The sequence below is a fragment of the Camellia sinensis genome, chromosome 8, assembly GCF_055761805.1.
Source record: "Camellia sinensis isolate YWXY chromosome 8, ASM5576180v1, whole genome shotgun sequence".
NCBI lineage: Eukaryota > Viridiplantae > Streptophyta > Magnoliopsida > Ericales > Theaceae > Camellia > Camellia sinensis.
The window spans coordinates 84587844-84659932 of NC_138968.1; positions in this window are offsets into that span (position 1 = coordinate 84587844).

Here is a 72089-nt window from a genome sequence, read left to right on the forward strand (position 1 = left end):
TTAACTTACGCATGCGCCACCTTCCTCAGACCCTTCCTATATCATTTCTATTTCAGCCACCACAGAGATGTCTCTCAACCTTTCATCCCTGTCTAGTTCATCTGCGATTGCAGGTGATACATTGGTACCCACTCCAGCCACACCACACCTTAGGTCTGATTTCTCGCCCATCTGGATCTCCATGTCATCATCTTTTTCCTCATGCCTTCTATTTTTGTTTGTAATCTGATCATCTGCAATCGTCTCTAAGGATGTCTTCCTTCCATTCTTCCATTCGGTGGGGTGGGATGCACACTAATCATGCAGTATGTTAGAAACTACAATTTATTCTTCACAAACCCTCACTGGGTATAGTATACCTTTGCACTCCAGATTTATGGTATGATTGATAGAATCCATACATTTCGTAGCATTCTTCACCTTACTATAGTGAAGCAAATTTAGCCGAAGAGTATCATCATCTATAGCAATCACTACTCCCCAATTCTTGCCAATGCTGCTAAATGTATTAAAACTCCATACGTTCAAGGGAACATCATAGCAACTAAGCCAGACATATCTTTCTTTTTCAATAGCCAACCCTTGTCTCCATTCAAGGACTGATTCACACCATTCATTGAGCCAATCTTGCATTTTCAAAAAATTTTCCTTCATGGCTTTTACTGATTTGAAGGAAAGAACCATATCTCTTCTACCACCCATTCTCACCTTTACATCCTCAAAGCCTCTTCTTACTATTTCCTCCCTAAAGTTGTCCACTAAGAAGGATTATTTTAACCTTGCTACTACACTTTCATTTAACCAACCATTACCTTCCTCATATACCTTAATGGTTTTGGTTGTAGTTGTTGGGACACCTCTGCCTCTCACAACCTCAGCAAAGGACCTGTTCCTTTGATAGCCAACATTATGCGTGTGGTTGTCGTCCATGGCCTTTCTTATCTGTGGTACTTGTACTGACCTAGGCTTGAGATCATACTTCTTTCCAAACTTTGCCATTTTGAATTTCAATGCTTTGTCATCACACCAAAGCCCATTTGTTTTTTGTACTATCATTATAATCGATGTTTTTATAAATGTTGTTAAATTGTACAGCTAACTTCGATCCATTATCATTACTGGCATAAAAAAATGTAAAAGTAAATAATGTAAACTTAATTTTTTAAAAAATTATTGTTTACCCAATGACCAAATCTTGTCATCATCACAAACTTGATACATGCTAAGCATGTGGATTACGTCCGCATTTTGACCTGATTTAAAACATACTATCTCCATCCCAATTAGACAATAAGAACTAATTTCGTAAATAACTTAACAAAAAAGAAAAATCCATGAGGCATTTTTCAAAATATTTTTTCAAGGAATTTTACTAAATTTAAAATCACTTCATTTAAATATATATATTTTTATTATGATAATCTCACAATATTAATGAGTCTTTACTGACATTTATGAGTATTTACCAAATCTTAAATGGGATACCTTTTTTGTGGAAAAAGCGAGGTAGAGAAACACCAACGAATGTGTATATATACAATGCAAGAATAGTCAACCCAACCGAACCCAACTGAGGTTGCTAAGATGATGAGTAGCAGCATCAACAGAGGAGAAGATGAAGATGAAGATGGAGATGGAGACGGAGACGGAGATGGAGATGGAGATGGAGATGAATATAGAGTCTCGAAAATTCCATCGATGAAATCAGCGAATAAGCAATTTTACCAGAATATTGGTATGGATCTCTACATATATGTACTTGATTTCTTTGATTGTGATTAATTTTTGATACTTTTTTTTGTTACTGAAATTGAACTAGATCATTCCAAGGGTCGATCACTTAAAGATGATCGAGATCAATGATCTTGCTTGTGATTTGTTTCATAAGCCCATCGATGGAGTTGCACGTCCAATTGTTCTACTAGGCTAGTAATTCCATCTGCCTCTCCATTTCGATTTAATTATCTTTTTTTCTCAAATATTTTCTTTTTCATTTTTATGTATCATAACAATTCCGGGTTGACTAGCAAGACTCCAATCTGAAAAGAGGCAAATGGATGAAGAATTTGGATGGCTATGAATTCAAGCTAAGCATACAAGTAAAAGCAACAAAGCAAACCACACTCCAAACCTCAATCTTCTGGATTCTTGAAGCATTCACATTGGATGTGTTAAAAATATTTGTTAAAGTGTGTTATATGACAAAAGGTCATAAAATTCAAAATTGTCTCTTAGACCATTCACATTGTATGTGTTAAAAAATTACTTGTTAAAGTGTATTGTAACGCCCTCAAAATAAACTCATAAATCATCCAACAATAGCATGCTTAAACATAAGTGAATAAAGCATAAATATATTCCATCAGAGTAGTCTTTACAAAATGTATTACATGTTGACATCAAAAGTAAATGCCCTATGGGCTTACAACTTTCCAAGTCAACACTTGGTTACAAAAAGGAAGTACTAACTCTATACACAGAAAGCCCTTGGCTTGATATACATGTAATACAATCAAAAATAAAAAACAGCCCAACAGTCTCAAGCCTTCCAAGCTATGTCCTTGGAGGCGGCATGCTACCTGTACCTGAAAATGATGTCCCATAAAGGGTGAGCCACAGCTCAGTAGAAATATACTAAACCAACTATAAACAATGACTAAAATAACAGCATTCAATAGATGGTCCACACTTATATTTCCACTTATAACACGTTACCATTTCATGACATTTAAGTTTATGTTACATTTCATTTTCCATTTCTTTCTCAACTTTGAGTTTGAAAACAAGGCTTAGAACCTAGCCAAATAACTTAATAAGATTAAGACTCATCTTTAAAACACTTTTGAAATTCATGATGGATACACATTTTGGTGTTGTATCAATAACACATAGAAACACTTCTATACTTCACAATTGATAACGAGATACATTTTAGTGCTACATCAAATCAATTCAAACACTTCCATAATCTACACTTGATACACATTGTAGTGCTGTATCAATGTGTAGACGTCCCCGAACGCCCCGGGAGGACGAGTCCCCCCCCCCCCGTTCTGTTCGTTTTGGGTTCGCTACAGTTCAGGACTCTCAAATTGTCACGGTTCTTAATCTGAACCAAAGAGTCCAAATCCGGCAAATCGTTTTGAGAAAAACAGATTTTTAGAAAAGAAGTGCCAAACATGGACTGCTTTGCCAGATACAGAGTCGCCACCTAAATATTTTTTATGGGGGAATTTAGGAAACCCTGACTCGGTGCCAAAGGCCACGTGTCCGTCATCACCAAAGTTGCCTCGGCTCGGGAGCTTGGGTACGATTGAGGAAGGTCAGCTATGAGCACCCCCTCTCGCCCGATCCGTAGATCGGCCTCTACTAACCATGATATCTAGTTTTGAAAACGTTGTGTTCTTATTCCATTTATTAGCCTAGAATTACTATGTTATGCACGCAGTAAACAAGTATAGACCAAATCGCCTAAATTGGAACAAAACATTGCATGTTCGTTTTGAAGATGGTTTGCTACTCGCAAGTAGGCTAAAATGCAGGTTTTGCCACCCTCGAGTGGGCTTTTAGAAAAGATGGTTTTGCCATTATCTAGTGGACTTAAAACTCACAGTTTTAATGCATTATTCTAATTTAGGTAATTCAACCTCCATCCACAGGCATTCAAGCAGTTATATCACATAAGCAGCTAGCCTCATGGTAATCATGTTGTTATGGCAACACTCACACGCATGCAGTATGCTAAAGCATAAATGCTTACCGAGTACTCCAAGCCAAAACAGAAACTAGTTAGTAATCATATGCATGATCCTAGTTTAAGATGGCTAATGCAACACATGCGAAATGCAACTAGAAATGGGCTCGGCTATTCTAAACATGGCATGTGGAATGCTACAACTAACACGTATTCAATTTGGAATTGAAACACAATGCAGTTAGCATGATGTGCCGAGCCTGGTGTATGCAAGACAAATGTATGAATGCACGCATGCATAGCATAAGGTATACTAATTTAAATATGCCCTAGTCTACCATCATAAGCGGGTAAATAAAAGGGAAGAAAGACGTGGGGTTGGAAGACATACACACACTCACGCACACTTATTACACAATTGCCCTCACTTGGAGGGTCCAAATAAATATTACAGTCCAAATAAATAACACTAAATTAATTATTACAGAATTTCTAATTAATTAACAAATTAAACGCAGAATTAAAGTGGCCACAGCCCCCGCCTCGAAATGCGTAGATGATGCATGCTTGACTCGTCTTGCCCGAAAATCCGTACCATGCCACTGTTGCCTCTATTTACACTGTCTTGCCCCTCTGAGGACTGCCAAAGTCCAAGGGCATGCTCTCTGGATGTTGGGGAATACCATCGACCAAGTAGAAACACCACCGGCCTAATAGGATGATCACCGGCCACTGAATAAGCTATCGGCCAAACATGTTTTGCCGGTCGGCACCCAACACTGCCGGCCGACCAATTCTTCCTGCTGAAACCTGCAGCTGGCAGCAGCAGAGGGCAAGCAGTGTATGGCATGGAATTTTCAAACAAATGTGAGCATGGACACACTCCATATCATGCAATGGACTCAAGGGAGCATAGCCCTCGACCCTCGGGCCACCAATTGCGCATTTCGATGCATGATGGCCGAAGAGTCAAGTATGCATTTCAATGTCAAATGCAATACACACAAAACATACAAGGGACCCAACCTCAATCATGGTTGATCAAGAGGCGAGGCAATGCACAACGATGCACATGCGACCTAAGCATGCAAACAAACATACAAACATGCAATGCAACTACATGGCACACACAATGCTAACAACATAACATGCACAACGTATTGAAACATGGCATACACAATGCAGGATAGACTTATACCAATGTGAGTGGACCTCATCCACACTCACATCAGTGGCTAATAAGATGGAAATGAGGCGACCGAAATGCACACAAATATGTCCAATGCATGGACCGATCCTAAGATACAACATGCAACTCTAACTAAGCATGGAAAATGATGCAAGATGGCATGCAAACTCACAAATTCCAGCACTGAAATATGATGCTAAACAGCCCCGAAACATGGAAAAATGGCACCCGATGCATGAGATGAAACCCGAAACTCGAAACTAGGCACATGGAATGACTTATAGCTATACAAAGCATGCATTATTTGATCATGAAGCATGAAGACAGAGTCAAGGCAGTCCCAAAACATGAACTTTCTTAGTTCGAAGCATGGCCAAAAGGTTCTAGCAAGATGGACTAAAATAGCATGCAATTTTGACTAGCAAACATGGTTTACATGGCAAGTATAGGATGCACATGGAATCTCACCAACCAGAAAAAATAAGTGAATAAGACATGTGAAAATAGGCCCAAATAACCACTGATATGCAACCATGGCATGCAAAAATGATGAGTTACTTTAGAGGGCCATGCAAGGAGTCATTAAGCACATGCAAGATAGACATTTGGCATGGCATAAACAACTATGAAAATCAAATATGGTAGTCCCAAAACTCACCAAATTGACCCTAGAAAGTGACTCCAAAGCATGCAAGATAGGGTCTCTTTGGAAGGCCAAAATGGCCACCAAACAAGTCAAGGTGAGAGGGGGTCACCCCCCTCCAATCTTGGCTCTCAAAATAGTGTTCCAGCCACTGAAAATCCATTGGATTTCAGTGGCTAGAAGGCCAAACAAAGCATGCAATTGGGGCTTAGGTGTAAGGCTCAAAATAGGAGACAATCAAGAATACAAGGAAGCATATGACCTCAAAAAAAAAATGGAACCTTAAACAAACTTGAATATGAGATTAAAACAAGATATTTTTCAGTTTATGACAACTCTCAAAAACAAACGCAAGTAGGGGTAATCTATCATGCAAAAATGGCCCTAAAAGAGAGAATAGAGACAAGGGACAGCAGCTGGTCTCAAAAAGTGAAGAGCCCTTCAACAAAGTTGAAGAGGGGCTCAAAACAAGGCACTTTACATTTTATGTCAAGCTTCGAAAATAATCACAAGTGGGCCTAAAATATCATGCAATAAAAAGGCCTAAAAGAGGGATAAAGAGACAAGTGATAGCTTCTGGCCTCAAACAGAGGAGATCCCTTCAACAAAGTTGAAGAGATGATCAAAACAAGACATTTCACAGTTTATGACCAAGTCCGAAACAGCTCACAAATAAGCCTAAAATATCATGCAAAAATAGGCCTAAAAGAGAGTTTAAGCACAAAGGGTGAGGAGGAGACCTCAAACAGAGAAAGACCCTTAATCAAACATGGAGATAAGAACAAAATATGACTATTTACAGTTTGGGTCGGAGCCCAAAAATGCTTGCAAGAAAGGCTTGTAAATGAAGCAAGAAAAGACTAGTTTAGGGGAAAAGTGTGCTTACCCTTGAAGAGCAATGAACCAGCAGCCTTTGGACCAAGAAGAGGAGCTCCTAGCCTCTGGAAATCAGCTTCAAAAGGCTGGAATGGAGTGTGGATGTGTGGAGCTATGGGTTGGTGTGTAAATGGTGCAAGGCTTTTAGGGTTTTGAGGCTTGGAAGAGAGGGAGAGGGAAGGGTGTATATATGAATCCCAGCTGGTTTTTCAAACCCTTAGAAATGGAGGAGGGGTGCTGGTTATATAGAGGGAGAGGTATGAAGAAAAGGGGGGACAAATGAATTCAAATTTCCCCCCCAAAAGGGCAGACCCTCGGGCAGGGGTCTGGTGCAAAACAGCTGGCACAGTTGGCATCCACTCAATCTGTAGAATACTCCGGAAGGTCGTCGGCTAGCAAAATTGGTCGGCCGGCTACTTTAACTGGTCGGTCGGCCATCTATTTGGTCGTTCGGCCATCTATTCTGATCGGTCGGCCATCTATTTGGTCGGGCGGCCATCTATTTGGTCGGGCGGCCATCTGTTCTGGTCGGTCGGCAGGAAAAATCTGTTTTGCAGGTCCAACTTCAAACGGGTATAACTCCTTCATGTGAACTCCTTTTCAGGTCATTCTTGTGTCCAAATTGAAGCCCCGGAAGTAAGATTTCCAATGGCACCAGCCTTACATCAAAATTCCAACTGTACAAAAAGTTATGCTTGTTTTGGTGAAAGCTTCTCAGTTTCGGTCCAACCGGGATGAATCCCCGAAAGTCTTCTTTCCAACGGTGGTGGCCTCATAGCTTAAATTCATTTGTATAGAGAGATAAGCTTGATTTAGCGAGAACTGCTCGTCCCTCTCTTAGCGATTCTTGCCTATCTTCTTCTCCAACTTGGTTTCTTCTCTCCTCCTCTTCTTTCTTCAACTTCAAACCCCTAAGCAAGGTGTTTTGAAAGATTTTTCAAAGATTTCATCTCTCTTTCATTCATTTCCACTTTGTCCTTGCTCGGTTTATCGAAAAGCGCATCATTTGACAAAATGTGAGCCTCGGAACATTGTAGAAACTTTATTTCAAAAATGTTTTGAAAGAGAGGGTTATAAGGTCTAAAAACCCTCCAAAATAACTTTGGACCAAAATGGGGTGTGAAGTTGAGATTTGTCTCTCTCCTTGCCGAAGAAACTAAACCTTTGCCCTGCACACCTTTCTCCACCAAGTAAACCATCAGTAACGCCCAAGTCTTGAGGGCGGTCAAAAATGGGGTGTCTACACAATGTCACACAAAATCCGGTTTAGAGGTCCATCCCCTATCTTCTCCAAAATCGTGGAGTACATCCTCTATCTCCTCCCACACACAATGTATATAAACATAGATCATATACATAATCAATCAATACATAAAGTTAATGTATTATTCCAACCGCTATACTCGATAGCATACTCAATCGATTAGTTTTAGTTTGCCTAATCATCATGCATTGTCTACAAGAATCAAGACTATCCTCTACCGATAGCCCAAAGCAGTTATTTCTAAACAGAAAAATAAATGCACCAAATGGATAAAATATCAACATTTCAACTAGGTGAGTGATAAATGATCCAACTACACCCTTTAATCCCGTACGTTCCCAATTTCAACATTCTCAATTCAATTTCTCATTTCTCAAAATTAATTTCGCAAATTAATTCATCAATGTAATTAGGGCATTTCCCATAATTAACAAAACAACCCTAACGTTCCATTTCTATCAATAACCCAACATTTATCTCATTTCTCCATGCTAAACATGCATATAGGTTTATATAAGTAAAACCCCTTCTTTTTTAAAATTACATAAAGGCCCAAACTTTCTCAAAATTACCCAACAACCCCCAACATATCAAAATGCTAAAATTTAAAGACAAAGCTCATAAAGAGGAGTATGATATCCCTACCTCGAAGTTAGAGCTCAAACAGGAAAGTTAAAGAAAACCAAAATGCTCCAAACTCCAAGATCTACGGATCAAAACGAAGCCCTCGACGATCCACACACTTTTTACAAAGGCCGAAGGGAAGGGGGACACTCTAACTAGATCAAACTCTAGAGAGAAGGGAGATCCTAGAGAGAAAGGCTCTCAAAAATGATTTTGGGAAAGTAAGAGAGAGAAAGGAAATGTAAAAAGTGATTTAAAATTACCCAGCGGATGACTCATATACGTATGACCCGCTCGAGCGGAGAATAGAACGCTCGAGTGTCAAGCACAAAAATCTAGACCCGCTCGAGCGCAAGAAGGCCCGCTCGAGCTCCAAGAAACAAAAACAAAAGACATCCGCTCGAGCGCGAAGAATAAGCCTGCTTGAGCGTAGATTTTCATCTCCCAGAACTTTTCAGGAAAAGAACCACCCGCTCGAGCGCCAACAAGCCCGCTCGAGCGCGACCCGCTCGAGCGCAAGAAACCCGCTCGAGCGTAGAAAACACACCTGCATAAGTTTTGCAGGGGCACGAAATACTGTAAGGGTGTAAACCGCGCTTGAGCGCAAGAAGGCCCGCTCGAGCAGACAACCCAAAACCCAACTCCGCTCGAGCGCAGAATTATCTGCTCGAGCGTAACACCAAAAACCTGGGCAACTATACTTGAGACCAAAACTCAACCTACCTGTTCAGAACACGCCCAACACATCCTATAACTCAAATACATAGTACGAAAGGATGTAAACAAGATATAAACAACTGCTAACATCCACGGGACCAAGTCCAGATCACTGTACAACAAGGGATAAAACCCGGAATTGCTATAACCTCCCCCCCTTAAAGAATTTCGTCCCCAAAATTAAATGCAAGTTTTCAAAAGGACAAGTTTTTCTCCATTTTAAACAATGTTACATTCAATATTCAATAACTCGACCCTTCCTGGTCATTCCATCTCTTGTCAGGAGGCATTTCACAACATATACATTTCAACATGCATTTCCTTGCCATTTCAACAATTTAAAATGTACATGATTCCCATTTCCATATCATATTCAATATTCATGATATGCAATGTTATAATTTCCATTTCTAGAACACGTTCAACATATGCAATGTTATATCAAACTTCCATTTCAGGGTAAGTTCCAAAATACTTCCATTAAGCCAAAACATACACAATGTTTTACAACCTAAGATATTTTCAATACTCTTAAGGTTCAACAGTACAACAAAATATACAACATATACTCAAACATCCACAAGTAGATCCGGATATTTCTCTCGGACCTCCAACTCACGTTCCCAAGTGGCTTCCTCCACTTCGTGATGTTTCCACAAAACCTTCACCAAGGGAATGGTTTTGCCTCGCAAGACTTGATCCCGCCTATCCAAGACCCGAACCGGTCTCTCCTCATACGAAGCATCCTCATCTACTTCTAAGTCGGTCCAATCCAATACATGCGATGGATCCGGCTTATACTTACGAAGCATACTCACATGAAACACGTCATGCACTCCGGACAACTGCGGCGGCAAAGCCAAACAATAAGCAACCTCCCCAATCCTCTCGAGGATCTCAAAGGGACCGATAAACCAAGGGGATAACTTCCCACTCTTCCCAAACCTCATCAAACCTCGCCTAGGTGATATTTTCAGAAAAACATGATCACCCGTCTCAAAAGCTAAAGGCCTCCTCTTATGGTCGACATAACTCTTTTGACGACTCTGGGCTGTAACAAGCCTCCTACGGATAAGCTCGACTTTCTCCATCGTTTCTCTCACCAACTCCGGGCCTAACAAAGGTGCATCACCCACCTCGGCCCTACAAACTGGAGACCTACAAGGTCAGCCATACAAGGCCTCAAACGGTGTACTCGACTGAAAGCTGTTGTTGTAGGCAAACTCCACTAAGGGTAAGTGCCTCTCCCACGTCCCACTAAAGTCCAGGACACAACCTCACTATGTCCCGAATATACAAGTCGGCAAGATGATCTACCGAATCTTTCACGCGCATAGGGATAAAGTGCGCCGACTTAGTCAAGTGGTCTACAACCACCCAAATAGCATCACTACCCCGCTGAGTCCTCGGAAGACCTACAACGAAGTCCATAGTGACATGCTCCCACTTCCACTCGGCAATAGGCAAGGGTTGCAACAAACCCACTGGCCTCTGATGCTCGGCCTTAACTTGCTGACAAGTAAGGCACTTAGACATGAAAACCGCCACATCCTTCTTCATACCCCGCCACAAAAACTGGCGACCCAAATCTCGATATATCTTAGTGCCTCCTGGATGTACCGCAAGGCGTGAATGATGAAACTCTTAGAGTACCTCCTCTCGGCAAGACTCCGGCACAAACAAACGGTCTTGGTATCTCACACTCTGGTCGGGATACACCATCAAACCCTTCTCAACTTTCCCATTGGAGATCTTCTCTCGGAAGGACTCTACCTCAAGGTCACCTCTCTGTGCCTCTAACACCCGAGTCACGAGTGTAGGCTGTGCAACAACAGAAAATAAGGCTGCAGCCTCAACGGATTCGCCCAAAAGAAAATCAAACTCGCCAAGTGCACCCAACATCTCCCGCTCCCGGATGGCTATACAAGCTACATCACTAATGGATTTCCTGCTAAGGGCATCGGCCACTACATTGGCCTTTCCCGGGTGATAGTGCAACTCAAAGTTGTAGTCCTCAATGAACTCTATCCACCTTCTCTGTCTCAAATTCAAGTCCCTCTGTGTAAACAGGTACTTCAAACTCTTATGATCCGAGAACACCTCGAACCTCTCACCATAAAGGTAGTGCCTCCAAATCTTCAAGGCAAATATCACTGCTGCTAACTCTAGGTCATGTGTAAGGTAATTCTTCTCGTGTATTTTTAACTGACGTGAGCCATAGGCCACCACTTTCTCCTCCTGCATTAACACACAACCCAAACCCTCTCGTGAGGCATCACAATAAACCGCATAACCCAACCCTCTCTCCAGAATAATCAAGACCGGAGCGGTGGTCAATCTAACTTTCAGCTCTTGGAACGACTTTTCGCAAGTCTCACTCCACACAAATTTGACTTCCTTCCGAGTCAATCTAGTCAATGGCGAAGCTAGCCTGGAGAAATCCTTCACAAACCGGCGGTAATACCCAGCTAACCCCAGAAAACTGCGGATCTCAAACACACTCTTAGGCTGTACCCAATCTTGCACTGCCTCAATCTTGGATGTATTAACAGACACCCCTTTCCCGGAAACCACATGGCCTAAGAACTTGACTTCCCCCAGCCAGAACTCACACTTCCCAAACTTGGCATATAGCCTATGGGCTCTAAGTAACTCAAGCACCACTCTCAAGTGTTCCTCGTGCTCCTCCTCTGAAGGTGAATAGATAAGAATGTCGTCCATGAAAACGACCACAAAACGATCTAAGAATTCCCGGAAGATCCGGTTTATCAAGTCCATAAAGACTGCCGGTGCATTAGTGAGCCCAAACGACATCACCAGAAACTCATAGTGGCCATACCGCGTACGGAATGCCGTCTTCGGAATATCCTCCTCCCTGACCCTCAACTAGTGGTAACCCGATCTCAAGTCTATCTTAGAGAAACAACGGGACCCCTTCAACTGGTCAAACAGATCATCTATATGGGGCATAGGGTACTTATTCTTAACCGTAGCCCGATTCAACTTACGGTAATCTATACAAAGTCTCAAGGCACCATCTTTCTTTTTAGCAAAGAGGGCCGATGCTCCCCATGGCGAAACACTTGAGCGGATAAAGCCCTTATCCAGCAACTCTTGGAGCTGAATCTTCAACTCAACTAACTCGGCTGGGGCAAAACGATAAGGTACCATAGAAATCGGCGCCGTGCCGGGCACTAGATCAATAGAGAACACAATCTCTCAATGAGGTGGAAAACTAACGAGATCCTCGGGAAAGACGTCTGAGTACTTACAAACCACTCTCGGCAACACAGCCTGGGTCTCACCACACTTATTACTTAAGAAGCTAGCAAGTAGACCACTAAGCTCACTCCGCCCTCACGGATCATACACCGGTGGCAACACACTCCTAACCCGATCCCCCAGGAAATGGAAACACTCCCCGCTCAAGGTACAAACTGTGACCCTCTGGAAGTAGCAATCAATAATAGCCCGGTATGACGATAGCCAGTCAATATCCAAAATAACATCAAATCCCGACATGGGCATCACTACAAAAGGAAACGGAAGCCGGCGATTGGTGACCTCTATATCACAACCCCTACATCCTTGTTTCAAAACCAACTCACCCCCAATAGGTGACACTACACAAATAGGAGGTGCTAACTGTGCCAACTCCAATCCCAAAACGGATGCAAATGTAGCAGATACAAAAGAATGAGATGCACCCGTATCAATCAAAACACTAGCAACCAAGTTGCAAAACAAGAAGGTACCTCTCACAACTGATGGAGCAGGTACAAGATCTTGCGCGGTAACAGCATACACACGCCCAGTAGGCCCCTGATCCACCTGCTCACCCCTCGGAGCATACAACTACTGCACAGACTGGGACGACGAAGCTCCCAGATTGGCCCTTGAGGCCTGCACAGACTGAGCTGGCTGAAAACCCTGCGTCTGCCTAGAACCAGACGTGCCCGAAGTGGCACTCAACTGTGGGCAAAACCTCTTCAGGTGCCCAGGCTGACCACACTGATAACAAGACAAGGGCTGGCCCCTGCCCTGACTCTGGCTCTGCGGTCTAGCTGAAGCCTTGTGGCCCAGCTGACCACACTTGTAACAGGTGAAATCTCCTTGATTGCCTTTCCCCGAGCCTGCACTCGGCACTGGAAAGGTCGATCTAGCAACAACCCCCTGAGACTACTGAGGGTTAGCACCCCTCTGTCTCCTGCCATCACCCTGACCATCCTGGCTCCTCTTGGAGCCTCTCTGCCCCTCCTCCTCCTGCATCATGATCTCCATATGGGCTGCAGCATCAACCAAGCGCCCATAGTCTCGGATCATAGAACCTCCAACTCTCATCTTGAGGCCGCGCTCAACCTCTTCTCAAACTCAACACAGTGGCGTTCCTCGGACGCCACAAGTTCAGGTGCGAACCTGGACAAGCTAGTAAAAGCAGCCTCATACTCGGCCACTGAAGAACTCGACTGCAAAAGCTGGCAAAACTGGCCTCTCAACTTATCCCTGACTGCTAGAGATAAGTACTTCTCCTAAAAAGCCTCCACAAAAGCCTCCCACGTGCCAACAATACGGCCCCTCATGTATTTTCACCACTGACCCGCACCCCCTTTAAGCTGGAAGGATGCCAAGGTCACTTTCAACACCCCGTCCTCGATGCCAAGCAGCTCGAACGTCTTACTCATCTGCTCCAACCACTCGTCAGCCTTACGTGGCTCATTTGGATCCCCAATAAACTCGTCCGGGTTAGACCGGAAGAACTCCCTTTTCAAAAAGGAAGGCCCTGCCTCAACAACCTGGGCCTGAACTGGAGCCTGAACTGGATTCTCAGCTCTGAGAATTCCCATAGACTCCCTCAAAGCATCGGCTATTCCTCGGGCTAAAGCGCCCATAGCCTCCTGACCTACTGGCTCGGCCAAATTGGCTCGGCCAACTCCCTCCTGCTATGCCGGAATATCATCCGGTAAAGGCATCTTCTGCTTACCGCGTCTGCCACATCTACCACCTCTTCCTTCTCCTGACATCCTAATAAAGGTAACGAAGAACATTAGCACATTCATAAATGTGCCAAAACTAAACACTTGCGTCCTAATACATGGACAATTGTAATTCACTCCACGTAAGCACATAAACATATAAGCACTTACGAATTTCATTTCCGGATAATGATAGTCCCGAGGCGTTACTAGAGTTCCGGTTAGAAACAGCATTGATCAAGTGCTTTTCCAACAAGACTCACAGAAACCCAAGGATTCAATCAACATCCTAGAAACTAAATCCCATACCCAAGTAGTCACATAAACATGTTATCACAGAAGCATATAACATTACACATAAGTCTCTAACAAGCGAGACAAACCCATTGTGATACTAATCACTTCCCATGTACCCAAAGTATTCAAACCCGATACGCTCTGATACCATGTTGTAACGCCCTCAAAATAAACTCATAAATCATCCAACAATAGCATACTTAAACATAAGTGAATAAAGCATAAATATATTCCATCAGAGTAGTCTTTACAAAATGTATTACATGTTGACATCAAAAGTAAATGCCTTATGGGCTTACAACTTTCCAAGGCAACACTTGGTTACAAAAAGGGAGTACTAACACTATACACAGAAAGCCCTTGGCTTGATATACATGTAATACAATCAAAAATACAAACAGCCCAACAGTCTCAAGCCTCCCAAACTATGTCCTTGGAGGCGGCATGCTACCTGTACCTTAAAATGATGTCCTATAAAGGGTGAGCCACAGCCCAGTAGAAATATACTAAACCAACTATAAACAATGACTAAAATAACAGCATTCAATAGATGGTCCACACTTCTATTTCCACTTATAACATGTTACCGTTTCATGACATTAAGTCTATGTTACATTTCATTTCCCATTTCTTTCTCAACTTTGAGTTTGAAAACAAGGCTTAGAACCTAGCCAAATAACTTAATGAGATTAAGACTCATCTTTAAAACACTTTCGAAATTCATGACGGATACACATTTTGGTGCTGTATCAATAACACATAGAAACACTTCTATACTTCACAATTGATAACGAGATACATTTTAGTGCTATATCAAATCAATTCAAACGCTTCCATAATCCACACTTGATACACATTGTAGTGCTGTATCAATGTCACACAAAATCCGGTTTAGAGGTCCATCCCCTATCTTCCCCTAAACAGTGGAGTACATCCCCTATCTCCTCCCACACACAATGTATATAAACATAGATCATATACATAATCAATCAATACATAAAGTTAATGTATTATTTCAACCGTTATACTCGATAGCATACTCAATCGATTAGTTTTAGTTTGCCTAATCATCATGCATTGTCTACAACAATCAAGACTATCCTCCATCGATAGCCCAAAGCAGTTATTTCAAAACAGAAAATAAATGCACCAAATGGATAAAATATCAACATTTCAACTAGGTGAGTGATAAATGATCCAACTACACCTTTTAATCCCGTACGTTCCCAATTTCAACATTCTCAATTCAATTTCTCATTTCTCAAAATTAATTTCGCAAATTAATTCATCAATGTAATTAGGGCATTTCCCATAATTAACAAAACAACCCTAACGTTCCATTTCTATCAATAATCCAACATTTATCTCATTTCTCCATGCTAAACATGCATATAGGTTTATATAAGTAAAACCCCTTCTTTTCTAAAATTACATAAAGGCCCAAACTTTCTCAAAATTACTCAACAACCCCCAACATATCAAAATGCTAAAATTTAAAGACAAAGCTCATAAAGAGTAGTAGGATATCCCTACCTCAAAGTTAGAGCTCAAACGGGGAAGTTGAAGAAAACCAAAATGCTCCAAACTCCAAGATCCACGGATCAAAACGAAGCCCTCGACGATCCACACACTTTTTACAAAGGCCGAAAGGAAGGGGGACACTCTAACTAGATCAAACCCTAGAGAGAAGGGAGATCCTAGAGAGAGTGGCTCTCAAAAACGATTTTGGGAAAGTAAGAGAGAGAAAGGAAATGTAAAAAGTGATTTAAAATTACCCAGCGGATGACTCATATACGTATGACCCGCTCGAGCGGAGAATAGAACGCTCGAGCGTCAAGCACAAAAATCTGGACACGCTCGAGCTCCAAGAAACAAAAGTAAAACACATCCGCTCGAGTACGAAGAACAAGTCCGCTTGAGCGTAGATTTTCATCTCCCAGAACTTTTCAGGAAAAGAACCACCCGCTCGAGCGCGACCCGCTCGAGCACAAGAAACCTGCTCGAGCGTAGAAAACACACCTGCAGAAGTTTTGCAGGGGCACGAAATACTGGATGGGTGTAAACTGCACTCAAGCGCAAGAAGGCCCGCTCGAGCGGACAACCCAAAAACCAAACTCCGCTCGAGCGCAGAATTATCCACTCGAGCGTAACACCAAAAACCTGGGCAACTACACTTGAGACCAAAACTCAACCTACCTACTCAGAACACGCCCAACACATCCTCTAACTCAAATACAAAGTACGAAATGATGTAAACAAGATATAAACAACTGCTAACATCCACGGGACCAAGTCTGGATCACTGTACAACAAGGGATAAAACCCGGAATCGCTATATGTATCATATGACAAAAAGCTATAAAAGTGAGATATGTATTAAAATTTTCAGTCTATGGGTGCTCCAATAGAGTCGTATTCTCTGATTTATATATTCAAAATTTGTGTTCTCTTGTATCTAATTCACTATCTTGAGCATCACAGTACTGGATGTGTAAAAAATGTTTGTTAAAAAAAAAAGTGATAAAAGTTAGATTCAATTTTGCGTTAAGTTTTTGTAAAATTATTGGTTGTATGGGTGTTCCAGTGTTGATGTTAAACTGTGATTAATTAGTGGGTGTACGTAATTGTGTTGATGCTTGGCAATCATAATTTGGTTGTTATGGTCGGTTTATTTATTTATTTATTGCTTTTGGTTATTTTATCGTCAACGGTTGGGTGTTTTCCTAGGTGTTTTCATGTGATTTTGCTTTGACGTAGTGTAACGATCTAGTTAAGATATGTTCCTTAAGTTGTTTTTTTTAAAGCAACAAAAAAATTTAATGATGAAAATTTTTTTTGCTAATGAAAATTTAATGTACATAGAAAAACTCTAAAAACCAACATCAATAAAAAGAGAGGTAAGTGCGTCGAGCATCAAAGCCAAATTTTACAAGACAAACAAAACCAAAGAGAAATTTACAGATCAACACAAAAAGAGGCCACAACCATTGTAGAAAACTCCAACAGCATCCACATCTTGAAACAAACATTGGTGGATGCAAAGCCATCCTAGCAGCAGCCGGGACACAAACTCACCTAAACCATTTGAACACACCAATGAAGTTGTAGAAATCCATAAGCCCCTATTAAGCATAAGCTGCAAGCAAAAAAGAAAAGGAAAAAAAGTCACTGATGCTGAATTCTAAGAAATTATTCTTGAACTTGACCCACAAAGCAACTTGAATCTTGATTAAATCCATTGTAGCTTCCCAATCAGGTTGTGCACCATTGAACATGCATTCATTTCTCAAATTCCATACAGTCCACATTATCGTAAAATGAATAACCTCCCAAATCACCATTTCTTTCTTGAGCAACCTTGACCCTTGCCACCAACCTAAAAGCACTCGTATCGACCCTTACTTACGCTATGATGCAGCTTTAATGCCTTGGCTTTGTCTATCGATGTAATTCTCTTTGTACCTTTTCAATTTCATTAATATACTTTTTTTTTGGTGATAAAAAAAAAAATACTACGACATTTATGTTGGTATCCACCAATCATAACAAAATAATCTACCTTTTGGAACAATTCGCCTTGAATTCTTCAGTTGGTGGTCATCGAGTCTTCAAAACTTGGCGATAATCTTGTCTATGTAGAACAAAAATTTGGTGCTTCAAGTCGCGATACTTAGTCACTTTCCTAAAAATAATATTTGCCACTAAAAGGTGTGCAGGGGGTTACAGCAAATTCGCCTCTAGGATACAATGAAGCCTGATCCAAAGATCAAATCTATCGGCATCTACACTGACGATAGTAAATCAGAATACTCTTGATATAATCAAGAAAACCAAGACACTAATAATCAAGTCTGCAGAATTTGATTACCAGTAAGAAAAGCAGAAACTTGATTAAGAAACTCTTAATCGAAAACTCTAAATCAAGAGGGTGAGAGAGAGAGTATTGCAGGAATGCTTTCTGGATTTTTGGTTGCATTAAAATGGCTGATTTCATAGCCTATTTATAGGCCTTGATGCATCAGATCGAATGGGCATGTCTCTTGATCGCATCCGATCAGATCTGACTGTTGGATCGATGATCTATGTACGATCAAAGGACATAACCGTTTGATCGATGATCTATGGTGCAGATCATTCTCACATTGAATAGATGCCTTGACAGCTCATACCTTATCACGATCGGGTGCTATCTCATCTGTACGATTGAGCGCATCTCCAATCAATGGCTATGATCAAACCGCTCCAAATCGGACACGCAACTGTTCGATCGGTTGGTTGACTCATCACCAACAGATGCCACATCACTGCCACGCGGAGCTAACTGTATTCCATATCACCCATGCCACGTTGAATCCATGTCATCGCTTCAACCTATCCGATGCAAATAGGAAAGTGCCCTCACGGGGCCTTGAAGTGCAAAGTGCGCCATCAAACGTCACACTGCCCACGCCACGCACCTATGCATGGCATGTGCGGACATCCTTGCGGTGTGAGTGCATGCACACTAGCAACCATTCCACAATTCAATATTCAAAGGAATATTCTATGTAGCATTTTATTAAGTGCTCTATGTTTTCCTCTCTTTGCAATGTGGGAAAAAGTCTCCAAGCTTATTTTCAACTTTCCAAAGAAAAACAAGGTTTTGAAAACATCAAAAACTAAACTATAAATTTTGAAAATCATTTTGAAAATTCCCCAACACCTTTAACATTAAGATAGACTTCAAACTGGACCGTTGTAATTTAATGTCTTCGGCAATAAAGTTATTGTAAATCTTAGTTTGTTCAATATTTCTTGGGATCATATGAAATTTTATTTTTCTCATTTAGAAAAAAGTAATGCTAGAGATCCCAAAAATTCTATAAATATTTTTACCAATTATCTCACATAGGTGTAGGATCCACTAAATGTGGGTCTTATACCCATATGAGATATTTGATAGAATTTTTGAGATTTCTAGCATTTTTGTTTAGAAAATGATGCTATAAGCTTCAGAAACGCCACAATTAGATTAGACAACACTTATTGTTAAAATGTCCACCGTCTTGTCTTTCCAGCCATTTATAATTGGCATTTCATAAATGTTGTCGAATATTTGTCAACAAGAGGATTTAGTAAACTTCAATTTGTTAGTGTAAGGCGACATGTTGTCACGTGCCATTTATTTGTACACTATCATAGTTTAATTGTAGTTTCTAGAAACACCATCTTTTCTTTTCTTCCCTTTTCTTTTTTATTTTTAATTGAATGGCATTATAAAAAATAAATCAATATATATCTATCATGTTGGCATTTCTGTATTTGAGTTATTTAATTTGAAACTGAAATAGAATTTCTACGTTTAACATTTTTAGAAGTTTGCAGCAAGCCAAACTATAAACTAAAATGCTATCAATCAAAATTGGACACATTATTTTGTATTATTATTATTGTTTTACTTTTTATGTGTCTATGTTACTACTCTTTATATAATATAAATATTGTTCCTCTATTTTAAAATAACTGTTCATTTCTCCTTTCTTTTGATTTAATTATTGAGACAATAAACCAATATAATGAGTTAGTAGGCCCCTCCAAAATCATGTTTAGTTGGGGAAAAAAAAAAGAAAAAGATGAGACTAGCATTTTTTATGACGGTTTATATCACTAATCCTATCTCATAAGAGTTCACTTTCTACTAGACAAAAATAACAAAGTTATCTTGTGTCTTATATCTTGAGTCTACTACCTCCACACTAGCAATTTCATCACTCACAATATTACTATAATCTTAATCCTAATGTGCATAATCCAGCAATAAGCATGGCTTCAGGTCCTTTTGTTGGATCTGTACAATACCAAAAAAGATTTGGAATAAATATTTACGAAAAAAGTGGGAATGACTTACATTAAGCGTGAGAATTGGATAAACAAAATTACAAAATAATAAAAATTTTACATTTCTTTTGTTTTTCTCTTCTCTTTTTCCTCCTTTCTTCTATATCCTCTCCCTTTCCTCCCTCTGCAACTTGTTAACCATCATCACCACCACTCCTCCACAGTCACACCATACGCTTCTCACTACCCCCATCTACAACCACCAAATTATGATTCTCAACTATTAACACAATTACGTACACTCTATAGCGATCTCGGTTTTAACCCGACACTTATGGTAGTCCGGACTTGGGTTTATAGTTTCTGAATGCTATCCATTGTCTGCTGCTCTTTATTCCTCCTTAAATTTGGTTATTTGAACGTGTTGAGTGTATTTGGAATAGGTTGGTTGCTTGGTTTTCAAAGCTTGTGTTGCCCAGAATTTTGGTCCTCCGCTCGAGCAGCCTTTCTTGCGCTTCGAGCGAGATTTGCAAACTCTTAGTACTTTGCACATCTGCAAAAGTACTGGAAGGGTGTTTTCCACACTCGAGCGGCATTTCTTACGCTCGAGCGGGTGGGCGCTCGAGCGACCTTTCATCCACTCTAGCGATTTGTCTGTTGTTTACAAAAGTACTGGAGGTGTGTAATCTGCGCTCGAGCAGAATAAATTTTTGTGACTGACACTCGAGCATCAACTCTTGCGCTCGAGCAGACTGTGCGTATATCAAATTGTGAAAATGACTTTTTACATCACTTTTTCAGATCATTTCTTCCAAAAACACTAAAGTGAGACTCTCTCTCTCTCTCTACATTTTCTCTAGATCCATTCATCTCTCCACCCTAGTGTCTTTGGAAAAAGGGCAGAGTATATTGGGAGCTTCACTTTGATCCGATTGAAATTTGGTTTCCGCGTCGTTGGAGTTTTGTGCTTGCTCCATTGGTCTTCTAAACTTGAGGTAGGGACTCTCTACACCTTCATATGAGTTTTAACTTGATTATAGGTTACTGTGTGAAAATGGTGGGATTTGGGCATGTTTTGAGCAAACCTAAGGTTTGGGTTCAAGTTTGAAAAGAGGGGTTTTTATGTGGGTGTTATATAAATGATTATAGGGTTTGGATGTAAGGTTATTTTGTGTCAAAATAGTTGATTTTGGCTCTTGGGTTTATATTTGGAAAATGAGGAGTTTTGCATTAAAATGTCTTGAATAATTATTTTGTACAAATAATAAAATTGGTATGAAGATGTGAAATTGGGAGGTTGTGTACATGAATGGTGTTGTTGGATTTGCTCAATCACTCACCTATGGAAATTTGATGATTTATCTATTATAGAGATTGTACATCTGTTTAGAGATAACTGCTTTGGGTTATCGGTGGAGGATAACTATGATTGTTGTAGACATTGCATGTGGATTAAGCGAATTGAAACTAATCATTTAACCGTTATCATTGAATATCATTATGAATGATATACATTATATATGTATGATATTTGCGAGGGAGAAAGGGGAGCTACTCCATGTTTTGAGGAGAAGAAAAGGGATGGACTCCATTGAACTAAGTTGGCCTATGTGTCTAGGGTGAAAGTCCCAAAAACCATTTGTATACATGTGTGCCAATTCCCGCAGAAGAAATTTTCGTAAAATGACAAATAGAAGTGAATGTATTTGTATGATGATTTCATCTGTTGGAAACTTGAGAGGTGTAACATTTGTTGATGGGTTGAATGAAACGAATGTATCTAATAAACCAAACTGAATGAATTGAGAAGCAAGTTTGGTATAACATGGCTTTGGAGAAGAGTTATAAAGATTTTGTCATTGGATAATGAACATGTGTATCATACTTATAACTTGTTGATTCTCATATACTGTGTTAGATTGTTTCTACTGGGCTTTGGCTCACCCTACTTTGGAAAACCTTTTTCAGGTACCGGTGACATGCCTCCTCTAAGAACGTAGCTTGGATGGACCTTGGAGCCGAAGGCTCTTTTTATGTTATTTTGTATTTAATGTTTGTTCAAGCCTAGGGCTTTATATATATAAAGCTTATGACTCTCTTTTGTTGTAACCAAGCAGTGACTTGGAAAGATGTAAGCTCGTAGGACATTTATTTTGTTGATCTTTAACTGGCATCACATGCTATAGATTCAGGATGTACATTTATGAATGTATATTGCATGTATTACCTTTTGTAAATGAACTCTGATGAATGAAAATATTTTATTTTTGTTATTCTTCCGCCTATAAGTTGGATTTATTATATTGTTTTGGAGGCGTTACACACTCATTAATTAATCATAGTTTAACATCTAATACATCCACTAATGTAACAAACACTTGAAACCATTTTTTATTAAACATACTTCAACAAACATTTTTAAAGCATTCACAGTGATGCTACAAAGCGTGAATTAGATACAAGAAAAGACCACAAATTAAAAATCCCAGGCTTCACTTAGTTTTCATCATATTTATAACACAACCACTATAATTCTCTAAGAGTGAATTGAATGGAAGAGAACACTAACTTTGAATATAGAAACCGGAGAATACAACTCTATTGGAGCACCCATAGACCAATTTTGACACAGATCTCACTTTTATAACTTTTTGTCATATAACACACTTTCACAAATATTTTTTAACATATACAATGTGAATGGTCTAAGAATGAATTAGATACAAAATACAACACAAATTTTGAATGTTATGACTTTTTGTCCTATAATGCACTTTAACAAATATTTTTAATACACATCCAATGAGAATGCTTCAAAAGTGACAAAATTGAGAGAACAAGACCAACGACGCACATATTTTGCATGATCAATTGGTTTTCTTTATACCAATTTCATTTTTGCAGTTTGGCCTAGAAACTTTGAATGTAGCCCTCCATTCTTCATCTAGGAATGCATCATGCTGAAGCTGGCAGGTAGTAAGGATGCCATAATGCCCGCAGCGGCCCGCCGCTTTTCAAATTTGAGTCCTGCTAGTCAAATCCAATGTCACATATTCACTTCATATACAAACACACTAACACGTGCAGAAAATCGTGAATGATAGTGAAGGTAGAGAGTCGTGTAGTAATTACTAAGCAAGATCAATATTCGAAAAAAAAATTATAATATTGTGCATTATTTTTGGGAACAAAAATTGTATGATAAAGGGTTCTCAAAACAATCACAATTACTATATTATGTCAAAATTTTGAGAGATAAAAATCTTTAGATATTATCTTAACTGATTTGGAAAAATGGTCGGTCTTGCTTAAAAAAAAAAAAAAAAATCATAAATGAAATTAGGTGAATAAATTGTTGTTGATTCTATAGCAATCAACATTGTGAAAAAATCAAACTGATTAAAAAAATTTAAAACTCCACAATCATGGTTATGTTCATCTTTATTCATAAAGACATATCTTAGATAGATATGCTATTTTTTGGATAATCTTCACTGTATTTAATTAAGTTAAATTCTGTTGTGTACAAAAAAACAACAAGAATATAAAGAAATAAAGAAAATTAGAGAATTTGTTTGATTATAAAAATCAAACTCGAAATAATAAATAAATAAAACCACAGATTTTATTTTGTTACAAAAACAAAAATAAAATCTGATTAAATAAACAAATAAAAACAGAATAAAATTAAACAACTTACTTGGTTAATTTATTTGAATAACTTTTCTGATCAAGTCCGATGTTGAACACTGTGTCCTTAAGACAGATTCGTCCTCTCCACGGTGCTATCAGAATTTGGACGTCTATCTCCCAAGATAAAATGATCTTATCAACGAACAAAAGCAGCACTACAATTTAATCGTTCGTCGAACACACAAAGTGTTTACACTCTTTCTTTCAGAAATAAAATGAAGCAAAATGCAGAGATTTAAATCAGAGAATGGAGTACGAAAAATTGGAGTTGAATCCAAATGGGAGGCTAGTCTATTTATAGATGTAAAGGTGGCTCTTGGTTTTGAATTGAACATGTATGAAACCTGTTAGTTTCAAATTTAAACAGATTTGAATCTGTTGATAATTCAAACAGATGGCAAATAACGGAAAGGGCCCTGTTTGGGTGTGCACTAATTTCAAACTAGTTTATTTCTGTTTGAAAACGGAAAGGGCTCTGTTTGGATGTACAGAAAATCCAAATCAGTTTAATTTGAATTCTGGATTTTATTTTACCAAAAATAAAATTAAATTCAAATGTTTTTTGCCCAAAAAGATTAGTATTAAGCCAAACAAGCCCAACCCAACCCAACACCACGCACACGCGCCCAGGCCCAACCCGCCCGCCTGGACGGCGGCAGTGCGCATGTGTGGTGATTTTTGGGTCCAATGGGTCTAGCCCATAACCTCTCCCTCTAAAACACTTGGGTACCCCTTGGGGCACACCCCAAGTATCTAACCCAAGCCTTATAAACCCTTTCAAAACTTCCCACCAAATCAATGTGGGACAAGCCAATTTACAACCTTAAGGAATTTCCACCAAAACTCCATTTCCATGGAGCACACTTTGGCTTCAATTTCCCATTCACTCGGTAATGGTTTTGAGCAACCAAATACACCACGTGAATCACAACGCGGCATAGAATGCGTTACCACTTTGACCCGAGTAAATCGACACTCGGGGCCCACCTAAAAAATAGACCAAACTTGAGAAAAAATTCTGGTTTTACCCCGAATTTTTCTACCATTTCCAACACTATTAAACCCATAAGAGATTACAAATTTTGATCTGAATCAAAATTTGATTATTTGGACAGTTAATTATATAAAAGTATTCTGGAAAAATTTTAAAAATGTGAAATCTACCAAAAATATATTAAAATTTTTTTTTTTTTAAAAAAAGGATGTATAGTTAAATTGAAATTGAAAGGCAGATAGAATTACCAGCTTAGCTAGAGCATTTGGATGTGGAGCTTCATAGACGGGCATAAATGGCAAAGCACAAGAAATCATCTAATTCAATTTCAGAAACAAAAACTCATCAAAAATCAATCACAATCAAAGAAATCAAGTAAAAATTACATATATGTGGAGATCATCACCAATACTCTTCTTCATCTTGTTTGATGACACAGCTTCTCAAAGAAAAAAAAGGGAATCTCATTAAGTTTGATGAAATAACATTTAGACTCTCAAATTTCATTTTATTCTTTTGGAAATAAATAAAATTTTAAATGCAGTATGATTGTCACATTAGCAACTTCTATTTCATTATAAGCATTGATATTCGAGATCAAAAATAAAACCAAATTTTTAAGCCCAATGTGGCAATCAATTATGATATAAATCATAAAGCATTATAAATTAACGCAGCGGATAAAAATAATTCGGATCATACCTTAATGACACAACCTCGTGGGTAAATCACGTACTTCCAAAATCTGATCAGTCAACGAACCCAGCAGTGGAGTGATACTACAAAATGAGTATCACCCACACAAGTCACAGTGTAAAATGGCTTGATCGTTGTTTTCTGGGAGAGAGTCAGAGAGAGAGTCTGGGAATATCTGATATACGTATATCTTTAGATTAACCATATAATCTGATATATAACCAATATCTATCTATTCATCTATTCATATCTATTGATATGATAGATATAGATGTCCTGAATGGTTATCCAAATAAGTTTTGAATTTAAATTCAAACTTACATGGATAAGGTTCAAAAGGTTCTAAGGGTCATGCCACATGGGCGCCCAATTTCTAACATATATAATAGGTAACATACTCTCTCATATATTCTCTAATTATTAACCAATTATATTACTTACAAATCATTTGGTCTAGAAAATAAGTTTAGAAAGTGAGTTTGTATATCATTTTCCTTTTATTATAGATCATAATTGACGGTAGGGTAAAATTCAAACAAAATCAGATAATTTAGATATATAATTGATATTATTAAAAAAATAGAGGTTATTAAAAAAATAGAGGTTAACTTGAATTTTATTGATAATTTAGAGCAAAATAATATTTTATGTTTAAGTTTTTGGTAAGTATTCATAATTGCTAAGAAAATACTCATTAGTATATTAAGATTGTGATAATAAAAAATATATATTTTAAAAAATGTTTTGATTTTCGTAAAATCTTTCGAAAAATGTTTTGAAATAAATGAAAAGTGTTTCAGGAATTTTCTTTTTTCCTAAGTTATTTATAAAATCAGTTTCTATTGTCTAATTGGGATGGAAATGATACGTTTCAAATCATGTCAAAGCAAGGACATAATCTATATGCTTAACATGCACCAAGTTTGGGATGATGATAAGATTTGGTCACTCGACAAAAAATAATGATTTAAAAAAAATTAGATTAGATTTTTTATTTTTACATTTTTTATACCGATAAGTATGATGAGGGATTGAAGTTAATTGTATAGCTCTACAGCTCGACGACATTATGAGAACATCAATTATGAGTGGCTGCAAACGTTTGTTAAAGTCACTGTTTATTGACACAGATTAATATAAGTGTCTAATATAACAATTTAAAAAAAAAGACATGTCTACTCTCCTCTCTAGGATTTTTTATGCATTGCTCTTTCTAAAAAAAAAAAATGTCCAATTTAATTTTTTTGGCAAGTACTCGTAAATGCTAGGAAAGAGTCATTAATATAAGGATTGTGATAATAAAAAAGTATTTTAAAAATAAATAGTTATATTTTTCTCAAGTTCAAATCTAAATTTCACGGTTATGCTCGGACTTATGAGACCATTTCAAGTTCCGTTTTGATTATCTAAATCATTCATTTTATAGGGCCCTTTATGTGTATTATCTATATATATAATAAAAAAATTAGATAGATTCGATAATCATAACATTTTCATTTATCGTATTTGTTTAAAAATAAATAAATAAATGATATACATAGAGAACCTTACAAAATGAATTGTTCATATCATCAAAAAAACACATGTGGTGGGCCTTATGAGCCCAAACATGATGGTCAAGTTCAGATTTAAACTTTAGAGAAGTTTAATCCAATTTAAAAATATGGTAAATTATGCAAATGGTTCTTGTAATTTACATGATGTATCAATTTAGTCGCTATTGTTTCAATTGCTCAATTTTGACAGGGACCAAATTGATACATCGTGTAAACTTTTTCTCTACTAAACCTAACAGTTGTTATTTATTCCAATGTTTTAAAAACCGGGCCGGTGAACGAACCGGAAAAAGGATCGGGTGGACAGGTCACCGGTTCAACCGTCGGGTTGAACCGGAATTGAACCGTGACGTAATAAATATATTAAAATTATATTTAAATAAAAATATAAGTAATAAAATTATAAATTAAAAATATTAAATTATCTTAAATATTTGTCTTAATATTTTTTTTACTAAAAAATATAATAATATATTTTGAAATATTATTAATTTCAATTTTGGAAGATGAAATCAAATATTTAATATTCCTCCATATGATTTTAATTCAAATAATTTGATTGAAAGGAGAGCAAAAATTTTGGAGGGATATCAAAATTTCAATATTCCCTCCAATACATTTGATTGAATCCCACATGGATTTCTTGAGTCTTTTTGAAAGAATTTTTTTCTTATAAATAGGTGAAGACTTTCACAATAATTTCATCAAAACTCTTAATGGGATTTCTCACAAGAGGAGACCCTTAAAAAAGAGTTTCAAATTAAAATTTTCTTATAGCCCGGTTTTCAATAAAATTATTTGAATTAATAGTCCGGTTTTCAATAAATAGTCTGGTTTTTGCAATTGGCTGGTTTAAGAGGGCTAACCGGACCGGAACCCCATCTGGTCACCGGTTGAACCGGCCGGTCTGGTCCGGGTTTCAAAACCTTGATTTATTCGATTAATATGACACAATCCATTAAATTAAGGGGCAAAATCGAGCAAATTAAAACAACATGGACCAAATTGACACATTGTGTAAACTACATTGACTATTTGCATAATTTATCTTAAAAAATGTTGTCTAATTAGGATGGAGCTAGTATGTCTCAATCCAAGTTAGGGTGACGACTGCATACGCAAGCTTATCATGCAAAACATTTTGGACGATGATGAGTTTTGGTCACTTAGCAAAAAATGTGATTTATTTAAAAATTCAACTTAGATTATTTATTTATTTATTTATGGGTGAAGTTCCAATAAATTTCAAATAGAGATTTTATAAACTATTTAATCCTTCATTTTTTCTTATGGACCCAAATGTCTTATTCTAATGTGATTTACATAAAGGGCCAAACATAAATGTGCGTGTGTTTTTTGTTAATGGACAATTGTAGATTTGCTCATAATGTTGAAATTACTAAAAATAACACTTCAAAAAAAAAAACTTCTTAGCTTACTTTTCCTAAATGTAACATTTCTGTATAACACTCAAAAAATGTAACACTCAAAAAACGTAACACTCAAATGTAACATACTAAAAAATTCTTTAATATATTTTTCTCAAACGTAACATTCTAAAAAAACTATTTTTTTCAAAACGTAGCACTCCAATCAATATAACACAAAAACTCCTTAATATACTTATCTCAAACGTAGCATTCTAATGTAACACTCTAATGTAACACCAAAAAAATCAAATTAACAAAAATATAGATTTTCACATTCGACAACCAACACTTCAACTATCAATCCCTTCAAAAAGAATCTTCTAGAGACCTCATCCTTCCATTATCATTCCAAAAATAAATCCGAAAATTAAAAAAATAAATCAAAAAAAGGAATTCACTTAAATTCAAATAGCACCAAATCAAATAAATATAACTTTCTAAAATAAAAGGACTAATTGGTTCATAAGAAAACTCTTAGGACTAAATGGATCAATATTCCCGTATATAAGATTTATGGGTAAATTTTCCTTTATTTATTTGTTTTGCATATTTTATGCTGGTAATGATAACAAAGTTAATGGTTTGAATTCGACAACATTTATGAAAACGCCATTTATAAGTGATTGTTGACATTAGCAAAATGTCATAAAGATAATACGACATTTATTGACATATTTACATTTATATGTTTGGTATGATAACTTTCAAAAATCGAGGTACAAAAACACAACTATATTATTTTTAATAATTGAGTTGTTTTAGTTTCATTTATTTTATTTTTTGAAACTGTATTAAGTTGTTGGGAATTTGCCCCATTTGGAATAATTTCATATTTAGCTTTGTCTCATTGATTCAAGATATAGGAAAGGGAATGGGATAACCGTTATTTCTCATAAATGAGGTTTGGGAAGGGTTGGCCGATACAAAACTCTTGTTGATGTCCCTATGTTTAGGAACAAACTAACGTAGAACCTGTAATTAGCGACTCATAAACCATTATGTTTATAAGGCAGTTGTGAGAAAATTAATTACTTACATTTAACACATAAGAAGTGAGATAAATATCTTCAATATGAATAAAATTTAAAGAGAATTACGTAAATTTAAAATTTGAGGTTAATAATTGCAAAATGAGAGAGCATGAATAAAATTGCTAAAATGCCCCCTCCATTTTTACTCCTTTAACATCTTTCTCCTCATCTCTTCTCTCTTTTTCCTCCGTCTTCCACCATCTCCAATTGCTAGCTATCCCTGACCTACCTCACTTTGGCCACCCACTGTGCTTTCTCTACATTTTTTAGCACCGAATCCATATATACTTTTCCCAACTGCTCTCCTGCCTTCCTCTACCCTTCCGAACACCGTCAGTCCACTCATAACTCATTTCCTCGCCATTACTACCACCCCACCGTTCTCCACCGCACTCCACTCCACCCACAACTCTATCTCGTACCTTAACCCTAACTCTAACCCATATGTCAACCGCAATTCCTATAGCGGTCTCGGTTTTGACCCGACTATTGTGGTATTCCGGACTCGGGTTTAATGCTTTCATATTGTTGTTTACCTTTTTCTTCCTTGTATCTCTTTGAAATTGGCTTTTGGGCTGTTGTGATTATGTTCGAGCAGGTTGGTCGCTTGTTTTTCAAACCTTGTGTTGCCTAGAATTTTGGTCCTCCGCTCGAGCGGGCTTAACTATCAGTACTTTTGCAGGTCTGCAAAACAACTAGGAGAGTGATTTCTACGCTCAAGAGGCGTTTCCTATGCTTGAGCGGGTGAGCGCTCGAGCAATCGTTCTTGTGCTCGAGTGTTGGTTTGTTGTCTGTAAAACTATTGGATGTGTGTTTTCTACGCTGGAGCGATGAGCTTCTGGTTCATTGTGTCTTGGCGCTTGAGCGGCCTTTCTTGCGCTCAAGCGGAACAACTTTTTGTGTCTGCCGCTCGAGCGGACTGTGCATATATCAAATCACAAAAATGACTTTTTACATCCTTTTTCAAATCTTTTTCTCTCTAAAACCTAAAGTTGAGACCCTCTCTCTCTAAAACACACACTCTCTCTACATTTTCACCTAGTTTTAGTGATTTCTTCAACCTAGTCCCTTTGATAAAAAGATAGGCCATCTCAAGATCTCATTTTTTATCCGAATAAAGTTGGATTTGGGCATCTCTGAAGATTCACTCTTGCTTGGCTCATCTTCTCTCTTTGAGGTAGGGATTCTCTACACTTTTATATGGTTTTTAACTTAGTTATTTGTCGTTGTGTAAAAATGGTGGGATTTGGGAGTAGTTTGAACAAACCTAGGATTTGGGTGTGAAATAAAAAGAGGGGTTTTGGTAAATGTGAAATAAATGGTTATGGGGTTTGAATATGAGGTTGTTTTGTGACAAATTGTTGATATTTGGAAAAATGAGAGTTTTGTCCTAAATGGGTCAAATTGTTATTTTGTATAAATAGCTGAAATTGATATTGGTAATGTAAAATGGGAGGATTATTGAGATAAATGCTGGAGTTGGACACATGTTGTCTCTCACCTATGGGAATTTGAATAATTTATCTATTGAGAAGATTGTATATCTGTTTAGAAATATCTTTCTTGGGCTATCGGTGGAGGATAGCTATGATTGTTGTAGAAATTGCATGAGGATTAGGTAAATTTAAACTAATCTATTGTTGGTTGTCATTGAATATAACTATGCTTTAAATACATTGTATATGTATAATGTTTGGGAAGAGAAAGGGGATGTACTCCATTGTTTGGTAGGAGAAAAGAGATGGACTCCATTGAAATTAAGTTGGCCGGAGTGTCTAGGGTGAAAGTCTCGAAATCTTGTGAATACATGGGTGCCGATCTTGTAGACAAAATTTCCGTAAAATGGAAAATTGAAGTGTTTGTATGGTAGTCTATTGAATTGGAAAACCATTGAGTTGTAGTCTCAGTTGGGTTATTGAAAGATAATGAAATTGACTCATGAATTGAGAACACTGAATGAACTTGAACTGAAAAGAAGGAAAATGAATTGAAATATGAACTTTGACACTTCATGATCATATAAAAATGCGAATGTTTTGTCAATGGGCATTGTATATGCATATTACACTTGTATCTTTGTTAAATCTCATATATTGTGTTAGATTGTTCCTATTAGGCTTTGGCTCACCCTATTTGGGAAAAAACATTTTCTGGTGCTGGTGATCTGCCTCCCCCAAGGCAATAGCTTAGAGAGACTTTTGAGAGCAAGAGCTTCTTTCTTTTGTTATATTTTGTATAGCCGCGGTAATCTCACTTTTGTGTAACCAAGCAATGACTTGGAAAGATGTAAGCCTATAGGGCATATGACTATTTGTTCAGTTTCAATTCTCTTATCGTTGCAACACATGCTGTAGATTCAAGATGAATATTGGTGAATGTATATCGCATGTGTTAATTTTTTTGTAAACGTACTCTGATGAATGAAATTATTTTATTTCTATTATTCTTCCGCTATGAGTTGGATTTATTGTGTTATTTTGGGGGGCATTATAACTTGGTATCAGAGCATACCGGGTCTGAATACTTTGGGTATGTGAGAAGTGGTTAGTACCACAATGAGTTTGTCTCGCTTAGCTGATGCTTATATGATTGCATGGGTATGGGATTTAGTTCCTAAGATGTTGATTGGGTCTACGAGTTTCTAGAAATTCTATTAGAAAAGCACTTGATCACTGTTGTTTCTAATTGGAACTCTGGCAAAGTGGCAAGACGGTCATTATCTAAGAAGGAAATTCGCAAGTGTTTATGTGACTACATGCTCATATAGAGTGATTTACTGTGGTCCATCCCATTAGGACGCGAGTGAGTTAGCTTCGACACATTTATAAATATGCTAATATCTCTTGTTACCTTTATTAGGATTTCAGGATGTGGTGGTGGTAGGCGTGATAAGCCTAGGAGGCATGAGATGCCTCTATCGGATGATATCCCGGCGTAGGAAAAAGGGGTTGGTCAGGCCAATATGGCTGAACCGGTTGGTCAATAAGCCATGGGCGCCTCCGCAAAATGGCTAGAGCTTTGCAGGAATCTATGGACATTCTCAGGGATAAAAATTAAGTCTAGGCCCAAGTCACTAAGGCTGGGCCATCTTTTCCAAAGAGGGAATTTTTCTTGTCAAATCTGGATGAGTTTTTGGGAGATCCCAAGGAACCACTAAAAGTGGATGAGTGGCTAGAGTAGATAATGAAGACATTTGAGATACTCGGCATCGAAGGCGGGGGTTTGAGAGTAACCTTGGCGTCCTTCCAAATGAAGGGAGACACGGGTCAATGGTGGAAGTATGCACGAGGGCGCGTTGGAGGGACTTGGGAGGCTTTTGTCGACGCCTTCCAGGACAAGTTTTTGCCTCACACTATTAAGGAGAAGTTGAGAAATCAGTTCTCTAAGTTGGTGTAGTTGAATACACTAGTAACTGAGTTTGAGGCCACGTTCACTAGCTTGTTGAGGTTTGCACTGGAACTTGTGGCGACTAAAGTGCACTGTTGTCTAGAGTTCGAGAAGCGATTAAGGATCGGGCTCATGTTCAAAGTGGACGGGTCCACGATTAGAGAGTATGGGCGCCTTGTGGAGGCGGCGACCCATCTTGAGACTATCATGCAAGCGCAAGACGAGAGAATGAGGGGCTTCAGGAGGAGTCAGCACAGTCAGGGGGACAGTAAGAGGCAGAGGGATTCTAACCCTCAGTCATTCCAGAGAGCTCAGTCAAGGTCCACTTTTCTAGTACCAAGTTTAGGTTCTGGGAGGGGTGGTTAGGGAGACATCACTTGTTTCAAATGTAGTTAGTTGGATCACAAGTCTCCAGCTTGCCCGCAGACAGGAGGAGGGCAGCGAGCGGCATCGTCTTCTGCTCGTTCTCAGAGCCAGAGTCAGGGGAGAGGCCAGCCTCTCACTTGTTATCAGTGTGGGCAGGCGGGGCACATGAAGAGGTTTTGTCCTCAGTTAGGAGGCATATCTAGTGCGTCTGGTTCGAGGTAGACACAGAGCCATCAGCCTGCACAGTCAGCACAGGCCTCAAGGGCCAATCAGGGAGCCTCTTTGGCTCAGTCAGTGCATCAGGAATATGTTCCGAGGGGTGAACAGGTTGAGTAGAGACCTACGAGGCATGTGTATGGTGTTACAACGCCGGATCTAGTACCTGCGCCTTCTGTAGTAAGGTACCTTCATGTTTTGCAATTCAGTTGCTAATGTGTTAATTGATACGGGTGCATCCCATTCTTTTATCTCGTCTGCATTTGCATCGTTTTTGGGGTTGGAGTTGGCACGGTTAGCATCTCCTATTTGTGTAGAGTCACCTATTGGTGGTGAAGTTATCCTAAAACAGGGGTGTTAGGGTTGTGACATCGAGGTTGCCGGTCGCAGATTACCTTTTGCATTTGTATTGCTTGATATGTCTAGTTTTGATGTCATTTTGGGTATAGACTGGTTATCATCATACTTGGCTGTTATAGATTCCTACCGTCAGAGAGTTACTGTATGTACCTCGAACGACGATTGTTTTTACTTCTTAGGGGACCGGGTGGATAGAGTCTTATAACTGGCATATGATTCGCGTGGGCGGAGTGAACTTAGTTGTCTTCTTGCTAGCTTCTTGAGTGGTGAGTGTAGATCGAGTTCTCTATTGATTTAGTGCTTGGCACGGCACTGGTTTCTATGGCACCGTATCGGTTTGCACCTGCTGAGTTGAGTGAGTTGAAGATTCAACTCCAAGAATTGTTGGATAAGGGTTTTATCTGCCCTAGTACTTCTCCTTGGGGAGCACTAGCTCTCTTTGCTAAAAAGAAAGATGGAGCGTTGCAACTTTATATAGATTACTAGAAGTTGAACTGAGTAACTGATAAGAACAAGTACCCAATGCCTCATATAAATGACTTGTTTGACCAGATAAAGGGGTCTTGTTGCTTCTCAAAGATAGACCTGAGATCAGGTTATCACCAATTGAGGCTAAGGGAGGAGGATATCCCGACGACGGCATTCCGTACGCAATATGGCCATTATGAATTTTTAGTGATGCCTTTTGGACTAACCAATGCACCGGCTGAGTTTATGAATTTGATGAACTGGATCTTCCGGGAGTTTCTAGACCATTTTGTGGTCGTCTTCGTGGACAACATCTTCATTTACTTATCCTCTGAGGAGGAGCACGAAAAACACTTGCGAGTAGTGCTTGAGTTGCTTAGAGCCTACAAGCTGTATGCTAAGTTTGAGAAATGTGAATTCTGGCTGATGAAAGTTAAGTTCTTAGGCCATGTGGTATCTGGGAAAGGGGTGACTGTAGATTCATCCAAGATAGAAGCGGTGCAAGATTGGGCACAACCTAAGAATGCTTTTGAGATTGGTAGTTTCCTGGGGTTGGCCGGGTATTATAAGAGGTTTGTGAAGGATTTCTCTAAGCTAGCCTCACCATTGACTAGATTGATGAGGAAATGGGTCAAGTTTGTGTAGAATGAGACTTGTGAGAAGTCATTTCAAGAGCTTAAGGTTAGACTTGCCACTGCTCCAATCTTGATTATTCCGGAGAGGGGTTTGGGTTATTCAGTTTATTGTGATGCTTCACAAGAAGGTTTGGGTTGTGTTTTGATGCAATAGGGGAAGGTAGTAGCCTATGGCTCACAGCAATTAAAAACACATGAGAGGAACTATCCTATTCATGATCTAGAGCTAACGGCAGTGATCTTTGCGTTGAAGATTTGGAGACACTACCTGTATAGTGAGAGGTTTGAGCTATTTTCTAATCACAAGAGTCTGAAATATCTGTTTACACAGAATGATTTGAATTTGAGGCAGAGAAGGTGGATGGAATTCATAAAGGATTATCACTTTGAGTTGCATTATCACCCGGGAAAGGAAAATGTTGTAGCCGATGCCTTGAGTAGAAAATCTGTTAGCAGTGTGGCTTGTATTGCCATCAGGAAATGGGAGATGTTGGGTGCTCTTGGAGAGTTTGACTTACATCTTGGCGAGTCCGTCGAATCTGCGGCCTTGTTTACAGTAGTTGCCCAACCTACACTTGTGAATTAAGTGTTAGAAACGCAGAAGGGTGACCTTGAAATAGAAACCCTTCGAGAGAAGATCTCTGGTGGGAAGGTAGAAAGAGGCTTGAGCGTGTACCCCGACCTGAGTGTAAAATACCGTGACCATTTGTTTGTACCGGAGTCTTGCCGAGAGGAAGTACTCCGAGAGTTTCACTATTCATGCCTTGCAGTGCATCCATGAGGCACAAAGATGTATCACAACCATAGTCGCTAGTTTTGGTGAAGAGGTATGAAGAAGGATGTGGTCGTGTTTGTGTTGAAGTGCCTTACTTGTCAGCAAGTGAAGGCCGAGTATCAGAGACCAGCAGGTTTGTTGCAACCCTTGCCTATAGTTGAGTACAAGTGGGAACATGTCACGATGGGTTTTCTTATGGGCCTTCCGAGAACTCAACGGGGTCGTGATGCCATTTGGGTAGTAGTTGACCGATTAACCAAGTTTGCGCACTTCATACCTATGCACGTGAGTGATTCGGTATACCATCTTGCCGACCTATGTATATTAGGGACATAGTGAGGTTGCACGGGGTCCCTGTGACGATTGTTTCGGATAGAGATCCGCGTTTCACAGCTCGGTTGTGGCAGAGCTTGCAGAGTGCCTTGGGCACTAGAATGACCTTTAGCACTGCGTATCATCCTCAGGCTGATGGGCAGTCCGAGCGTACTATTCAGATCCTTAAGGATATTCTTCGAAGTTGTGTCCTTGACTTCAAGGGATTGTGGGAGAGGCACTTGCCCTTAGTAGAGTTTGCTTATAACAATAGTTTCCAATCGAGTATTGGCATGGCACCGTTTGAGGCCTTGTATGGCCGACCGTGTAGGTCTCCTATGTGTTGGGTCGAGGTGGGTGATGCACCTTTGTTAGGTCCAGAGTTAGTTCGGGAAACGACGGAGAAAGTGGCACTTATCCGTAAGAGGTTGGTTACGGCTCAAAGTCGTCAGAAAAGTTATGCCGACCATAGAAAGAGACCCTTTTCTTTTGAGGTGGGAGACCACGTGTTCTTGAAGATATCACCTAGGTGGGGTTTGATGAGATTTGGGAAAAGTGGGAAGTTGTCCCCTCGATTTATTGGGCCTTTTGAGATCCTTGAGCTAGTCGGAGAGGTTGCTTACCGTTTGGCATTGCCTCCACAACTTTCTGGGGTTCATGACGTATTTCATATTAGCATGCTTCGAAAGTATGAGCCAGATCCATCGCACGTGTTGGATTGGACCGAATTAGAGGTAGACGAGGATGCCTCGTATAAGGAGAGACCAGTGAAAAGTCTTGGACACTCGGGACCAAGTCTTGCAAGGCAAGACTATTCCCTTGGTTAAGGTTTTCTGGAAACATCACGAGGTTGATAAAGCAACTTGGGAGCGTAAATTGGAAGTCCGAGAGAAATATCCGGACTTATTTGTTGATGTTTGAACATGTATTGAGAATTTGATTATGTTAATAAAATATAAAAGCATTGTATATGTTTAAATATGAGAACATTGTATATGTTGAATATCTTTTGGAGACGCAGGCTTAATATGAACATTGTATATGTTGTTTAAGTTTTGGAAATGTTAGTTTATCATGAACATTGAATATGTTTTGGAAATATGGAATATTATTGGTTAAAACTACGGGAAATGTATATTGGAAATGTATATTGAGACTCGTTCATCATGTAATGGGATTGAATGACCGGCGGATGGGTCATGGTATTGAAAATTGATTTGTCATCATCGTGGGAATTTGTTTAAAACATGGTTTTGAAATGTGATTTGTAATTTCGAGGGCAAATTCTTTAAGGGGGAGGTTATAGCGATTCCGATTTTGACCCGACTCCTGTGGTACTCCAAACTCGGGTTTAATACTTTCATATTGTTGTTTACGTCTTTGTTCCCTTGTATCTCTTTGAAATTGGCTTTTGGGCTGCTGTGATTGTGTTTGGGTAAGTTGGTCGCTTGTTTTTCATACCTTGTGTTGCCCAGAATTTTGGTCCTACGCTCAAGCGGCACATCCTGTGATTGAGCGGGCTTTGCAAACTCTCCGTACTTTTGTAGGTCTGCAAAACTACTGGGAGAGTGATTTCTATGCTCGAGCGGCGTTTCCTACGCTCGAGCGGCCTTTCTTGTGCTCGAGCGTTGGTCTGTTGTCTGCAAAAATATTAGATGTGTGTTTTCTATGCTCGAGCATCACTTCTTGCGCTCTAGGGTGAGCGTCTTGTCTCGAGCGGCCTTTCTTGCGCTCGAGCGGAACAACTTTTTGTGTCTGACGTACAAGCGGCACTTCTTGCGCTCGAGTGGATTGTGCATATATCAGATCGTGAAAATGACTTTTTACATCACTTTTTCAAATCTTTTCTCCCTAAAACCTAAAGTTGAGACCCCTCTCTCTCTCTCTCTCTCTCTCTCTACATTTTCACCTAGTTTTAGTGATTTCTTCACCCTAGTCCCTTTGATAAAAAGATAGACCATCTCAAGATCTCCTTTTTGATCCGAATAGAGTTGGATTTGGGCATCTCTGAAGATTCACTCTTGCCTGGCTCGTCTTCTCTCTTTGAGGTATGGATTCTCTACACTTTTATATGATTTTTAGCTTAGTTATTTGTCGTTGTGTAAAAATGGTGGGATTTGGGAGTAGTTTGAACAAACCTAGGCTTTGGGTGTGAAATAAAGAGAGGGGTTTTTGGTGAATGTGAAATAAATGGTTATGGGGTTTGAATATGAGGATGTATTGTGACAAATTGTTGATATTTGGAAAATGAGAGTTTTGTCCTAAATGGGTCAAATTGTTATTTTGTATAAATAGCTGAAATTGATATTGGTAATGTAAAATGGGAGGATTATTGAGATAAATGCTGGAGTTGGACACATGTTGTCTATCACCTATGGGAATTTGAATAATTTATCTATTGAGAAGATTGTATATCTGTTTAGAAATATCTTTCTTGGGCTATCGGTGGAGGATAGCTATGATTGTTGTAGAAATTGCATGAGGATTAGATAAATTTAAACTAATCTATTGTTGGTTGTCATTGAATATAACTATGCTTTAAATACATTGTATATGTATAATGTTTGGGAAGAGAAAGGGGATGTACTCCATTGTTTGGTAGGAGAAAAGAGATGGACTCCATTGAAATTAAGTTGGCCGGAGTGTCTAGGGTGAAAGTCTCGAAATCTTGTGAATATATGGGTGCCGATCCCGCGAACCAAATTTCCGTAAAATGACAGATTGAAGTGTTTATGTGGTAGTATATTGAATTAGAAAACCACTGAGTTGTAGTCTCAGTTGGGTTATTGAAAGATAATGAAATTGACTTCTGAATTGAGAATACTGAATGAACTTGAATCGAAAGGAAGGAAATTGAATTGAAATATGAACTTTGACACTTTATGATCATATAAAAACCGAATGTTTTGTCAATGAGCATTGTATATAAACATTGCACTTATATCTTTGTTAAATCTCATATATTGTGTTAGATTGTTCCTACTGAGCTTTGGCTCACCCTATTTGGGGAAAACCGTTTTCAGATGCTAGTGATATGCCTCCGCCAGGGCAATAACTTGGAGAGACTTTTGGGAGCAAGAGCTTCTTTCTTTTGTTATGTTTTTTATAGCCAAGGGCTTTAATTTGTATTAAGGTTGTCTCACTTTTGTGTAACCAAGCAATGACTTGGAAAGATGTAAACCTATAGGGCATATGACTATTTGTTCAATTTCAATTCTCTTATCATTGCAACACATGCTGTAGATTCAGGATGAATATTGGTGCATTTATATCGCATTTGTTAATTTTTTTGTAAACGAACTCTGATGAATGAAAATATTTTATTTCTATTATTCTTCCGCTATGAGTTGGATTTATTGTGTTATTTTGGGTGCGTTACAATTCCATTCCTCTATATTACCACAATCCCACCAAACTCCCACCCCTCCCCCCCTCCCTATCCACTCTAAACCCTGCTACTCGCCTTTAAGCCAGGCCTTTAGTCTCCACTATAGCCTATTCCTTCAAAAATAAAACCATAAAACAAAGATAGAGAGAGAGAGAGAGAGAGAGAGAGAACTGAGCAATTTATATATTATTTTTTGAATTTAAAAATTGTGAAAAATAATCATAATTTAAGCTAATTTTTTTTTTTTTAAATATTTTATTTCAAGCAGGGTGACCAAATCTCATTCTCATCCTAAATGTGACGCAGGTTAAGTCTGTCTATTCTATCCCCATCGTAACCTCGTTTAAGGCATACCATCTCCATCCCAATTACACTATAGAAACCTAAGAAGCATAGATATGGACATGCGTTAAGATATGTCACGGACATGTCGACACGCCAATTTGTTTGTATCTAATTCACTCTTAGAACACCACAGTAGATGTGTTTGAGCTTTATTGGGTTTTGTTGGTAAAAACACTTATTCAAGTACTTTATGATGTTGGCTTTGTTTGATCAGGGGTCATTTACTAACCTAGGGACTGGGCTATTTTGCTTTGTGTGATGGGGTAGTAGTTGGTTGTATTATGTTGTACTGTGGTGCTGTCCTTGTTGGTCCCTCACCAATTTTGGGGTTGTGCTTGCATATGATTGGAACAGTATTCAAGTCTTAAAAAAATTAAAAAATAAGACACGGTCACATGTTAAGAAGTGTTCAAAGAGTGTCAATATCCGACACAAACATGATACGCATACATCATATTCCTAGAAGTATCCATATTTCATCTCTTTCAAAATATTTTTGCAACTATTTACGAAATTATAAAACTTTTTTAAATAAATATTTTTTAAATGCATTTTTTGTCATAATTCTAAAATATTAATGAGTCTTTCCAGGTACTCGAGCACTTTCCAAAAACTTAAATGGGACACCTTTTTAGTGGAAAAGCAAGGCAGAAAAACCCTAGCAAATGTGTGTATATATATAATGCAAGAAAACCCATTCCAACCCAACCCAACCCAACCGAGGCTTGCTAAGATGAGAAGTAACGGACTCAACAGAGGAGGAGAAGAAGATGAAGATCGAATTTCAAAAATTCCAATGATGAAAATCAGCGGATAAACAATTTTACCAAAATTTTGGTACGGATCTCTACACATCAATCATTTATAATTTCTTTGTTTGGTTGAGATTTATTTTGATGATTGTTGTTGGTGAAATTGAACTAGATCATACCGAGGGTTGATCAGTCAAGGATGTAGAAAAGATGATGGAGGATTGACGAGCCAACATTTTGTGAAGATTTTTGGATTGGTCCTCCAATTTATGCCCACTCTGGTAATTCCATGAATACACAGATATAAATATGTATGTATTTGACATTTTATGTATCGCAAATCACATGCTTTTGATTAGGATTCAATTTTACCTTTTAAAAAAAAATCTTTGGATTATTTAAACTATTTTTGACAATTCTGTTAAGAAATCATTACATCATATTTTTGACTAGGTGACAAAATCTTATCATCATTCCAAACTTGATGCATGTTAAACATGCATATTACGTCTTCGCTCTGGTGTGATTTGAAACACACCATCTCTACCCCAATTAGACAATAGAAACCAATTTCATAAATAACTTAAGAAAATAGGAAAAACATGAGGCACTTTTCAAAACATTTTTCCATAGAATTTTACAAAATTTAAAATCATTTTATTTAAATATATATTTTTTTATCATGACAATCTTACAATATTAATTAGTCTTTATTTACTGACATTTATGATTACTTACCAAAACTTAAATGGGATACCCTTTTTGTAGAAAAAGCACAGCAAAGAAACCCCCGCGAATGTGTATATATACAATGTGAGAATAGCCATTTCAACCCAACCCAACCCAACTCAACCTAATGAGGCTGCTAAGATGATGAGTAGTAGCATCAATAGAGGAGAAGATGAAGATGAAGATCCAGTCTCGAAAATTCCATTGATGAAATCAGTGGATAAGCGATTTTACCAGAATTGTGGTATAGATCTCTACATAGCAATCATTTTCTCTCTCTGTGTGTGATATGCAATTAATTTGTTTGTTTGGTTGAGATAGATTTTGATGATTGTTTGTTGTTTGCTGAAACCGAACTAGATCTTGGCAAGGGTTGAATTACTCACTTGCATCAAATCAGATTGGGTGCTTGATGATCCTTTTTTTCTTTACTTGCTTTTGGTGTTGATTTAATTTTACATATTTTTTCTAAATATTTTTTTCTGTGATTTAATTTTACAAATCATCTCGATTCAAAGATCTGTCTTTATATAAAGATAAAGAGGTCAGGTTGTCGAGTTTTTAAATTTTAAATCATTTTAATTTTTTTATATATAATGAGAGATAAGACTTGTCCAGCTAAATTTATACAAGTATTTTTTATTTTTATTATTTTTTTTGGGTCGACACATCATGTAAGATGATGTCACAGTGCACTCAATATTTTTTTTTTTGGTTAGATTATTTTCAAAGAGTTTTATATCTCAAAATTTTGACATAATATAATAATTGTAAATGTTTTATTTATTAAATTTTATTTTAACTATAGGTTATGGTGTTTCAAAGGCACATCAATGCTTTATAAGCCAGTGCCCAATAATGCTTTATAAGCCAGTGCCCAATAATGTGAAGTCTTTATAAGTCAATGTCTGGCTTGATCCTAGTTTGTCCGGGAACTTTACGAAATTTTGAAAAATATTTGTTAAAGTGATATATGTATCAATGGTTCGTTATAGAGTTGGATCTTTTATTTTTTTGTACTCAGAGTTGGTATTCTCTTGTATTGAATCAAAGTGTATTTTATATGGTAAAAAGTTAGTGAAGTTTGGGATTTTTTGTATTCAAAATTTGTGGTCTCTTCGAGAATCTAATTGACTCTTTGAATATCACAGTGGATGTGTTAAATGTGTTTGTTAATGCATGTTAAAACATATATATATATATATATATATAATAAAATTTGGATCCAATTTTTGTCAAGTGTTTCTTAAATTAGTGGGTGTATGAGTGTTCCAATGTTGATGTTAAAACTATGATTAATTACTGGGTGTTTTCTTAGGTGTTTGCATATGATTTTGCTTTGGGTTTAATGTGTCAGCCTAATTAAGATATGTTGTTGTTAGCACAAATTTAGTTTGGGACAAATCAATAGAAAAGATTCGATAGAGAAACCAAGGTAGCGTTTGGTAGAGTTTTCTAAATATTATTTAAGAATAGAGTTGTATTTTGAGTTTGTGAGTTTTGGAATTATAATCTGAGTATGGAAAATTTGTTTAGTGAATGAGTTTTGAATTGAGTGGGAAATTTTTAATGTGACATATGATATTTGATACAAAAACTTACAACTCATAACCAAACACACAACTCAAAATTCTATTCAAAATTCATAAAAAAATTTAAAAAATTATGAATTTTTTTTTAATTTAAAGTATAAAAAATAACAAGTGCCAATAGTTTAAAAGAAAAATAACACTATTCGGTCAACCAGTCGGACGTCTGGGAGGACGACTGGTTAACCCAAATTTTTCCCTCTTGGAAAGAGTTTTCAAAAGTGGGTGTGGAATTAATTTTGAAAACTCTAAACAAACAAGACACTCAAAATAAGGGGTGAAAATGTGTTTGGAGAGCTTCTCCAAACACAGTCAAAATTTTATAACAATAATAAAAAAAAAACAAACAGATCAAGTAATTGTGGTTGGTATCCTAAGCCTTAACAGATTCAGAAACTTCGTTGGAGGTAATCGACAAAGAGAAACAAATTAAAAAGTGATAACGTATTGTTGAAATTGTTACTTGTTACAAAAATTTGAATTAAAACAAAAACAAAAATACAAAAGAAACATAACAAAATATTTGCTGATTACAAGAACTAAAAAATCACAAAATCACTAAATTTAAACTACTCCTACAGAATTATTCTAAACTTAAATAACAATAATAATAACAACAACAACATAAAATATAAATATTTATTGTCTTAATTTTATGTTAAAAATAATTTATGGTCTAAATCAACAAATCAAAATCGACTAGTTACAAAAAATGAAATTAGATTTGGCCATAGTTGATAAGCCACAATCAATTAAACAAGACGTGGCCATAATCAACAAGCCATAATAGACAGAAAACTATTTTCTTGGTGTCAACAATGCCCCATCATTTAAGGTAAAAATGAATTTTGCCTTAAATGAAATAAAGGATAAAAAATTCGAGCCAACTAAAATGACATTTTTTAACCATTGTTGTTTTTAAAACCATATTACAAAGATTAACTTTTGATGTAATCCACGCATCTACAGTAGATGTTGGATTCCAAAACTCAAATAATTGAATGTCATGAAAAATTCATAAATTTTGACACTTTGAACAATGTCAAAAAATTTACATTCAACAAACGTGGATTGTTCATAATTTTTAGTCACTTTTGGCCTAAAATCATGATTTTCATCATCTTTTACCAAAAGGGACTGTTTTTTCTTTTTTAGCCATTAATGGCTTGTCACTCTTTGCTATGTTTGGCAAAGAATCATGCCCCAAGTGTATTTTCACAATCATTTTGTAATGAATTTTTAACATCTTTTGAGAGAAGGGACTGTTTTTCTATTTTAGCCGCTATTGGCCTATGAAAATTCTCCAAAATCATGTTATCTTCATGACTTGGTGTAATAACCCTTTGAGCCACACACCTTGGCTTTTCATGAATAATTGGCTCTTTAGGAATATTAGCCACTCAAGTCACATTATTTTCATACCTTAATTTTTCCTTGGCCATTAAGCCTTCTAAATTGTGCTCCCAACATTGTATTTCTTCATTAATTAAGTAAATTTGGTCTTCAATTTGATGATTTTTTTTATCAAAATAATTTAAATCTCCTTGCATCAAATAATATGGAGAAGATGAAATTATTTGAAATATTTGCCGATAAAGAGAATTAATTTCTCTTCTTGTGGCCAAATTTTCACTCTTACGCCAATAAATTTTGTCCTTACAATGCCAAATCAAATCATTTATTATGCCATTATATTGGCAATAGGTGTTAAAATCATTGCCATAATATTGGCAATCTTTAGACATAAAAAATGAGACATTCCATTGATAATTTATACCCATGGGAATACTGTCACCCCATTGGCGATTTGTATACATGGGTGTATAAGATGTAGACATGTCCCTTGAAGGAATGATTCCATAAGCATTAGTTTGCTTCTCATTGCCATAACTCCAAATTAGACAGGTCCCATGGAGCGTGCCAAAATATATTAGCCAAAAAAACCTAAATTTTACACACAAAAAGAAGAAGAAGAAAAGATCAACCAATTGTGATTGGTGTCTTATACTTTGACAGATTCAAGAACTTTTTGGGAGGTTATCGACAGAGAGAAACAAATTAAAAATTAATATTGTATTACTAAAATTGTTACTTGTTACGAAGACTCGAACAAGAACAAAAACAAAAATACAAAAGAACCAGAACAAAATGTTTACTGATTACAAGAACTAAAAAATCACATAATCACTAAATTTCTATTCATTTCATTTAGCTTGGTCTTTCAAGGCTTGCATAGAAGCCTCCGTTGAGGTTGAGGGCATAGGAGGAGTCATGTGGTCAAAGTTCAAAGATCTTCGTGCTGGGGCATTCTCTGGGCCAAATATTATTCCAGATGGGGTGTTGTCTTCGTCAGTCAACGAATCTTGAAACTGGTCTGCCATGAATAAATATAAGCATTCCCACAGACGACGCCAATTGTGGTGAAATGAGTTTGGAAATACTTCTTCAATCCAGTCAGACCTTCAAGATCCTAGAGATAACACCTGAAACAGAAAAGAATGCTCCAGTCGGTAGCACCGGAATTAGCACTCTGATGGTCAAATTAGTATCAGTGTTTGTAGGTCCCTTTTTGCTATATTTTTGTTTTTTGTATTTGATTATACATACCATTTGAACTCTTCTCATCTTTACACAACATAAAACATTTTACAAGATTAAAACCGTAATGACGTGACGATACACAACATGCACACGACCCTCCATAACTTCATATTAATAAAAGGAGAGGTTAGTTTTCATTATAGGTTTAGCAATGGAACTGTACACATAGGCATTTACTTTTGCACAATGTGAATTTTCATATAGTATGGATTATTGTATGTGTTGTTGTTCGTATGGTTGTAACATGGTTGTTGACTGTTGTATTGTTGTGTTTTTACAGGAGATAGATACCTTTATGATGTTGGTATGCACATATGCAGTCCAACTGTAATAAATATGGTCCGTGCATTGTGTTATTTGCGTTTGGGGGAGTGTTTGTGTGAAAAATTGGGTGAGTTGTTTACTTATTCTGTTTATTGTTTTGTCGGCTACCTGGATTAATAGGTGTGATTTGGACAATGATGAAAACTTTCAAAACATGTTATTACTTTGCAAATCAATGGCAGTACAACATTTAGAGATTGTCGTTGATTTGAAAAGTGATATCAGTCAGTCGAGGAGCTCTGGGTCGCTATGTGTGGGGAGTGGGGAAGAAATTGATGCACTCTAGAGATTTTGCCACCATAAGGAGAAGATGTTGCTGTCAACCCCTTAGGCAAATGGTATTATGAATGTGGGACAGTGATTGTAAGAGGTGCACAAGAATTTCGTGATGTTTTATGCAAGTATGCAATCCAATGCGGGTTCCAGTTTTGAGTATGTCAAGAACGAGACAACGAGAGTTACTGCGGTGTGTGCGATGCGTGAGGAAAAAGGTTTCTTGTGGGCTATACATTGTAGAGCACAACAAACAAATAGATTTTTCTACATCAAGAGTTTCAGTGATGTGCATAGTTGTGGTACGGATGTCGAAATGTGGAAGAATCCAAGAGTTAGTTCTGATTTGGTGTCAAGTAATATATATATGAAATTGTGAGGGACAAACCGCTAACTCGCACATGTGAGGTGGTGACTATTTTGAAGCGGGATTATGGGCTGGATGTAAGTTACCACGTGGTATGGTTAGGCGTAAAGAAATCAAATGTTGTCATTCATAGAGATCACTCATTGTCGTTTGACCAACTACAGTGGTATATTTGGATGCTATGATGCGTTACAATCCGGAGAGTTATGTCAATATTGACTACGACTCAAGTAGTCAATAGTTTTGTCTTTTTTTGTATCATTCGTTACGTGTATTTCTGCATACAATTTTCGTTAGCCTTTGTTATTCCTTGATGGAATGTTCATCAAAAGAAAGTACAAAGGTCAACTACTTGTGGCCATGGCAAAAGATGGAAACAATGATTAGTATTTTTTTGTATCTGTGTGTGTCCATATAAATATTCACATTGAGCGGCGTAGTGTGGATATATGCCATACCATTACATAGTGTGAATATTCACAACCCCTGCTGGCTTTCTAGTGTTTTTGTGAACTACTTGTGTTAATATTCACATTGGAATATTGTGATCAGTTGTTTAATGTTGTTATGTTGTATTTACGATTGTTGATTTAGAGACCACGGCCAATTGGTTGTGGTTCTTGCACGAACTTGGGAAGGTTGTTGATAGTAAGTGTCAGATTACTTTTATTTCTGACAGTTATCTTGGTCTGTTAGAAGCAATGCCGAAGGAGTTCCCATCAGCTCACAACGGTTATTGCTTACAACACTTGCAGAACAATTTAAGAGACCGGATAAAGGAGATTGATAATGAATTTAGGGACCACCTAGTTAGTAGTTTAGGTGACTGTGCTTACGAGCTAACTGTGGTGGTGTTCCATAAAAAGCTTGAGATATTAAAAGAGGAGGGTAAGTAACAAGCACATAGTTTTTTCAAGGAGTTAAGTTAGCACCTGAACACTGGGCAAATTCATGTTTCAGGTAATAGTAATTTCCTAATGTATTCCATTTGTCAAGTTTACAATGGCAGCTTGTAGGAATTTCAGTCATGTTTTGTGGCGATGTGAAATTTCATATTCAGTTTCAAAGAAATTGACTTCGGCGTTGTACAATGTTGTGATATTGTGCAGGGGCATGCGTTGTAGGGAGATGACATCCAATGCGGCGGAGTCATTTAAAAATTGGATTAAAGAAGCACGTAATCTTCTTATCACTCAGTTGGTGGACACAATTCATACTCAGTTGATGCGACAACTGTCGACGCGACGTGACCAAGCAAACAAGTGGAAGGAAACAATTTGTCCTACATTCGAAACCATGCTTCTTGATTCATTCAACGACAATAAGTCTTGGCAAGTTAGCAAAGCCAATGAAGATGTATTTGAGGTTCATTCAATACCATCTGTTACAGTTGATATTGCAAGGCGTACGTGTTCTTGTTTCCAATGGCAGATCAACGGATTCCCATGTGACCATGCTGTTATTGCTATTCAGAAAAGCCGGTATAATCTCATTACTTTCATGTAGAGATGTATCATCCAGCCAATTCGGGTACTTTACTCCCCATACCGTCGATGGAAAAGTCGCCTTTCGATCCCACGAACTTTACCATATACCCACCAACTGTGAAAAGTCCACACGGCAGGCCGAAGAAGAATAGAATCCCATCAAGGGGTGAGAAGCTAAAACAAATAAGGTGCGGTAGATGTGATAAGTTGGGAAGTCACAATCGAAAATCATGCAAAGAGCCAATATATGGTGTACAATTTTTATTTCAACATAGTGTTTTACGTAGGATTCTTTTATTGATGTTTGAAATAAGATTGCGTTGTGTTGACAAACTTTGTGTTAAAATAAGATTATGTTGTGTTGGCAAACATAATAATGCGTTGGCAAACATAGTATTTAATTTGTGTTGTTGATATTTTGTTTTCTTGTATGTTTTTGGAATAAGGGTGTAAACAAAGGGGGACATTGTTTTTCTTTTTTTTTTTAGTAGCAAGCTAATATTTGTTGGTGTAATGTGAACATTTACACATGTGCAGAAGATTCACATTATGTGAATACTAGCATCTAGGTTAAGCTTTTCACATTATTGCGGTGAATGTTGGCATATGAATTTAATCTAGGATGTGAACTTTCACATGCATACAGTTTGACATTATGTGAGCATTCACAATTGTTGCGAATAAGAACGGATGTGAATACTCGCATTTGGGTTAAACTTTTCACATTATTGTTGTGAATTGTTGTGAATGTTGACATGAATATAATCTGGGATGTGAACTTTCACATGCATACAGTTTGACATGATGTGAACATTCACAACTGCTGTGAATAATAACAGATGTGAATATTCACACGTGTCTGTCCTTCGTAATGATGTCATGTTGACAATGTGAACATTCCTGCACATAATATGTGCATTATAGAACAATGTGGTTTAAACAATCGCATAAATTAACAGAACAACACCAAATGTAGATCAAAATGCAAAAGTGGCATATCAGAACGTTAATATATGCCATATCACTGATTTACAATCAAATTTTGTTTGTCAAAATGTCAAATCAATTGATATTAACATTTACATCGAGCGTTAGTTAGTTTGTAGGTAGACACCCCCCACCTATAGATTTTCATGGCGCTTTTTTCTGTTATTCAAAAAACTGTGTACTAATAAGTCTCATACGCCACACTATTCAAAACGAGTGAGGCTACTAACAATTTCTTCATGGTATATGTGTGCCCACATGATGTAACATACTACGAGCCCGCAATCCACCTTGTAAATGCAAAATGGTTATGATTAGCACTTGACATTTATGTTTGCATAATGGTTGTAGAGGATTTGTACAAAATGTTGTGCGGCTTACAAGGTGTCAACCTGCTGAGGACAAACATCAACTGGTATGATTGTTGTGACGGATCTTGGCCTACACATTTAGTCCATAGTGGTGATGCCTCACCAATAACGCACACAACATTCGCGATGTAGTCCCTTTGTGTAAGGAATTTCACGTTAGGCACCAACGAACATATGTGTCCGTACATGCATGTTGGAACTTAACATATCACAACAATTCATATTTGTGTATAGTCACTTACAACTTTGTGTGCTTGGTCGACATGCGGGTCATGTATGCCAGGCCTTGGTCACAATGAGTTATAATGCAACCACAGATTGTCTTTGGCATCGTACACAACGATCATCCAGTGAAAATCATGGTGTAATGGGAATAGTAGGTATCTCTCCTTGGTAGTCTTTCATATGTGCATCAATATGTTTTCTTCTTTTGCGAGGAGGGTACTCTCGCATCACTTTTTGCACACATTGGACATTCAATCATGTAATGGTCACATTAATGGACTGTGAAAATTCACATTCACATTATAAAACATAAAAATAGAATGTTAAAGTCAACACATACTCGTGAAGATGAATGAGGCTTCCTTTAAAGTTGGGTTGACCACCTCTTGTTGTTCATGTAGTAATTCGGCATATGCATCTATCACACGCACAAACATAGAGTCGTATTATATTATTAGTGGTGAATGAACAGTGTGTGTGTGTGTGTGTGTGTGTGTGTGAATAGTGAATAATGTTGGTACTAGCATACGTTATTCCGTATCGATTCCTCCTTGATAAGCAAACTGTGCATTTTTTAGTAAATAAATGTGAATATTAACATTGCACATAAGTAAACTAAACCAAATCAATAAGTACAGTTGTGAATATTCACATTTATGAAAAGTGAATGTTCACATTAGGTGTTCGTACAGTCACTCATCGCCTCTACTCTTCTGTAAAGTATGGACCTTTTTTTTGTCATGCTTGGACATCATGCTCCAGACCTTGAACTTGTTGGTCAATGCCAATAATTTTTTTGGGTGCTTCGCCAGTGGATGTTTATCAACATCTTGAACTATGTGTACTGTATGGAGCGGGTTTGAACCTCGATTATGCTCTTTTTTTTGGCCAGATAGGTCCGGGTACTGGAAGTCAAGCAAGCGATATTATTTTCGATATTTCTCCTTGATACGCTTCACCCTAAAAGATGGGCTGAGATTGTGTTGCATTGGGGCATGGGGTTGCTTGCTGAAGCTATCATTATGCTTTTGCGCCTCGGCCTGTGTGAGATGTCCAATTTAAACATGTATTTATTTATAAGGATTTTGGGGCTGACTTAAAATTGAAGGCCTTAACGATTTGATGCATTCAAATTAATAGTAGCAATAAGTTTTATTTGATATTTGGAGCATTTTGAGAGTTTGACTAGAAATCTGATTCAGATTCATAAAAATTAAATATAATTAATTGTGCTATAATGGGAGTCAAATTAGGCTAATTAAATTATGTGAGATGTGTAATTATTTATGATTAATTAAATTATGTGCTAGTCAAGTGTTAATTATTATTGCTTAGGACTAAGTGATGACTAAGTTAAATTAATGTGTAATTGGTGTGCCAAACTAATCCTAATCCATTAAATTGACGTGTAATTAGTAAATTAATTTAATTCTAATTAATTATATAAAAAAGAAGAAGAGTTGAAAACAATTGAGAAGGATGTAGAATTCACATTGCTGGGGTAATGTTTACTTATATGTGAGAATAGAGAGAGTGAGCACTCAATTTATTTGTTGGCTGGAGCACAGATGTCACGACCCCAAACTGCCCCTAGTAGTTTGGTGCCGTGATGGCCAGTAATCCGTGATTACCGAAGGCCAACTTCCAAAATTCACACACAACCAGAGTATAGATATAGGGGGCTCACAAGTGCGGAAGCAATAATATAAAATACAAGTGGTCCCTAAGAGCAGTGCATAAGTCAAATGAAATGGCATACATCTTTACATAGCTTTACAACTTGAATACAAATAGAAATGAAGTACAAAAATACATATTATATCGTGGAAAAAGGCTTCTCGAGCCGACATGTTCAAAATACATAAGCTTCAAAAATTGCCGACATAAACAAAAACACTTGAGCCATACATTATGAAACATAATCTTCTAGTTTGCCGACATCCTCACTGCCGGCATAAACATACATGCAAAACACACATCTCGGCGTAGCCGACTTCTTGGTTGTTACCTACATATATACATTGGGAGGGTGAGCTTGGATACTCAGTGAATGGTATAAGTAATAAAGGGGTTAAATGAATGATTCCCGAGGTCTTTCAAAACAATACATAATATATCTTTATCAAAACCATACTTACCATAGCTTGTACAAAACATGGGATAAATCTTGTTCATCAAACTTGATCTTACAAAACTTACATACTTAACATGCGCCAAATCTTAAAACATGGGGTGACGACATTCCGGACAAAACAAACAAAGGTGCCACAAAAGCTTAGAGTCCCCTGGCACGTACGGACTTCACATGTGTGCTACTAATGCTTATAGACCCTTAGCACGTACGGACTTCACATGTGTTCTACTAATGCTTATAGTCCCTTAGCACGTACGGACTTCACATGTGTGCTACTAATTCTTATAGTCCCTTAGCACGTACGGACTTCACATGTGTGCTACTAATGTTATAGTCCCTTAGCACGTACGGACTTGTGCCACAAGTGCTTATAGTCCCCTAGCACGTACGGACTTATGCCACAAGTGCTTATAGTCCCCTGGCACGTACGGACTTTCAAAGATTGACATCAAAATAAAGCTTACTTGATACATTGCTATCCAAAACAGAGTTTATACTTGGTACATAAAATAGGGATATCATTCATGCTTAACAAATACTTTTATCAAAACAAGGCAAAGCTTTATCAAAACGTTATAACATAACTTTATTAAAAATACCACTCACATAGTTCTTGGGATGTCGGGATCAAGGCAAAGGTCCAAGTCCTACAAACACATGGCAAAGTCTATTGAATGTACTCTTAAAAACAAGCTTTACATGAATGCAAATGATCAAGGGAAAACATGCTGGAAAACATCTAGGGAAAACATGCTGGAAAACATCTAGGGAAAACATCTAGGGAAAACATGCTGGACAACATTTAGGGAAAACATGCTGGAAAACATCTAGGGAAAACATGCTGGGAAACATCTAGGGAAAACATGCTGGGTACCAACCAGGTCTTGGAATGGATGTACATAAATGATCTAGGCAAAAATGACCTAGCTGAGTGAACTCAGGAGGTCTTGGCCGAGGTCCCACACCTCTTGGCCGAGGTGTGGTTACCTAGGCTTCAGTATGCAGCTGCCTGCCGAGGTGTTACAAAGTGCCGGCAAGGGTGTACCATGGTCGGCCTAGGTGTGCAGTGGTTAGCCTAGGTGTGCATGCAAGATAAACTAACGTACAAGTGATCATGCAAGGTAGGCCAAGGTGAGATATGATGCTTGGCCTAAGTGTGTGATCTAGGCAAGAGTGGTCTCAGTGATCACACCTAGGGAAATGATATAGCGACCCCGGTCTTTTCCCATATGATTATTGTATCCGGACTTAGGTTCCGTAGCTCCAATCATTGTATTTTGATTGTTACCGTCCTTTAATTTCCTATTTCTGAGTTGGGGGATGCAATGGGCAGGTTTGTAGTAGGTTGGTTGAGCTTGGGAGCAAAGGGTTGCTGCTCAGAATTTTGACTCTTTGCTCGAGCGAGCAGTTCATCGCTCGAGCGAGCTCTTTGTTTTGGTCCATCGCTCGAGCCAAGGTTTCTTTGCTCGAGCGAGTTAGTTCGTTCTTCGCTCGAGCGATAGTTCCTTCGCTCGAGCGTGTGTCTGGTTACAGACCTGAGGGTTTGAGTTCTTCACTCGATCGAGTTTTCTTTTGCTCGAGCGAGCTTTTGGGTTGTTGGCTCGAGCAAGGCTTCCTTGGCTCGAGCGTATCTTCTTTGTGTCTGGTCGCTCGAGCGACCAAGTCTTCGCTCGAGCAAGCCTGTCCAGTTTATATACGCAACAGCGGGTTTTGATCAGTCTTTTTCACCTTGTTTTTGATTCCAAACCCTAGGTCCGACTTCTCTATCTCCCTACTCACCTTCTTTCTTAGGTTTGATCTATTTAGAGTGTGTTTCTACCCTAGTTGCTTTATTAAAAAGATAGAGGGAGTCGAGGGCTTTCATTTAATCTGAACATTTGGCGGTTTGGAGCACATTGGTATTTGGGCACTCATCTCTGTCTTCACCATTTGGGTTGTTTTCTTCGAGGTAGGGATTTCCTACTCCATTCTATAAGTTTTGTTCTAAGTTTTGGTATTTTGATATGTTGGGGATACTTTGGTAATTTTTGGGAAAAACCCTAGTTGTATTATTAAATTACTTTGTATAATTAATTCATGGAATTGGGGAATTCATTGATTAAATGGCGTGATTGGATAATTTGAATCATTTGTCTATTGAATTGTTGACGTAGTTATTTTCAGTTTAGAAATAACTGTTTTGGGCTATCGGTGGAGGATTGCCGTGCTTGTTGTAGACACTGCATGTGGATTAGGGATAACTGAAACTAATCACATTGGTTGAGTCATTCATTTTGACTGCTGAATTAATACAGACATTATGTGTATTGATCGTGTGTTATATGTTATGTGTTTACATACATTGTTTTGTGTGGGAGGAGATAGGGGATGTACTCCATGGTTTAGGGGAAGATAGGGGATGGACCGCTAAACCGGATTTTGTTTGGGAGGAGATAGGGGATGGACTCCATTAGCATCACTTTTATGTGGGCTTATTTATATTGAAGTGTTTTATTGATACAGCACTAAAATGTGTATCAAACTGGAAGTATGAAGTGTTTTGATTTGAGCTTGAGTCTCATTTGTTTGTTGACATTGAAAGAATGTGAATTTGATATATATAGTTCACTGTTGTAAGTTTGGCCAGGTCCTGAGTCATATTGATAATGTTGGAAAGTAAAGCGTGTCTTAGACATTAATGTCATGAAACTGTATAATGATGTAATCGATTATCTTGGTTAACCATCTGTTGAATGCTATTGCTTTATTCATTGCTTATATGTAGTTTAGTATATTTCTACTGGGCTGTGGCTCACCCTTTATGGGAACATCATTTTCAGGTTCAGGGGATAAGCTACCTCCAAGAACTTAGCTTGGAAGGACTTGGATTTTGAAGACTATTTTTAGTTATTTGTTTTTCATTGTTAGTACATGTAAACACTCAAGCCTAGGGATTTATTTATATTTGAGTTAGAAGTCATACTTTTGTGTCCAAGTGTTGGCTTGGAAAGATGTAAGCCGGTAGGGCATTTACTTGATGTTACATGTAATGCTTTGTTTAATAAGACTCTGATGGATATTATAATGAATTATTAAAGTGTTTTCTTTAAATAATGCATGTCAATGTTATATGTATAATGGGTTAATTCTGAGGGCGTGACAAATGAAGCTTGGAAATCTGGGTTTCAACCTTGAAGAACATGGGCATGAAGAACATGAAGAACATGAATGCTAAAATCATAACTTGTTATTATAAAATCTGAGGTTTCATGCTATGAGTTCAAAAACATGGACCTTGGTACCCATATTTGAAGATCATATGAAAACAAACACGAAAACATGGATCTTGATACAAACTTTCGGATCAAAACATGGCTTTTCCTGAAGAACACATGAATATCACTTTCTCTTTCTAAAACCAAACTTCAAAGCAATGCATGGTTCATGAAACATGCTAGATCATGCAATGCGATTAGATCAACATAAAGAATAACAAGAGTAGATGTAGACGCCCCGAACGCTCCCGGGAGGGTGAGCTCCCGTTCCGTTCATCTGGGGTCACTACAGCTCAGGACTCTCAAATTTGTCACGGTTCTTAATCTGAACCAAAGAGTCCAAATCCGGCAAATCGTTTTGAGAAACAGATTTTTGAAAAGAAGTGCCAAACATGGACTGCTTTTCCAGATACAGAGTCGCCACCTAAATATTTTATTTTGGAAAATTTAGGAAACCCTGACTCGTTGCCTAAGGCCACGTGTCCGTCATCACCAAAGTTGCCTCGGCTCGGGAACTTGGGTACGATTGGGGAAGGTCACTTCGTGAGCACCCCCGCTCGCCCGATCAAAGATCGGCCTCTACTAACCATGATATCTATTTTTGAAAACATTGTGTGTTCTTATTCCGGTTATTAGCCTAGGTTACTATGTGATGCGCGCAGCATACAAGTATAGACTGGATCACCTGAATTGGAACAAAACATTTCATGTTTGTTTTTTTTGGAAGATGGTTTGCTACTCGCAAGTAGGCATAAAATGCAGATTTTGCCACCCTCAGGTGGGCTTAGTAAAGATGGTTTTGCCACTATCTAGTGGGCTTAAAACTCACAGTTGATGATTTGTTCCAATCCAAATAACCCAACCTTCACCCACAAGCATTCAGGCAGTTATATCATATAAGCACATAGCCTCATAGCAAGCATGCTATCATGGCAATCACTCACACGCATGCAAGGATGCTAAAGCATAAAAACTCACCGAGTACTCCAAGCCGAAACAGAATTTATATTAGAAATCATGCATGATCCTAAGTATACAGAAATGCCTAATGCAACACATGCAAAATGCAACTATAGCAGGCTCGGCTATTCTAAACATGGCATATGAAATGCTACAGTTAACATGTATTCAATTTGGAATTGAAAGTACAATGCAGTTAGTATGATGCACCGAGCCCGGTGCACGCAAAACAGATGAATGAATGCAAACATGCTATCATACTTTATGCTAATTGAAACATGCCCTAATCTAACCATCACAAGCAGGTAAATAAAAGGGAAGAAAGACGTGGGGTTGGAAGACATACAACACACTCACGCACACTTATTACAGTTGTGCCCTTGCGCAGAGGGTCCGAATAAATATATAGTCCCGAATAAAAGAATAGTACAGTCCCGAATGAAAGAATATTACAGTCCAAATAATACAGTCCAAATAATGTACAAATTCCTAATTAATTAACAAATTAACTAAGAAGATAAATAAAACTGGCATGCAAGCCAGGGACTGCCTTGCTTCTGATGAGTGATGTATATTTAGGCTGCTTCGCGCGAAAATCCACCGGGATGCCCCAATTAGCCTCTGTTTAGAAGTTATTCTTGGAAAGCGTGCCAAGCTCCGAAAAGTTGCTGATTCTTCATTTTGCTGCAACAGAGAGCAGGAAAGGGTCATAGCAATGTATTTTCACAAATATATGCATGCCTCGATCCTCGTGCCACCAATCACGCATATCGAGGCATGATGGCCGAGGAGTCGAATTACACAATTCAATATGAAATGAATGCTCATGAAAAACACAACAAGACCTAACTCCATCATGGATAATCCGGAGTGTCGGTGACTGGGGAATTGAGATACATTCCGTCACTCGGAGTACGAAACGCACCTCGTTTCCTGTGCCCGGGCTAACTCCTATCCCGAACACGATGCAATATGCATGATATGCATGAAATGCAACTAAGATACAATCTTAACATATACAATGTTATGGAATGGCATACACGCTATACGAGGTAATACACAACCGAGCATACACAATGCTATGGATGAAATGGCATACACAATGCAATAATGGGCTTACACCAACATGAGAGAGCCTCAGCCACACTCACATAGGAGGCCATCAGATGAAAACAAGATGACTCGAAATGTGCACGCAAACCGAGAACCGACCCTCAGGCACCGAAATGCCACTCTAATGAGGCATGGCAGAGACATGGAATATGATATGCAAACATGCAAAAATTAGTAGCAAAATGAGGGGCAAAATAGCCCCGAAACAAGGCGAAATGACACCCGATGCATGAAACTTCTCCCGAAATGCAAAACTAGGTACATGAAATGGCTTACAGCTATACAAAACATGCATAATTGGCACATGGAATGAAAATAAAGAAGCAAGGCAGCCCCAAAATAAGCACTTTTACAGTTCAAAGCATGGCCAAACAGCAAACAGAAACAGGGCAAAACTAGCATGCGAGAAATGGCCCTAAATGCGAGATAAAGAAGCAACTCACAGCTTCTGCCCCCAAACAGATTAGGGCCCTTCAACAAAGTTTAAGAGGTGCCCGAAATATGATCTTTTACAGTTTATGGCAAACCACAAAAACCAGCATAGATATGGCTAAACCCTCATGCAAGAAATAGGCCAAAAGATGGACAAAGGAGCAAGTGGTAGATGCAAAGCCCAAAAAGAAAAAGACTCTTCTACAACACTGAAGAGGGATCAAAAATATAACACTTTACAGTTGATGGCCGGACCCAAAACAGTATGCATACAAGCCAAAAATATCATGCAAAATATGGCCAAAAAGAGGGATATAACACAAAGTATAGGAAAGGTGCCTCAAACAGTGAAATACCCTCAATGAAACATGAAGAGAAGGCCAAAATAAGACTTTTTTTCAGTTCTGAAAATTGCCCAAAAACAGAAGCACAATAGGCTAACAAATCATGCAAAAATAATGGCCAAAAGAGAGATATAACACAAAGTATATGATGGGTACCTCAAACAGTGAAGGACCCTCAATGAAACATGAAGAGAAGGCCAAAATAAGACTTTTTTCAGTTCTGAAAATCGCCCAAAAACAGAAGCACAATAGGCTAACAAATCATGCAAAAATGGGGACCAAAGAGGAATATAATGACAAGTGGCACATGGAGGTCCCAAACAGTAATGAGCCCTTCTTCAATATTGAAGAGGGGCTCGAAATAAGCCTATCTACAGTTTACATCATGCTCCAAAACAGATCGCATACAGGGCAAAAATACTATGCAAGATTATGGCATACAAGAGGGATAATGAAGAAAGTGCAAGATGGGGACCTCAAACAGTGTTGAGCACTTAATGAGATAAGAAAATGAGCTCAAAAAAATGACCTTTTCAGTTTTGATCGGAGCTCAAAACAACAAGCATGTATGGCTAAGAAATGATACCAAAATAAGCTCAAAAGAGGGGAAATACTACTCACCCTTGAAGACAAGTCTTTTGTTGCTTCTTGACTTGAGAAGTGATGCCTCTTAGCTACTAGAAAGCTCTCCAAGTTGCTGGAAATGGAGTAGTGGTGGTGGTTCTTGGTGGTGATGAAGAAATGAGGTGTAAGACTTGGTTGTTTTTAAGAAAATGAGAGAGATGGAGGGAGATATGAATGCAAAGCTTGAAGCAAAATCTTCCAACCTTTATTACCAAAGCTGGCAGCTGGTTATATGGACCAAGGAGAGGGAGAAAAGGGAGGGAAAGAGTGGGGAGAAAAGACCAAGTTCTCCCCCAAAAGGTGTCCCCCGGATACAGATATTTCTGGGGAAAAGCAGCTATACAGCTGTAAAGTACATATTGCAAGGATCATGGCCGGCTGGCTTTCAGAGCTGCAGGTGGCCGGCCGGTTACCTCCCATGGCCGGCCGGCCAAGGGTCAAAAGGGTCAAGAAGATTTTTTGGCCGGCCACCACAGATAGGTGTCCTCCCAGGTATCCTCAACACAACCCTGTGGTTCAAAATTGGCAACAATGAAACAGGAGAGAAAACAAGCCATTTTTAGGAGGGGTCAAAAGGGTCAGGTGGAATTACTGGCCGACTACCAACTTTTGTTGTCCTCCCATGTGTGTACAACACAAATATGTGTTTAAAAGTTCAAGAAAATGGCCCAAGGTTGTTCAACATTGGCTCGGAAATGAGAAAAAACGGGCGTCGGAGGGCGCTGAAGGAATATAACTGGTTGCTGAAACAATTGCTGGCCTCCCACCCTTCTACGGCCTTTCTGGGGATAAAACAGAGGTACCTGCCAAAAATGAACGAAAACCGATGCAAAACGAATGCTCGGGGGCCAAAACACGCAGTTCGGGGCCCCGAAAATGGGCTGTTAAGCACCGAAAGTGGCATTCGACCACGAAGTGGGTCTCTCAGACCTCAGTGTCCCTCAAAAGGGAGTAAATAGGAAGTATGCCAAAAATCAGAGCAAACAGAGATGGTTAAGCGGTCCTGAACCGAGGCACACGGCCAACGGTCCCGAAAAATCGGAAATCGGGCTCCGAAATGGGCAAAATGGCCTATGGCCATAAAATGTAGCCCACGGCCGCTGAGAGATGGTCTATGGGACCTCTCCCTCCCCTCAGGAAAAGAAACAGAGAAAATCGAGTTTGGTTCGCAAACCGAGGTAAGGCACAGAAGAGGGTTCGAAAGTCCGGAGGCAGGGCTCACGGCCGCGACTCTGAAACTTCTGAACGAGCACTACATGCAACGTCACCGAGCGCTCAATCGGTGATGTCTGAGTCTTAAGGTCGGTCAAAAATGGGGTGTCTACAGTTGCCCCTCTTTGACAGAGCTCGGAAGTCACAAGTGACGGGAGTGAATGTCAAAGCCCAGAGACGACCCAATTTTGACAAGGCCGAAGACTTAGACAAACATACAAGACAAACAGAGATGTGCCCGCAGGCATGCCCGCAGACGAAGGGGGGGCAAAATGCAAAGCGATATGCAGGAAGATTTTGATAATGGGACTTATACGCTACGCGAAGCCGGTTTGATAATTGGACTTATATGCTACGCGAAGCCGGTTTGAAAATTGAGGATTCATGCAATGCACTGTAATGTAATGGCTAAAATGCAATGTAATAGCTAAGCGGTAAAGGTATCTTACAGGGGCAATTGGCAATGACTTACCTCATGCTACTGGGGATCTTTTGTTTCTTCTTGGTTGAACTGCAAGTACTACTTTTCTCCCTGACTATGGTCGCAGCTTTCCCTATTCTCCAACAGGGTGACAGACTAGGTTGGATCAGTATCCAGAATTGATGTGCATACAGATGCTATCTCAATCTATGGGGCTGCCATATAGATTTCAAGCTGAGGATACACCCCTGGGTATTTAAACCAGACTTTAGTCTCGGAAATCCCGAACCTTTACGTTCTAGGCATAAGCCATTCGAACTCTAGTTTCCACCATCTCAGTTGGTCTCCTAGGAACTCACCGCAAACATAGGTAGGTGGCTATACCAGGCCACGGGAAGTCGTTCGGGCACGACAAACACCAAAGGAATTACACCTTTAGAGGATTTAAGGTCTTCTAGACCGGGGAGTGCACAGGACAGTGCGAAGAAATGCAAGTGCGATGCGCAGAATGGCACGAATGATGATGCAAGATTTAAAGTCTCCTTAGACCGAACGAAAAAACAAATATGATGCAATGGATGTAACAGATGTGATGCAATAGATAATAGATACGATGCAACCGAGAGTACATCGGATGCAAAGGGCGACATATTACAACCACGCTGGACTCGTGAGTGGAGGCAGAACAAAGAAAATCAATCAGGAGCGCGTTCTACGCAACCTAAGATAAGTTCCAAACACGATGAAATTGCGTAAGGAACGGGACACTCAAACCACGCTGACATTGTGAGAGGAGGCCCCAAAAGAACCGCCCAGGTGCGTACACAACGCAACCTGAGATAAATTCCAAACACGCTGAAATCGCGTAAGGAATGGGACACTCAAACCACGCTTAAATCGTGAGAGGAGTCCAAACAACAACCGCCCAGGTGCGCGCACAACGCAACCTGAGATAAATTACAAACACGCTGAAATCGCGTAAGGAACGGGACACTCAAACTACGCTGAAATCGTGAGAGGAGGCCCAAACAACAACCGCCCAAGTGCGTGCACAACGCAACCTGAGATAAATTCCAAACACGCTGAAATTGTGTGAGGAACGGGACACTCAAACCACGCTGAAATCGTGAGAGGAGGCCCAAACAACAACCGCCCAGGTGCGCGCACAACGCAACCTGAGATAAATTCCAAACACGCTGAAATCGCGTAAGGAACGGGACACTCAAACCACACTGAAATCGTGAGAGGAGGCCCAAATAACAACCGCCCAGGTGCGTGCACAACGCAACCTGAGATAAATTCCAAACACGCTGAAATCGTGTGAGGAACGGGACACTCAAACCACGCTGAAATCGTGAGAGGAGGCCCAAACAACAACCGCCCAGGTGCGTGCACAACGCAACCTGAGATAAATTCCAAACACGCTGAAATCGCGTAAGGAACGGGACACTCAAACCACGCGGAAATCGTGAGAGGAGGCCCAAACAACAACCGCCCAGGTGCGTGCACAACGCAACCTGAGATAAATTCCAAACACGTTGAAATCGTGTGAGGAACGGGACACTCAAACCACGCTGAAATCGTGAGAGGAGGCCCAAACAACAACCGCCCAGGTGCGTGCACAACGCAACTTGAGATAAATTCCAAACAAGCTGAAATTGCGTGAGGAAGGGGACACTCAAACCACGCTGAAATCGTGAGAGGAGGCCTAAACAAAAACTGCCCAGGTGCGCGCACAACGCAACCGGAGATAAATTCCAAACACGCTGAAATCGGGTAAAGAACGGGACACTCAAACCACGCTGAAATCGTGAGAGGAGGCCCAAACAACAACCGCCAAGTGCGTGCACAACGCAACCTGAGATAAATTCCAAACACGCTGAAATCGTGTGAGGAACGGGACACTCAAACCACGCTGAAATCGTGAGAGGAGGCCCAAACAACAACCGCCCAGGTGCGTGCACAACGCAACCTGAGATAAATTCCAAACACGCTGAAATCGCGTAAGGAACGGGACACTCAATCCACGCTGAAATCGTGAGAGGAGGCCCAAACAACAACCGCCCAGGTGCGTGCACAACGCAACCTGAGATAAATTCCAATCACGCTGAAATCGTGTGAGGAACAGGACACTCAAACCACGCTGAAATCGTGAGAGAAGGCCCAAACAACAACCGCCCAGGTGCGTGCACAACGCAACCTGAGATAAATTCCAAACATGCTGAAATCGCGTGAGGAACGGGACACTCAAACCACGCTGAAATCGTGAGAGAAGGCCCAAACAACAACCGCCCAGGTGCGTGCACAACGCAACCTGAGATAAATTCCAAACACGCTGAAATCGCACTCAAACCACGCTGAAATCGTGAGAGGAGGCCCAAACAACAACCGCCTAGGTGCGTGCACTTGAGATAAATTCCTAACATGCTGAAATCGCGTAAAGAATGGGACACTCAAACCGCGCTGAAATCGTGAGAGGAGGCCCAAACAACAACCGCCCAGGTGCGTGCACAACGCAACCTGAGATAAATTCCAAACACGCTGAAATCGTGTGAGGAACGGGGCACTCAAACCACGCTGAAATCGTGAGAGGAGGCCCAAACAACAACCGCCCAGGTGCACGCACAACGCAACCTGAGATAAATTCCAAACACGCTGAAATCGCGTAAGGAATGGGACACTCAAACCACGCTGAAATCGTGAGAGGAGGCCCAAACAACAACCGCCCAGGTGCGTGCACAACGCAACCTGAGATAAATTCCAAACACGCTGAAATCGTGTGAGGAACGGGACACTCAAACCACGCTGAAATCGTGAGAGGAGGCCCAAACAACAACCGCCCAGGTGCACGCACAACGCAACCTGAGATAAATTCCAAACACGTTGAAATCATGTGAGGAACGGGACACTCAAACCACGTTAAAATCGTGAGAGGAGGCCCAAACAACAACCGCCCAGGTGCGTGCATAACGCAACCTGAGATAAATTCCAATCACGCTGAAATCGTGTGAGGAACAGGACACTCAAACCACGCTGAAATCGTGAGAGGAGGCCCAAACAACAACCGCCCAGGTGCGTGCACAACGCAACCTGAGATAAATTCCAAACATGCTGAAATCGCGTGAGGAACGGGACACTCAAACCACGCTGAAATCGTGAGAGAAGGCCCAAACAACAACCGCCCAGGTGCGTGCACAACGCAACCTGAGATAAATTCCAAACACGCTGAAATCGCACTCAAACCACGCTGAAATCGTGAGAGGAGGCCCAAACAACAACCGCCTAGGTGCGTGCACCTGAGATAAATTCCTAACATGCTGAAATCGCGTAAAGAATGTGACACTCAAACCGCGCTGAAATCGTGAGAGGAGGCCCAAACAACAACCGCCCAGGTGCGTGCACAACGCAACCTGAGATAAATTCCAAACACGCTGAAATCGTGTGAGGAACGGGACACTCAAACCACGCTGAAATCGTGAGAGGAGACCCAAACAACAACCGCCCAGGTGCGCGCACAACGCAACCTGAGATAAATTCCAAACACGCTGAAATCGCGTAAGTAATGGGACACTCAAACCACGCTGAAATCGTGAGAGGAGGCCCAAACAACAACCGCCCAGGTGCGTGCACAACGCAACCTGAGATAAATTCCAAACACGCTGAAATCGTGTGAGGAACGGGACACTCAAACCACGCTGAAATCGTGAGAGGAGGCCGAAACAACAACCGCCCAGGTGCGTGCACAACGCAACCTGAGATAAATTCCAAACACGTTGAAATCATGTGAGGAACGGGACACTCAAACCACGTTAAAATCGTGAGAGGAGGCCCAAACAACAACCGCCCAGGTGCGTGCACAACGCAACCTGAGATAAATTCCAAACACGCTGAAATCGCGTGAGGAACGGGACACTCAAACCACGCTGAAATCGTGAGAGGAGGCCCAAACAACAACCGCTCAAGTGCGCGCACAACGCAACCTGAGAAAGTCCCGAAGGACAACGATCCCAAACGCTGCTCAGCGTAAAAGGATAAAAGGTAGAAGATAACACAAGATGCAAATAAATGGAAGTATGGTGTGTATGACAATACAAGTGGAAAAGTGCATAACAATGCAGGTGGAAGGGTGCATAACTTTGAAGTAGGCTTGATCTTGCGCTTGAGGTAGAGGCACACTCATACTTCGGAGCATTGACAAGGCTTTGAAAAGGTACATTCGAAATACAATCACGATATTTGTTGAAGGTGAAACACACTCAAATGCTTCCATTTTCCCTCTTTTCTTTTGCTTTACAGTCCGGAACCCATGTAGCTTCAGATAGGTCCTGGTTTTACTGTTCTCACGTGACCTAGGTTCAACCCTGCGACTTTATAAAAGAACCAATTCTGTTTTGCACAAATGTGGAGAACGGCACGGCACTCGGAGCACAAAACGATTTTATTTTTGAAATTGAGAGATGAGTTTTCGACCAGGTATTGAGCCTACGCCTGAACACAGCAAAACGACTCAACAAGGAAATAAAAGGCACACAACCTAGACACGTCGAGTAACACTCGAAATGACTCAAAACAAAAATCGAGATAAAACAGAAAGACACGACACTCAGACGTGCACAGGGAGCCTGTTTCACCGGGTAGTGTTTCCCACCCTTTCTCATTTGTGGTTCTCACATCACTCGGCCCTCAAACTCTGTTTTTTCTGAAAAAGCCATTTTCTCACTTTTCCTCTCATCGCACATCTCTCTATTCTTCGATCTCTCATTTTTCATCCTTTCCCTGGGTGGTTGATGGATAAACAGCAAATTGTGGGTTCGTACCCCTAGCATTCTGCTAGATTCTCTTTCTTCCGCTCACAGCTAGTGAATTCCTCCCACGGAAGGGTTGCGCTACAACTGTGTGTGTAGTAAATCTGTAGCTAACATCAGTTGATGATGCTTTGCTGGGGAGTTTGGACGTGATAAGAGCTGTCCAGATGATGGAGTGGAATATCTTGCCCCATTCTAGTTCGTGCTTCGCACTTGGCTTGATACCTCGTTGGTTGGAGGATGTGAGAGCTTTCTGCCCTTTGTTGTGCCATTTTCTGGCGAATACGGTGCCCTTTCCGACAAGTAGAGTGCCCTTTCCGGCAAGTATTTTGACAAAGGGGAAAAGACAGAACACCTGACTCAACTGTGCCCCTAGTTCATCATTTTGACCATTTTTTGTTTTAGTTTTCTCCTAAAAAATTTTGACCAAAATGAGAGTTAGATTAACATGCTTGTTCAATTTTCTGATTTAAAATCATGCAAGTCAGGCCATGAGCACTGAAAATTTTCCTCTTTTGGGTCCAAGAAATGGTCCAGTTTTTTGAAAAGATGGAACAATTTTCGAGAGAATTAGTCAACTCCAGTAAAAATTCTTAAAAACTATTTTTGCAAACGGCCAATGCTTAACAAGCACGGAACCTACTCTTGAGATGCACAACCTTGGATTTGGAGGAAAATTGCCCCTTGCTGGAGGGAAGCTGCATGGCAACGGAAAGTTGCCCCTTGTTTGAATGACACCGCGGTGCATTGAATGGCAACGGAAAGTTGCCCCTTGTTTGAATGACACCGCGGTGCATTGAATGGCAACGGAAAGTTGCCCCTTGTCTGAATGGCACCATAGTGTATTGTAATCAGTCCTCAGAGCGATGATTGCAACCGAACTCCTGGATACAGAAAAGACAAAGATGACTAGAACCATCACATGGACACAGTTGAATTTGGAGTGTTTTATGGCTGGACTTCAAAATGAAGTTGTCTACGTATCCCAAAGATGGGAATCAAGCCTTACGTAGTTCGGGGTGAGGTACACTCGGGTATTATCCTCTCCTTTTTAGGCTCTAACTTTTGCCAAGGCGCCCGTTGCGGGTTTTCGACCTTGCGAGCTTTGTTCTTCTTTTCTTTTCAATTTTTTCATTTCTTTTTCTCTTCTTGTTTTTTTTTTTTGCATTTTTTTTCTTTTCTTTTGCATTTTTTTTCTTTTTTTTCATTTTTTTGCTTTTTTTTTGTATTTTTCTCTTACTCTAACTTTTGCCTGGGTCGCCCTTCCGGGTTTTCGGCCCAGCGAGCCTCTCAAAGGGTAAAAGTGTAACAAGTCCATGCCAAATGGTTTTAGGGTTTTGAAGCCATCTGTATCCAAGAGAGTGGCTGTTGTATTGATTTACTGAAGGATCCATCTTCGGCTCTTCGAGCATATCTGACATCTTTGCCCCTAGTTCGAGGGGTACTTCTGTTCTAGCTTTGCAAGCTTCTTCTGATCTTCTGATCTTTTGATCTGACTTTCATGGCCTCTTGTTCGAGGGCTGCTTCAAATCTGGCCACACAGGCCTCACATCGTAGTTGATCGTTGAACCTTCTGAATTCAAGTTCAAGGTTTGGAAGCGAAGGGGTTGAGTCTCGAGGCTAGGAGCGATCCTAGGCTGCACAATCTCAAGAGCGATTCCACACAGGTCTTCGCAAGACCGCGCAAAACATTTTGTTTTTGAAAGTTTTTAAGAAAGCAACAAATCGCTCGCGCTGAAGATATTGTGAAACCAGTCTGGATCAAGCCAGGGTCCTTCTCAGTACTCACGCTAACAAGCATGATTTCATTCATTAAGGGCTTAGCACGCCTCTCTTTCTCTCAAATGATCAAAGTTTTGCAAATCCCGAGGAATTCCTTCCTCTTCGTTTTCACCATAGTGTTCAAAAAAGTTTTGAAAAACTTAGGTCGATACAATGATTTCAAGGCACAGAAAAGACAGAGTTCTTTAGTCAAATACTGCCATCTCATTCAGAACTTCAGGCATAACTGGCACAAGGCAGAAGCAAATGCGAGAGCGTGAAGATCACTGCTGTTTTATTCAAAAATCTGTTGGCACAACTGGCTCCCTGGCAGAAACAGACTCAAAACAAAACGAAAAGACAAACATAAATCAAAATGGTGACGCCCAAGGTAACACCCCCCCGGAATCACCCGACTTCTATTACAACAGGACTGACTCGATACAACAAGACAGACCCTTAATCAAAAAAAAGACTGACTCAAAACAAAGAGACAGACTCAAAACAAAACCACAGAACTGACTCAACACCCAAGTCAGAAGCTACAAAAACCATCATTCGCAAATGCTCAAAACAGTGCGTGCCCCACGCCACATCTAGAGTAATCTGAGTGCCGCCCGCAGGTGGTTCATCCCCTAATCACATATTTGCACTATCCCCCAAGTTCACTGATCCAGTGGCGATAGACTTTGCTGAGCTGGTGGGAGGATGACCCCATTGTCAATCAGATCCTGCACTTCGTGGTGAAGACGAGAGCAATTGTCAGTACCATGACCGGTTTGTTGATGGAAGGCACAGTATTGGGCAGCATCATGCGTAGCCGGAAGAGGATTCGGGAGAGGCCGAGGCTCAAGGGGTTTGAGATGGCCTTGTCTTATAAGGATTTGGAAAGCTTTGGACAAAGGCATGTTGAGGGCATGGAAGACCCTTTGACCTCGGGGTTGGTACTTCAAAGTTTGTGGATTTTTGCTGGAAGCACCAGCAAAGGGCTTGGCAGGTGCTGGCCTAGTTTGTTGATCTCTTCTGAGTGCAGGATTATAGCTGAAAGGAACGTTTCTGATACAACGACCCTTCTCCCGGCTTGCCCCTTGATTCAAACTGCCCCCAACGTGATTGGCAAAAATTTCATCCACAGTTTTTGCAACCACTGTAAGCACTTGCTGTTTGTTTAGCCCTTCGACCTTCAAAGCCTCAACAGCCAACAGAAGCTGTTCATGGGGACCAATGCCTGCCCCTACCTTATTCTTACCGTTTGCCTCCACTTTGCCAAGGGATTGGTATTCCTCAAATGCAGCCCGTTCCAAGACTGGGGAGCCTTTTGACATGAACTCCCTGGTATGTGATGCGGTTGATGACGGAGCCAATGTCCCGGAGGCCAGATCTGTCACAGTTCTCTGAAGATCTTCTATCATTCTCTTCAGCTCAGAAGTAGTGGGCTCACGGGTTTGAGATGATTGGGGTCCAGGTGCATCCATCATGCATAAGTCCATGCTTTTTGGAATGAACACCTCAGGCTTGGGTAGATGGGCTGGGGTAATGTATATGCTGGGGTCGAAGGTGGATGGTAGTGTATGGATGAGGTTAAGATAGGGAGGTGATGAATCAGTACTAACCTGAGGTCCTTTTGGTGGAGCTAGGGTCTCTTCGTCAATAAGATCCTGAATCTTATGACGGAGGCGAATGCAACGGTTCGTATCATGACCGTGTTGTTGATGATAGGCACAGTATTTAGCTGGGTCATATCTTGGTGGAAGAGGATTTGGAAGGGGTTGGGGTTCTAGGAGTTCTAGGTGCCCTTCTTCTTGCAGCTTTTTCAAAGCTTGGGAGAGACTCATGTAAAGAGGATGGAATTTTCGGGCTTGGGGCCGAGTTGAAGTGATTGGTTCTTGGTCATTGAGGGAAGTGATGATAGTGTCTACTTCTGAGCATTTCGCAGCTGTGCTACCATCAGTAGTAGCATTGGAACTGCGAGCAACATTCCTCTTCGAAGGCTCATTATCTTCTGTAAAGATCCCTTGTCTGATGGCATCCTCAATTTGAACCCCCATTTCATGAAGGGCTGGAAAGGTAAACAGAGGTAGAACGACTATCTTTTGCAGCAACTTGCCATGCAGATTCGGAACAATCATCCTGATCTGATCTTTGTCGGAAGGCCTTGTAGTCATCATTGAGGCCTTTGCTCTCCACCTCGTCACGAACTCTGAAAAACCCTCCTTTGGCTCTTGGCGGGTGACTTCAAGATCACGAGTTGTGACCTCAATCTGTGTGTTGTAGGAGTATTGATCACTGAAGGCCTCAGCCATTTCTTCCTAGTTCTGTTTCACAGAGTTCTCCAATTTCGCATACCAGATTGCGGCTATCCCAGACATGGTTCGACCGAATAGTGATAGCTTCTGGGCTGTGGTCAAACCCATTGGTCTCAGGATATCAGAAAACAGGTGGAGGTGCACCATTGGGTCTCCAGAGCCATCGAATCGATCGATATGTGGCATCTTGAACCGATCTGGCAATGTCACCACTGAGTCGGTATAACCATCCTCTATGTCCGGAATGGATTGAGCTCCTTGAGACTTCTTGAATAGTTTTTCCAGTTTACTCACCTTTAGTGCTGTGGGGTCCACCTCGAGCGCAAAAGGGGAATTCGGTAGGTTGGTTTGTACTTTAGATAGCTGGGGCAGAACCGGGGGTGGGGCTAGCCTGACTGGAATGTCCGTATCATCCTGGACGTGGGTTGCCTCCCCGAGTATAGGAACTCTTGGTGGGGGAGGAGCTTGGCGTGAAGTAGATACTCCAATTTGCTGCTCTAACCTGGCAATTGTCTCTGCCTGTTGGGCTATGACCACAGCCTGTTGCTTGGTGCATTCTGCTTGACGGACAGCATCTTGCTGCATGGCTTTCATACTATCCTGGAGTTGGAGCACCATCTCTTCCAGACCCGACATATTGCCCTGATCTAACTGAGCAACTGGTATACCTGTGTCTACAGTAGGCTCAGAAATCTCAACATGGCTGTTCAAAGACCACTGAGCTGGTAGCTGCTGTACTAGTGGTCTGTGCCGGACCGACCTTTTCACCCTGCCTCTGGTAAAGGAACACTGATTGCCCTTGAACTGAATCTCTGACCTAACAAAGTCTATCAGCACTAGTCCAATGTACCCGGGGGATTTCGGAGCCTTCTGAAGCTATGGTTCCAAGACTGCCTAGCAAAAGAGAAAACAGACAGCATCTCAGCCTGATTTCTCCTGAACAAATATGAGCATAGTTGAATGAGTGTGCTCTCTATTGAATTCTGCCCAAAATTCTGTCGGAAAACTGATACCCTCAGGTAAAACTGATTCTTCCAAATACTGATGCCCGTAGGCCTGATGCCCAAACTTGTAGACTGATACATGCATTCCTATAGAGACGCACTCTAAAAGCACATAACAGATAAGTGACAGCCAAAACACCCCTATGTTGGGGTAGGGTTTCCCTGTCCTATTTTGTCAGGAGCTAGGGTTTCACTACGCACGCAGCGGCTCCAAACAACCTATATTGGGTAAGTAACATGTCCTATTTTGGAATGGTCACTATGGATCCGAATATGCACTAGGTCGAATGGTCAAAAAGGGTGCCCTGGTAAAACCGGGGTTTGTGTTCCCATACTGGCAGACCCCACAACTGGTCAGCCTTATGGTCATGCCTTGACAAGACAAGCCTCCGGTAAACCGTTCAGGAATAGCAGATGGCAAACACGGTGTCCTAGGCGCACCAATGCAAATGCAATGCAAAGAGACACACAAGTGTAGTAAAAAACAGATATCATGAGTTCGAGTCAAGTTCTCTAAATCCCCAGTGGAGTCGCCAGAAACTGTAGACGTCCTCGAACGCTCCCGGGAGGGTGAGCTCCCGTTCCGTTCATCTGGGGTCACTACAGCTCAGGACTCTCAAATTTGTCACGGTTCTTAATCTGAACCAAAGAGTCCAAATCCGGCAAATCGTTTTGAGAAACAGATTTTTGAAAAGAAGTGCCAAACATGGACTGCTTTGCCAGATACAGAGTCGCCACCTAAATATTTTATTTTGGAAAATTTAGGAAACCCTGACTCGTTGCCTAAGGCCACGTGTCCGTCATCACCAAAGTTGCCTCGGCTCGGGAACTTGGGTATGATTGGGGAAGGTCACTTCGTGAGCACCCCCGCTCGCCCGATCAAAGATCGGCCTCTACTAACCATGATATCTATTTTTGAAAACATTGTGTGTTCTTATTCCGGTTATTAGCCTAGGTTACTATGTGATGCGCGCAGCATACAAGTATAGACTGGATCACCTGAATTGGAACAAAACATTTCATGTTTGTTTGTTTTGGAAGATGGTTTGCTACTTGCAAGTAGGCATAAAATGCAGATTTTGCCACCCTCAGGTGGGCTTAGTAAAGATGGTTTTGCCACTATCTAGTGGGCTTAAAACTCACAGTTGATGATTTGTTCCAATCCAAATAACCCAACCTTCACCCACAGGCATTCAGGCAGTTATATCATATAAGCACATAGCCTCATGGCAAGCATGCTATCATGGCAATCACTCACACGCATGCAAGGATGCTAAAGCATAAAAACTCACCGAGTACTCCAAGCCGAAACAGAATTTATATTAGAAATCATGCATGATCCTAAGTATACAGAAATGCCTAATGCAACACATGCAAAATGCAACTATAGCAGGCTCGGCTATTCTAAACATGGCATATGAAATGCTACAGTTAACATGTATTCAATTTGGAATTGAAAGTACAATACAGTTAGTATGATGCGCCGAGCCCGGTGCACGCAAAACAGATGAATGAATGCAAACATGCTATCATACTTTATGCTAATTGAAACATGCCCTAATCTAACCATCATAAGCAGGTAAATAAAAGGGAAGAAAGACGTGGGGTTAGAAGACATACAACACACTCACGCACACTTATTACAGTTGTGCCCTCGCGCAGAGGGTCCGAATAAATATACAGTCCCGAATAAAAGAATAGTACAGTCCCAAATGAAAGAATATTACAGTCCAAATAATACAGTCCAAATAATGTACAAATTCCTAATTAATTAACAAATTAACTAAGAAGATAAATAAAACTGGCATGCAAGCCAGGGACTGCCTTGCTTCTGATGAGTGATGTATATTTAGGCTGCTTCGCGCGGAAATCCACCGGGATGCCCCAATTAGACTCTGTTTAGCAGTTATTCTTGGAAAGCGTGCCAAGCTCTGAAAAGTTGCTGATTCTTCATTTTGCTGCAACAGAGAGCAGGAAAGGGTCATAGCAATGTATTTTCACAAATATATGCATGCCTCGATCCTCGTGCCACCAATCACGCATATCGAGGCATGATGGCCGAGGAGTCGAATTGCACAATTCAATATGAAATGAATGCTCATGAAAAACACAACAATACCTAACTCCATCATGGATAATCCGGAGTGTCGGTGACTGGGGAATTGAGATACATTCCGTCACTCGGAGTACGAAACGCACCTCGTTTCCTGTGCCCGGGCTAACTCCTATCCCGAACACGATGCAATATGCATGATATGCATGAAATGC